Genomic DNA, 71,639 nt, shown 5'->3' with positions numbered 1-71,639 from the left:
GGATTCGAAAATATGCTTACAGCGATGATACTATTCATGAATGTTGATGATAAGGTAGTAGGCGCCTTTATATCATCCCCATGAAAATCCAAAAGCACATCTAAAAAGTCCTTTCTTTTATCTTCATCACCACCATGCTCTTCACATTCCCTAATTTTAATCCTTTCTTCCATAAAACTCTTAGCAACTTCAAATATTTGTTTGCTATGAAAACGGGTCATTCTCTTGATACCTTGAGGGTCAAGCCATTTCAAAATTGGCAAAAAATCTGCTACATTGGGCTTACAACTCACCTCCATGAGCTTACATGTATGATAAAAGTATTTCGACCCTTTCTCAAAATTTGGATCGTCTAAATCTTTTGAGAATATTAGGTTACCAATATGATTAAAAGCCATCAAGTAAAAACATCTATGAAGATCAACGGCTGCGGTTCCATTCTCACCTGCATTTCTTATTTGGTGTATCATCCTATCAACGGAGTTTGCACGTAGGGTTCGCGCGGCATCAAGACGACTGCCTGTAAACAATTCTATGGTACAAAGACGCCTTATTAACCGCCATTGCGATCCATACTGAGCCGTTACCAAAGATCCTTCATTACCATGTTCTCCTTTCATAGACTCATAAATTTGCCTCCCTGCAAGAACTGTATCATGGTTCTTGAACATTTCTTTAGCCACATCACTAGAAGATATGACCACGGTTCGGATAGGTCCTAACCAAAGTGTCATTATAGGACCATATTGACAAGCCAATTTGGCAAACGATACATGCGGCACTTTGCTTAGCAGCAGAAGGTTTCCGACTAGTGGTAACCTTATCGGTCCGGGGGGTAAAACCCATCTTCTTTCTCTCGTTCTTGATACCAAAATCCATGATAATATTATGGCTATTACAATTAGTCCCAACCCCATTTTTATTTCTTTTTTGGTGTAAAGAATGAAAAAAAGAAAGGCAAGTTCTCGTGTTGTTCTTGAATTGAGATTATACAACGGTTATATAGACTCACAAACTTGATGAATAGTCTTTTGATAATACTAACCAAATTGAAAATATTTTGTTAGACTTGTCACACTAAATACACAACTTCAATATTTAATAAAAGACTCTTAGGGGCCGTTTGGTTCGCCACAAAAAGGGGGGAATGGGAATGGGAATGGGAATGATTCCCATTCTTTGTGTTTGTTTTGTCAAATTATAGTAGGGAATGGGAATGTGATTACCCCTTCAATGGGAATCACCCATTCCCCCCCTACCCCATGGGAATGGACTTTTGGGAATGAGAATCAAAATTTAACAAAATATTTTAATAATAAATAATAAATATATAATTATTAAAAAAAAACTATTTTTAAATATTTATTTTAAAAAACATACATAAAATAATAAAAAAAACCTTTTTAATATTTTTTTTTAAAATTTTTTTCAAAATATTTTTTTTTAATTTTTTAAAAATATTTTTTATTTTTTTTTTAAATACGTTTTTAATTTTTTTATTTTTTTTTAATATTTTTAAAAAAAAATTATATAAAAAAACATTTAAAAAAATAAAAAAAAGTATTTTTAATAAATAATAAATTATTTTTTTATTAAACTTTACTCATTTCCATTCCCACTCTAATTTTGAACCAAACAAAAAATGAAAACAATCATTCTCATTCCCATTCCTTCTCATTCCGATTCCCATTCCGATTCCGATTCCCAACCTTGAACCAAACGGCCCCTTAATATAATTCGGATGAAGTAGAAACAAAGAACAATGGAGTTTGCACGTAATTAATTAAGTTTTCCCACATATTTTAAAAATAATTTTTTTTTTTCTGACGTTTGCTCAAATTCACTAATACATATCCTTCACTTGTTGGTGTTAGTTCACTTGTTCAAATAATCAAATTGTTTAAAATGCATAAACTTCTTTTTCTTTCACAGAACTTCAAATAATCAAATTAATTTTAAAAAATTATTTATAATTATATACAAAATTATAATCAATTAATTAATATTTAATTCAAATTTAAATTGCCATATTCTTAATAATAATATTATTTTATTATAATTATTTACAAAAAGTATAATTAATATAAGGAGTTGACTTCTTAAAAAATATAATATTTACTTTTCATTTTAATGCTCTGATAATTAATTTTTTTGTATCAAATTAAATATTTTAAATTAATTTACTTTGTACTTTATGCACTAATAAAATATACATTAGTGATTTAATTAGTTGGCTCTTTATAAATTAATTTATAAAACATACATTGCCAATTAATCTATTCATTCTTACATATGACTTTCTAGGCAATCCGAAGAGCCTATTTCAGAGCTCAATTGCTCTCATTTCCTGATTAAACTTTGATTTTCCGCTTTTACTAATTAATATCTATCATCCTGTTATTTCCTCTGGTTTTCATTAAGAAATTCAAGCTAAATCATGGCAGAAATAGTTTCAAAAATTGAAGAAAGCACTCTTAGTCCTTATTTCCTCTATCCTGGAGAGAATCTTTGTTTGATTCTAGTTTCCAAGTGTAAATTACCATCAATTGTGTAATCGATGAGAAAAGTTCTACTTTCAAAAAATTAAGTTCAAGATTGTTAATGGCAGTAACAATACCTAACAGAGAAAACTATGAAGCATGGGAAACATGCAACAATATGGTAATTTTTTGGGCTCTCTCGCGTAATTTTTTTTTTTTTTTTGGATAAATGATAAATATATTAGCTCAATCATAAAGCCATGAATAGCAACAAAAAATCTTAAAAATGTAGCTTATTGTTTAGGTGACAGGTGAAAAGAGCTCTTTTAGTGTGTGAGCTCTCTTCTATTTCTTATTCTATCTCCAGTCCTGATAATTTGCTAGATGTTTGGCTTTATTTACTAGATAGATTCTCTTAGGGTGATGTTTATTTTTGGCTTAATTTCTTAAAAAACCCTCACCTTGTACTTTTTTTTCGTTTATACCCTGATCTTGTAAAAACACCATTTGTACCCAGTTTTTGGTTTTTATGTTTCATCCCTACCCAAAAGCATTAAATTGTACTCTTTTTATTTGGAAAAAAGTTTAAAACATACTTTTTTCTATTTTAAAAAATACAAATAAATTCTTAAACTAAAAAAATAATCAAATACATCCAAATAATTAATTAATTTTTTTAATTTTATAAAATAATAAAAAAATAAAAAAATTAAAAAAAATTATTATTATTTTTAATTTTTTGTCGGAAATATTTTTAAATACAATTAAAAAAATTTAAAAAAAGTCGAAAATATTTTTTTAAAAAATTATTATTATTTTTAATTTTTTTTGAAGATGGTATTTTTGTATTATTAATAACATTAATATCTAATTAGTATATAAGTTAAAAATGAAGGATTGTTTTAAACTCTTTTTCAAATGAAAAGAGTACAATTTAATGCTTTTTGGTAGAGATGAAACATAAAAACTCAAAATTGGGTACAAATGGTGTTTTTACAAGGTCAGGGTATAAACGAAAAAAAATACAAAGTGGGGTGTTTTTAAGGAATTAAGCCTTTATTTTTTAGGTGGTTTGCAAGAATTTTTTTATTTTTCATCAAACTAATCTTCCAGATATTAAACTCTGTAGATCACTATGCTTTTCTCGAATTACAGAAGAGTCACCAAAAAACTTTTGCTAAAAAATGATCATTAAACTATACCTTTTATTACAAAAATATTTATGTTGTTACAAAATAAACACTAAACTTTTTGTGAATTACAAAAAAGTCATTGGATAATACCTTTAATTACGAAAAGGTCACTGAACTATGTTACTTTTTGTAATTTTGGCTGGCCACGTAAGCAAAAATGTTGTGTTTTTGCGTAAAACGCAACGTTTTATATGGTTGAACCCTTTTTTAATAAAAGGTATAATTTAATGACCATGTTGTAACAAAAAAAATTTAGTGACCTTTCTGTAATTTAAAAAAAGTCTAATGACCTATAGAATTTAATATCCTAATCTTTCTATTACATATTACTAATCTCACCTGAAAAAGCTATGAGATGAACTATTTAGTCTTAGACCATACGCAGCTCATGCGTGCTGCATCTAAAAGTTGAGAACAAGTCTCATAAGAGACCTGTTGTTGGTGTGCATGGCCCAAGCCTAAATTTAACCCAATTGGTTTTTGCATGAATTTTATGACCTAATATTAATTAACGTCAAACTAAATAATTTATTCAAACCATGAATCGAAGCATGAACTCGTAAGCAACTCTAAATTTTAACCGAAAATTCATCGAATTTTGTTCAAATAAAAATACAGGATATTACAAAACCAGCTGCTGGTATCAACATTTGTCAAAGAAAAGAAGACGATAGAAAACCCAACGCTTAGAAATTGAATCAATTTCGCAATGAGAACAGACCTACAAACAAGACCTTTGAATAGAAAAAGCTGAGAGTCCACTTAAATCTTAATATTTTTGGCAAATTGTAGAGGGTCAACCGGACCTACGACTAGTTCGCTAGATGGAACCGGTTGGAAATCCGGCTAAGGCCCAAAATTATAGAATCTGTGTTGTCCATTATGAGCAACAACCTTAACACATTAAATAAAGAGAAAATGACAAAACTATACAAAAAAAGGAAGCAAATAACAACATTACGCAATCAGCAAAATAATTACATCAGCACATACAAAATCTGAGAAATTACATTAAATACATACTCCACAAAAAGCTGACACGTTGCCAAAAGAGAAGGGTAGAAAATGGTCAAAAACGCGTCAGAAAGGTCAAAAACGCGTCAGAAACGCGTCTGACATGCGGCTGACACGCGCGTCATAACCGTGCGTCAGTCACGCGTCAGTTCGTCAAACTATTCAAACATGTATTATTTATGTATCTGTTATGTATCTGATATGTATCAAGGACATATCTGATTTTATTTTTTCATATTTCTAAAATAAAAATAAATAATTAAATAAATAAATAAGTATATCATTAATATGTATTATTTATGTGTTTTCAAAGTGTATTTATAATATATTTTAAATTAAAAAATATATGTATCACGTGCGTTAATTAAAATTCACGCATCAAATAATATCAATAACATTTTGATATGTTAATATTCACTACAAATTTAAGTATAAAAGTAATAATTATGAGGTGTATATATAATACCAAAATGTTATTAATATTATGTGATATATTATTGTCTTTGAGGTGTATATATAATATATTTTAAATTAAAGATACATATATCACATACTTTAATTGAAATTCACGCATCAATAACATCTTTATATGTTACTCGATATAAATATCTTTAGTATACATGATATATACATACAAAAAATAACTAATAATAATATTATCACTTTATTAGTATGAAAATATATTTTTCTCTTTATTTGCAACACTTTCTCATTATGCGTCTAAACTATTTCTGATATATATAAGAGATGTATCGTATATGTATAGTATTTGTATTTGAGTTATATATTTAACGCATTGAATATATAACATATATTAAAATAAAAAATATGTTGTATGCTCCATAAATTGTATAAATTATTTATCAATGATACGTATTAAGGATATATTTATCATGTTTTAATTGTATATGAAAGATGGATCTAAAAAATACATCTAAAAGATTTATATATATATATATATATATATATATATATATATATATATATATATATATATATATATTCTTTGAGCTGTTTCTAATATGTATTGATGTTGTATCCAAGATGTATCGAAAATGTATAAGAGATGTATCGAAAATGTATCTCGAAGGCATTGAGGTACCACCATTGACGAGAAGACGCATATTAAGGATATATTTATCATGTATAAATTATATATTAAAAATTTATCTTTAAATACATCTAAGAAACATGTCAAACACGTTTGATGAATTAATATATATTTTAAAATAAATGTATTTGAGCTGTTTCTGACATGTATCTGATATGTATAGCATATGTACTTGATATGTATTAAAAATGTATCTCAAAGACAGTCACATATTATTAATGAAACTTATTAAAAAAATATATATCTAATACATCTATACAACAAATTTGATACATAATCTTATAGTTATCTAACGTAACAATATAAAAAAACGATTTATTCACTTCCAGTAAATGGATTGAATGACGAGGTTGATGAGGTTTGGTTGCAACGAATTTTTACAGTTCTTCTGGCTGTCAATGTCTGATTACTAGCCCTCTTGAAAGTTCGTTCTAATCTCTTCCTATACATATTTATCCCACGATGTATTAGAGATGTATCAATAATGTATCAGAGATAACTCGGATATATGTTCTATACATCTCTTAAATACATTTTCTAAAAAAAACAATATACTAAACTTCTCATTAAAGACATTGTTAAAACCATAAACTACAAATATATTGATGGTATATCTATGATGTAACTAAGAGATAGTAGCATAATTGAATTAAATATTAGTCAATCATTAGAATTATTTAAGGACACAACAAGGTCAACCAATATAATTGAATCAACAAAAAAGTCAACCAACATAATTGAATTAATTAAAATTGTTACAAATTGGATTAATATAAGTTGTAATATATAAACAATAATAAGAGAACTCCTCACTTAAATAGAATTTATTTGGTTTGGTAATTCAGTTAAAAATATTTTAAATTATGAATAAATAAATGATATATATTAGATTAATGACAAAACAAATAAAAATAAATGTATTAAGTTAATACTGTATAATACTGTATTAAGTATATGATAAGGAAGTGAACATGTCTCTCTCTTACCCTAACCCTAACCCTAAACCACCCCTCAACCACCGTTCTCCGGCGGTCATTCCCCAACAGCAACTCCCTTCACCTAACCTTCAAACAGCAACTCTCCCCCCAGTGTTTTACTTCGAGAATTATCCGGACAACTGGAATTATGTTAATCTACAACAGGCCTTTTTGAAGTTTGGTGTTGCGGGTAGGGTTTCTTTAGCAAGGAAACGAAACGTGAGGAACAAACGTTTTGGGTTTTTTAGACCTAATCCGGAGGAAGATTTACGTACTGTCAAAGCTAGAATGAATTCGGTAAGCATTGGTTATTACCGTATCAAAGCGTATGACGCTAGATATCCGACTAGGGTTTCAGAGAATAATGGGTTGAAAGGAAAATTTTCAGCTCGTTCTGTTCAGCAGATTAGACAGCAACAACAACATGTCTTCAAGCCTTCAATCCGTGATAGTAGATCGTTTGTCCAGGTGTTGAAAGCTGATCCGATTGTCTTCTCTCCATCGTTGGATTCTTTTTCTGACTTTTCAGACTCTCTTATCATCTCTGTTAGACATATCCGTTCTCTACTACAAGTTTCCTCCTACTTGCAGTCTAAGAATGTCGCTTATGCTTCTATGTCTTTTGTGGGTGGGAATGATATTATCCTTAGGTTTCGATCCAAGGATGAACGTATGGCTTTTGAATCTATTATGTTCCCCTCTCTCTTGGATTTTTTTACCTCTTTTAAACCCTGTGACAGATTTGACGTGAGCAATGGAAGGTTTATATGGCTGAATGTTATTGGAATTCCAATGGGTGCATGGGAGGAGGATCTTTTCATGCAAATTGGGAATCGCTTCGGTGATTCTATTGCTGTTCACCCAATGGTTATTTCGAAGGAGAGGTTGGACACAGGATCTGTTTTGATTTGTACCAATAGAGACAACATTCATGAATCTATCCCATTGGTTTATGCTGACAAGGAATTCCCTATCCGAATTTCTGAATCAGATTTACCAATTGTTTTGGAGGAGTGGGATGGGTTGGAATCTGATGATGATTCTTCAAGCAGTCAGGGCTCTTTTTCAAACTCGGAAAAACCAGCAGAAGAGGATTTTCTTAATTCTCTAGAAAAGAAAGGGTTATCAACGGTATCGTCTCCAGCGTTTTTGACACACAGTGCACGCCAGGATGTGGTTCGTTCTAATGCTTCGGTAGCTATAGAAAAGCAGGTTGTTTCCAGTTCTCCAAAAGGTTCTAACCCGGAAGTGGGTATTTCATCTGGTAACAGCTTTTCGGCAGGTTGTACTCCAGCAGGTTTCAAGGGCTTTATTGAATCAAGGAGGAAATTCAAACGTATTGATAATAAAGGAAATTTCGGCTCAAATTTTACTCTTCCAGGTTGCTCAGATTCATCCTTTTCAAATGCTATCATTAGACACAGGAGTAAATTCAATTTTTTAGCTGCAAGTAAGGAAGTAGAAGCAAGGAAGACATGGGATATCGGATTGCAATTGGGTCTTTTTGCAGTTGAAGACGAAGATGCTATATTGGCTTTGCTTTCTCGCAGGAATGAGCAGGACTTTACAAAGTCTGTTTGATTTGTCGATTTCTTCCAGGATATTGATTTTTATCATGTCGTGCTCTTTTAATATTATCTCTTGGAATTGCAGAGGGGGGCTTTCTTTTTCTAGAAAGCAGCGTTTTATTCGCTCTTTGGTTCTTAAGAATCAATTATCGATTCTTGGGTTGATTGAAACTAAAAAGGAGAGTTTTGATGAGTTTGCTATAGGAAGACTTTGGCCTAGTTCTGATTTTAACTTCAGTTTTGCTCCATCTCAAGGTGCTTCTGGAGGCTTAGTTTTAATTTGGAATAAGTCCTTGATTTCACCTACTAGATTGATTACTTCCTCGAGGTTTATTAGTATGGATTTTTGTTGGAATTCTTGTAACATAAGGCTGATATTGGTTTATGCAAGTAATTGTTCAAGGGAGCGCTCCATTTTTTGGCAAGATATTATGACCGAATTAGTTTCTGATAAGCTTTGCATTCTGTTAGGGGATTTTAACGAAATTATGGATCCGCGTGAGAGGCTTAATTGCTCGGGTTACTCAAATTCGATGAAGGATTTCTCGGATTTTATAAACTCTTCTTCTCTGTTAGAAGCTCCTTTACAAGGTCGTTACTTTACTTGGTACAATAGTTTATCGCGGTCTAAAATTGATAGGTGTTTTGTCTCTCCTAGCTCCCTCGAGTTTTGGCCGAAGCATTGTCTTAAGGCTCTTCCTAGATGTTATTCAGACCATATTCCGCTCCTTTTCCAATCTGAAGTTATCTCAGATTGGGGTCCTAAGCCTTTTAAGTCTATCAATGCTTGGTGGTTTCATCCTCATTTTTTCACTCTTATTGACAGCTCTTGGGCTATTATTTCTGAAAATCTTGCTAAGGGAGGTCTGTGTGCTAAGTTGAAAGAACTTAGATCGGTTATCAGAATTTGGAATAAGCATTATTTTGGGGACTTGAATACGAAGTTGGGGGTTGTCCAGAAATCTATTGATGACTTAGACTCAGCTGCCGATACTCGGCCTTTGGGTGAATCAGAAATGTCTCAGTTATCTTCTCTTCATGTTGAATTTGATAAGGTTTCCAAACAGCTTGATTCGTTATGGCTTCAAAAATCAAAATTAAACTGGAACCAGTTTGGTGAAAGGAATACCAAGTATTATCATTCGATAGCCTCTAATCGATCTAGATCTAATCTTATTTCAGAAATTTCAGTGAATAATGTTCTTTATTCGGACCCGGTTGACATTAAGAAGCATGTTCACTCCTTTTATATGAACTTATTCAAGCAGAAGGTGCATAGTCCTCCATTTTCTCTTCTAAATCTGCCTATTGTTAGTCTTTCGAATGAACAGGCTTATTATCTTACAGCTCCCTTCTCGGAATCGGAAATTTTCATGGCTTTAACTAGCTTCGATGACAATAAATCCCCAGGCCCTGATGGATTTAATTTCTTCTTTTACAAGAGAGCGTGGAAGATTTTAAAAGGAGACATTTTGAATCTTTTTGCTGTTTTTTATAACTCAGGTTATTTTCCCGTCGGTTTAAATACTGCGTTTTTGGTGTTGTTGCCAAAATTTAAAGGGGCCTCTGATATTGCTGATTTTCGGCCAATTAGCTTGGTTAATGGCATTCGGAAATGGGTTTCTAAGGTGTTAGCGGACAGACTATCTTCTGTCCTTCCTACGATTATATCAGATTGTCAGTTTGGGTTTGTAAAAGGGCGAAATATTCATGATTGTCACATGATCGCCTCGGAAATTATTCATTTGGTTCATTCTCGCGGGGAAAAGGCTTTTATGATTAAATTGGATTTCAAAAAAGCATTTGATTCAGTGTCTTGGAGCTTTATTATTTCTATGTTGAAGCGTATGAATTTTGACGAAACTTGGATTAACTGGACATCATCCCTTTTCAGATCTTCACAACTGGCTGTTTTGGTTAATGGTTCTCCCTCTGATAATTTTTTCATGGAGAAAGGAGTGCGTCAAGGAGATCCAATCTCGCCTCTCCTCTTTGTTATAGCAATTGAGGGTCTGCGTGCAATTTTTTCTGAAGCTATCTCTAGAGGCTTGATCGATGGGATTCATATTGAGGGCTACACTAATCCCGTGTCTCTTTTACAGTTCGCAGACGATACCTTGGTGTTCATTCCTAATGATTTGGAAAAACTCAAGAATTTGAGACGTATTCTGCTGTGTTTCGAAATAATTTCTGGCTTGGAAATAAATTTCCAGAAATCGTCCATTTCAGGTATTAATTTGGATGATTATTCATTGAGCTTGGCGGCAGATATCTTATCTTGTAAGATCGAGGACTTTCCTATTACTTATTTAGGTTTGCCTTTGTCTATTAAGAAGCTGAATGTGAAGCACTGAGATCCAATAATTCAAAATTTTTCAAATCAGCTTTCTTCTTGGCGTGGTAGTATGTTGTCTCCGGCGGGTCGTTTAATCCTTATTAAGTCTGTCTTGAGTAGTCTGCCGGTTTATTACATGGGTTCGTTATTTGCTCCTGCTTCGGTGATTAATAGTTTAGAGAAATATATGCGAAAATTTCTTTGGAATGGAACTATTGATGGCAAGTATTTCGGCAAAGTAGCATGGCGGGATGTTTGTTCTCCTTTTGTTGATGGTGGTCTTAATATTGTTCCTCTCCGCTTGAAGAATAGAGGTTTGTTATTCAAATGGATATGGAAATTGATGAATGCTCCTCGTGATTCTATCTGGTTTTCAGTTGTTGCGGCTAGCTGCGGTATTTTATTTTGGTTTCAGCTTGAATCAGGTGCCTCTTTACGCCTATCTCCTCTGTGGAAAGGGATTTTCACTTGCTGCTTGACTTATAAAGAATCATGGGATGTTTTTAAATCAAATGTTTCAGTTTCTCTGGGTAATGGTTGTGGTCTGAGATTTTGGCATGACAAATGGTTAGGAGATTTTGTGCTCTCTTCTTCCTTTCCTAGTTTGTTCAGACTGTCAAGGTATTCAGATATTACAGTGCAACAAGTTCTGGGTTCTAGGCAATTCTCTCATTCTTGTTTGAACAATATCTGGTCTCGTACTCTGCGTGTGGGAGAATCTGAAGAGCTGATTCGTCTTCAGCTGTTAGTAGGTTCTGTAACTTTGAATAATTCCCAGCAAGATCAGTTTGTTTGGCTGAAGAAAGATAATTACTCGTCAGCTTCAATGGTGGTTCTATCTCGTCCAGTTCAGCAGCGTATGCACCAGCTAGGGGTGACAGATTCGGGTTTCTTCCGTCTTATTTGGAACACTAAGCTTCCTCCTCGCATTCAATTTTTTTCGTGGTTATTGGCAAGGGATCGGATCTCTTCTAAGATGTCTTTGGTTAGGAGAGGTATTCTTCCTTTAGATGAGGGGTTATGCTCCTTTTGCTTGGAAGATGAGACTTCTATTCATATTGTTGTTCATTGTCCTTATGCTTGGAGTGTTTGGTCTTGTTTATTAGCTCAAACAAACAGTTCTTGGGTTCATCCTTTTCACCTGGATCATTTCTTTTGGCAATGGTCTGTTCTTGTCAAAAAGAAATACAGAAACCTTTGGACTTTGATTTGGTTCTTCGCGATTTGGGAAATTTGGAAGGCTAGAAATCAGAGGCAATTTCAAAATGAGTTTATTCTTCCGGAGAAGCTTTCGTTTATGATTATTAGTAAGGCAGTGATTTTCTACAAAGCTTGGCACCCGGGTTTTCCTTTTTCTTGCGGTGATGTTGTTAGAAATTTAAATTTGATTTGTAACTAGTCCTGTTTTTTTGATTTTGCCTCCACGTCTTGTGGGTGTGCTAATATATTGATCGTTTTTATCAAAAAAAAAAAAAGTATATGATATGATTAAATTTAAATTCACTTTAGTTTGATTTTCAGTTTTGGTTCTAACTCCTTTCAACTGTTATAAGAATTCTAAAAGCAAATAAAAAAGTGGGTTGTGAGATTGATTTTCATTAATAACTTAACTTTACATGATTTCCTTAATAATTGATATAGTGCAGCAAAAAAGTGAAGGAAAATGATTGATATAGTGCAGGAACCAAGCGAAGGAAAATATTTTAAAAGAAAATAAAATTCACTTTTATAATCTCATAAGACATAATCTAATTTTAGTACGAATGCATTGTTCAAAACTGAGAATTCTAGCTTCGAATCTCTTTTGTCATTGTAATAAAAAAAACAAATAGACGCTAGAGCACAATTGCTTTGAATAAACAAATAGATGTTATAATATGGGTCTTCTGAATAATCAATCAATCTATGTATACTCTTCATAAAGATTAAAACTTTGAATTTGTGGATATATAATGAATCAATTTAGGTTAATGGGTGTTGTTTAATTTTATCTGTTTTACACCACACCATGGATCAATAGAAGAATGAAGAGATGAGCAGAGGAATGGGATGAGAGAGTAAGATGAGTAGAGGGAAAAGAGAAGAAAAAATAAAAATGAAAGTGAGAGGTGTAGGGTAGGAATGATTCACGTAAAACAAGTAAAATAATCCTGCTTTCAGCACTTCAATGTAATAAATAATGTAGCATAGGTGAAAGAATATAGAAGCCTTAGCAAATTTATAAAAAAAGCCCGCATTCAGCCCATACATGTAATTTTCTCTTAAATAAACATATATAAATCGAATAATATACACATACTCAATAAAAAGAATTTATACTATATCAATAGTCTGAATGTGAGAATAACAAGAATTCAAAAATATGCTTACATTGAGAATAAAGAAGAGGGTGCCTTGATTTATCCCCATGATAATTTACTTTTTCTTTTCTATACATTTGATTAATTTATTTTTGTTAAAAAGGTATCTAGTGAGATGTGATACATTTAAAGTAAAACGAATTAATATATCTACAACTATGATAACATTGTATTCTACTCATTAGCGCAATTGTTCTTGAGAGGAACTGGAATAGCTTTTAAAGGAATAAATTTTCTAAGTGTTAATTCTACCATTTCACTCATGTCTACATTTTCTGGTTTAATCCCATCCAAAACCCAATCGAAAGAGTGCACAACCGATCCGAGAGCAAAAGGGAGCAAACGAGAAGCAAGAGGAACAGCAGGACACATTCTACGACCAGAACCAAAGGGTAAATACTGAAAATAACTACCCTTATAATCCGCCATATTTGGCTCAAGAAATCTCTCCGGTCTAAACAGTAAAGGATCCTCCCAAGTTTTTGGATCTCTTCCTATTGCCCAAACATTAACCAGAATCTGAGTATTTTTTGGAATATCGAAACCAAGCATGTTGCACGATTCCATGGCCATGTGTGGGACTAGGAGAGGTGTTGGTGGATGAAGCCTTAAAGTTTCTTTGATGATTGCCATTAGATATGGAAGATTTTCGATATTTTTTTCTTCAAACTTGTTTTCAGGATGGATAATGGTTCTTAGCTCGAACTGTAACTTTTTAAGTATAATAGGATTGTGAAGGAGTTCAGCCATTGCCCACTCTAAAGTACTCGATGTTGTATCACTTCCTGCACAAAATATTTCCTGACACTAAAGTATGTCAAATAACATACTTATAAGAATGAGATACTATAAATTATTTGAATAATTTGCCGTAAGCCCGAGCATTTGCACGGAATTTGAGTAATAATTATACTTTTAAATAAATTTATAAAATGATGGCTAAAAATAAATATTTTATTTAATTTGAAAAGCTAATAAAAAATTATCTATTAATAATATTAAAAATAAAATAAAATAAATGTTTTATTTAAATATAAAATTAATAGATATGCTTGTTTGGTATAAGTATTATATTCAAGTTGAAAAACTAATAAAAATTATATAAACGTTTTATCTATTGGGAACTCATGAAATTTTTTGATCCTCTCAATTATATAAGTATATATATTGTTTAATTTGAAAAACATAAAACATCAAAAAAGATTATGAAAAAAATTAAGTAGAAAAGTAGAAAAATATAGAAAAAAAATAAAAATAAAAACAAAACTTTTATCTAAATTATAAAACAAAAACTTTGATCGAAGTAGGAAATAAATAAATAATATTAAATTTTTAAGGCCCAATGTCTTAAAAGTATCAAACATTTTCAGTCGAAGTCAATTCTAACACAACTCAAAAACATTAGTTTAGCCATTTTTTAATAAATACATTTTAATTTTTTTTTAAAACAAAACATTTTGATTTGTTTCAGTAATATCTATTTCGGCAATTACATCCTAATTTTGATAAGTATTTTTTCAATGAAAACAAATTACTTTTGGTTAGAATTGAATTAAATTAAAAAAATTAGATTTTTTCAAATGATTGAGCCATTAAATTGGAAAATAACCATAATTAAAAGCTAAATATGTAATATAGGACAAAATTAGTATTTTAAAAGTTTTAATTAGAATTGACCTCACCCGAAAAGGTTTTTGACATTTTTAAAACATCTAGTGTATTTCCGTTAAGGCAAGATACATAAAAAAATCCTTCAAATTATTCAGAGGGATCGCATTAGCTGTTTTAGTTTTTTCTTGCCCACTTAACCCTCAATATTTCAAATGGTGCAAAAAAATCTTTAATATTTTTTGAAAGAGCATTTAAGCCCTTTTAGTTTATTTTTTGTACATAGCCCCTCGCATTCTTAGTTAATTAATGATTTTTTTCAAGGGTGGGGGATTATTTTTAGCCATTTAAAAACATTAAGGGCTTAAATGGCAAAACAATCAATGTAAGGGTTTATGTACACTTTTTGAATAACTTGAAGGGTTTTTCGTATCTTCTATCTTTCATTAATATTTAAATTACTTAAACTTTAAAAATAAATTTACTCAAAATTATTTAAATGTTAAAAAAGATATTGAAAATATTTTAAGTTCTTGAAACATATTCCAGAGTTTTAATAGCTATCTTAACAATTTAAATTTGAGAATAATTGATTTTGAAAATGTGCTTACGGTGATGATAATATTCATGAATGTTGAGGTTAATTTAGAGGGTGCCTTGATATTATCCCCATGAAAATCCAAAAGCACATCTAAAAAGTCCTTTCTTTTATCTTTATCACCATCATGTGCTTCACATGACCTAATTTTAATCCTTTCTTCGATAAAACCTTGACCAGCTTCGAAGGCATGTTCGGTATGAAAATGAGTCCTTCTCTTTATACCTTGAGGATCAATCCATTTCAAAATTGGTAAAAAATCTGCGACATTTGGCTTACAACTCACCTCCATGATCTTAGATGTATGATAAAAGTATATAGACCCTCTCTCTAAATTTGGATCGTCCAAATTTTGTGAGAATATTAGATTACCAATATGATTAAAAGCCATCAAGAAAAAACATCTATGAAGATCAACGGCTTTGGTTCCATTCTCACTTGCATTTCTTAAATATTGTATCATTCGATCAACGGAGTTTGCACGTATGGTTTGCGTGGCGTCAAGACGACTGCCCGTAAACAATTCTGTGGTGCAAAGACGCTTTAGTAACCGCCATTGCGATCCATACTGAGCCGTAATCAAAGAACCTTCATTACCATATTTTCCTTTCATGGATTCATAAATCTGCCTTCCTGCCAGAACGGTATCATGATTCTTAAACATTTCTTTAGCCACTTCACTAGAAGATATGACCACGGTTCGTATAGGTCCTAACCAAAGGGTCATTATTGGACCATATTGACTAGCCAATTTGGCAAATGATGCATGCGGCTCCTTACTTAGCTGAAGAAGGTTTCCGACTAGTGGTAACCTAATCGGCCCCGGTGGTAAAACCCATCTTCTTTCTCTCGTTCTTGATACTACAATCCATAATAATATTATGGCTATTATTATTAGTCCCAATCCCATTTTTATTTCTTTTTTTTTTGGTGTTGAGAAATAAGAAAAAGAAAGGATAATCTCTAGAGTATGTTCTTAAATTGAGCATACAAAATGGTTATATAGACTTGCAAACTTAACGTGTAGTCTTTTGATTAATTGAAAATCTTTTGATTTACAACTCTTAGATTTGAGACACTAAATACACAACTTCAACATTTAATAAAAGACTCTTAAACTTCTTATATTAAAACACTATAATATACTACCTCTATTTTAATCTAATTTATATAATTTTTTATTTTTAGGCAAGCACTTTTACATTATTATTCTAGTATTATTTTAATTATATGATTCATCAATAAAATTAATAATCATAATTTAACTCATAAGATATTTTCTAATTCAAAAAAAACCTTTAATTAATCTCTAACTAATTTAATATTAGTCATAATTAAAGTAATTTTAATCCCACAAATTAGATATTGCCTAATAAATCAAAAACTCTAACAGCTTATCTCTAATCAATTCGATATTGATTATAAATAGAACACGATAATATAATTATTAAAAATTTAATACAAGACATAAGATATTTCATAATTTAATTAATAAATACTGTATTAATATTGATTATAAATATAGCACAATGATATGATTATAATAAACTTAACTACATTTATTTATAAAAAAATTCTAGTTAATTTAATATTGATTATAAATGATGGATTCAGACATCTAGACGTCTTAACATGCAAAACAGTGTAGATGGTTGATCGGACGGTGGTTGTTTAATTAGCTCTCCGATGTTTAAGTCGGTATTGAGTTTAAGAGAGAATAATTATATTTAATGTAGTTGTTTGTTTAGGCATACCTTAAAATTCTTAAATAATAGGAGTAAGAGAATATTTTGTAGAGTATAAATAGAAAATGGATTCCTATTTGGAATATGAATCCAAATAGGAAAATAATTTCTATTTGACATGTAAATTTATTTAGGAATTAATTTTCTAAATATAATTATATTTATTAATTAGGAATACGATCCTGAATAGGAATATATTTTTTCGTTATTATAAAAACTTTACGTCTTCTGTTATCTCATATACTTTCGATTATTGTAGTTCGATTTATATTCAATTCTCCGCAAGTCCCGACGTCTCACTCAGTTGGTGAATCGCATAGGATTCGGATCATAATGTTTATGTGAAATTGGATTTACATCATTACCCCCGCAAGTAAACTAATATCTAGATATTTATACATTATTTAATTTTAGTTTTATATCAGTGAGTTCTTTCAAATTCTCATATAATTATCGTTTGACACATGTTCATGACGAATCACAAATCTTTTAATTCTTGAAATTTTTTCCTCTTTTCTTTCATTCTTCTTTATTTATGTATTGCTTTTCATTTTGATTTAGTCTGCTACGTTTTATCTTTGGGTACTTGATTTTCGTAGATTGTGATTTTAAGCTTTTTGTTTTATTTATCTTCATTTAGCAAAGTCTTTTATTTAGGTGATGCTATTATATTTGACAAATCTAACATCTTTGGGGTAGACCTGTTTATTTTTGGGCGAAACCTCTTCTTTGGCTAAACCCTTAATTATTGGACGAACCCTCTTATTTGAGTGAAGTCTTTATTGGGTGAATCCTCTTTTTTGGGTGAAGCCTTTATTTGGCGAAACCTTTTCTTTGTGTGAAACTTTTATTGTGCACACCCTTGTGAAGCTCCTATTGGGCGAACCCTCTTCTTTGGGTGAAGTCCTTATTGGGCGTACCCTCTCTTTTGGTTGAAGCCTTTATTTGTTGAACCCTCTTCTTTTGGTGAAGTTCTTATTGGGCAAATCCCCTAGTGCTTTTATCTTCATCTTCAGGTTTGTAACTCATTATTTTGATGGCATCTTTGAATGCTAATCTCGTTTTCCTTAATACAATTCTTTCTTTATTTTGAGAGTTTTATTTTTTTGACATTCTTTTGAAATAGATTTGAGTCATTCGAACTCCTCCACAAGTGCACTGATCTTAGAGAGTATTTATGTATGTTTTTTGAGATCTCATTCACGGTTTTTTCACTACTAGAAATCTGGCCCTTTGCGACGGACATTTGCGACGGATTCAAAATCCGTCGCAATTTAAACACGTTTGCGACGGAATCAGCGACGGAAGACAAATCCGTCGCTGATTCCAATGAAAATGATGGCGGGAAAGCTCCCGCCACATTTGCGACGGAAAAGCCGTCGCAGATCCGTCGCATTTGTGGCGGGACAACTCCCGCCATTTTAAATCCCTAATTTTTAGCGACGGATTAACAATATCCGTCGCTAAATGCATTGTTGAATGAAACGGACCGTTTCATTCAACATATTTGCGACGGACGAAGGAGTCCGTCGCAAAACAGGTTAAGAAATTTGCGACGGACTCCTTTAGTCCGTCGCAAAACGTGCTGAATGAAACACACCGTTTCGTTAAGCATGATTTGCGACGGACTAAAGGAGTCCGTCGCAAAGTTCTTAACCTAATTAATAAACGTGCTTTTCTCCCTTCTTCTTCTATTTTGCTTTTTTCCAAAAACTGCTCCCTTCTCTCCCCGCCGGTGCTGCTCCCCGCCGTTCGCTGCTCCCCGCCGTCCTCTTCTCGCCGTTCACTGCCTGCCGTTCTCTGCCGCTGTCCTTCTCCTCCTCTCCGCCGTTCGCCGTTCACTGCCGTGTGCCGCTCGCCGCCGTCCTTCTCCTCCTCTCCGCCGCCGTCCTCTGCCGATCACTGCTGCTCGCTTCCGTTCGTAGGTTAGTTTTTTTTTATTAAATCAGTTAATATATTTATTAATTTGATTATGTTAATTTAATTAGTATATATAGATTAATTACTTAATTTAGGTTAATTAATCTAATTTAATATATATAGATTAATTAATTAATTTAGGTTTAATTAGGTTAGTTTATGTTAAATTTGATTATGTTAGTTTAAATTAGGTTAGTTTATGTTAAATTTATTATGTTAGTTTAAATTAAATTGTAGTATATTTTATATTTAATTTTCTGTTTTTAAATTATTTAATAATTAATTTATTTTTCTGTTTTTAAATTATTTAATAATTAGGCTAATTTAATGCAAATTATGTTGAATTCATTTTTAGTATTATCAAATTATTAAGTCACTCATTCGGCCAAGTATAATTGGATTGAATCAAATTGAGTAAAATTTAATAAAATTAGGTTAAATAATGTTTAAGTTAATATTAATTATAGGTTGATTATAAATTAAATTATATTAGAAATAAGTTGAATTGTTATAATAAAATATATTAATTTTAATAAAACTATGTTGTTTTTTAAAAAATTGTTTAATAAAGTTGCTTGTTAATATTTTTGTTATTGTTAGTTGATTAAATTAAGTTAATTTGACGATTATATTATAAGTTGTTTAATTGTTAACAATTTATTAGTTTGTTGTTTAATTTAATTAGTTAATTAGATTAGATAATAATTTAAGCTAATCAATTACTCTCTCAATTATTTGCGATAAGTTTAGTGGTTTTGTGTATTGTTATTTTCTTGCAGGACTTCCCTGAAAAATGGGTGATGCTCATTTTTAGGGGAAGTGCTGCCGATTTTTTATTAACTTTTTTTGTATTAACTTTTTTTATTAATACGTGTTTTTATTTACCATGATAGGTCTGACAGTCGCCGATAGCCCTTGATAGCCCGCGCACCGTGGTTCCGATTGATCCGGACGTTTCACCTTCTCTTTGCGGTTCTGCCCTTCAACAAGTAGGTTTTATCGCTCAATTAATTTGTTTTATTTTAGTTGGAATAGATTTTATTTACGATAATCAACCTAAATAAACCTCGATTTTATTCCCACCGAATAAAATCGTAAACCTAGCCGTAGAGTTCCCGTCCCGTGTGTTCAAGAGATTGAACGACACGGGATTGTACAGTTTGTACAGTTCGCAAAACTTGTGCTTCCGTAACTCGATCACGAAAAACCATATATGACTAGTAGCGGTAGAAAAATATTCGGTTGTTTTCCAGCGTTTGTTCTCCGGGTGGATGTTTAGTATATGTTTTGTAACGCTTATTCCTCAAGGAATATATAATTAGCGTTACAACGCATATAATAAATATCGCACTAAAGGAGAACGACGCCGGAAGGCTGCCGAATATTTTTCTCCGTTGCTAGGCATATATCGTGGCCGAGTTACGGGGCGCCTGTTTTGCGAATGGGATAGGGCCCTACCTTTTCAGCTGTCAATTACATTGACTTTGCTTATCTCGAGTGAAAACCCCACCTCTAATTATCCGCGCTACAGAAATGGAGACAGACCGCAGTTGGATGTACAAGAGCCACACAAACGAGCTGCTAACCACATGGTATAAGGAGCATGTGAAGGAGTTTGTCCGGTTTGCATTACGGCATCCGGCTTGTATGAGTGGGGTACATATAAAATGCCCCTGCCCTAAGAGAGGTTGTCGAAATACAAGCTATCGGGATGTCGATGAGGTGGAATTCCATCTATTGAAGAATGGGTTCGTGAAAGGTTACCAAGTATGGGTTTTTCATGGCGAGGGGAGCGTTTTGAACCCCCCTCCCCTTGCACAGTTACCAGAGCAGGATGTTCAATTCGACTATGAAGATGAGGGGCCAGGTGAGTTCAGTTCCGCTCAAAGAATGATTCTTGATGCGGCCGGTCCAGAAATAACGTTTCCTGAAGATGAGCTCCCGAATGCTGAAGCTCAAAAATTTTATGATATGATGCGTGCGGCTGAAGAAGACATATGGCCTGGGAATAGCAGACATTCTCCATTTTCTGCATCTGCTAAAGTGATGGAGATCAAGTGTCGACATAAGGGTTCGGTAGCTTTAGTTGACGACGTATGCGGATTGATACAGGAGCTGCTCCCGGAGGACAACAAGATGCCAACGAATTTTGCTAAGATTAAGAAGCTGGTCAAAGGTTTGGGGTTGCCGGTTGAGGTTATTGATTGTTGTTTCTATAACTGTATGATTTATTGGGGGGAGGACGCGGATCTAACGCACTGCAAAGTTTGTAATTATGCGCGGTGGAAACCTGTGACCCAAGGAAAATCCACAAAAAGAAAGGCTAACGTGCCATATAGTAAAATGTTCTATTTTCCAATAACTCCGAGGCTACAGAGGTTGTACGCTTCGAAAGCCACTGCTCGGCATATGACCTGGCACGCAGACCACGAGATGGAGGGTGATAAGATGTGCCACCCGTCCGACTCTCCGGCTTGGAAACGTTTTAGTAAACTGCATTCTGAGTTTGCCGATGAAGGGAGAAATATCAGATTAGGCTTATGCTCCGATGGGTTTCAGCCATTTACCAATTTTGGGCAGCAGTATTCCTCGTGGCCGGTCATTTTGACGCCGTACAATCTCCCCCCAGGCATGTGCATGAAGGATGAGTTTATGTTTTTAACGGTTTTGGTACCAGGGCCTAGAAACCCAAAACACCTAATGGATATCTTCCTACAGCCGCTGATTGCAGAGTTGAACCAACTGTGGGAATGTGGAGTCCAGACATATGACGTTCATAAGCGTCAGAATTTTCAACTAAAAGCGGCTCTTATGTGGACAATAAATGACTTTCCCGCTTATTCTATGTTGTCTGGTTGGAGCACTGCTGGTAGAAAAGCATGCCCGTACTGCATGGAAAACACTGATGCATTCACACTGGATAAAAGCGGTAAACAATCGTGGTTTGATTGCCATCGCAAGTTTTTGCCTCCGAATCACCAATTCCGTCGAAATGTTACTGATTTCCGTAAGGGGAAACGAGAGGTCGGCAAAAGGTTTGCAGGGGTGAGAACTGGATATGAACTGTTAGCAGAGATTGATCGACTGGGGTTTAAGAAGGCATTTGAGCCTGGTGCGAAAGTTACTAATGCATTACTGTCAAAAGATCATGGGTGGAATAAAAAAAGTATCTTTTGAGATTTGCCTTATTGGAGAACGAATGTAATACGTCACAATCTCGATGTCATGCACATTGAGAAAAATGTCTTCGATAACATTTTTAATACCGTTCTCAATATCCCCGGGAAAACAAAAGACCATGCAAAATCTCGTGAAGAGTTGAACGACATCTGTGATCGGCCAGGGTTAGCTAAAGATCCGGCAACTGGGAGATTTCCAAAGGCAATGTATGCTTTGGATAGGGATTCAAAACGAGTTTTGCTTGAGTGGATTCAGAAAATAAAGTTTCCAGACGGGTACGCGTCAAACTTGTCTAGATGTGTTGATCTAAAGGGGTTGAAAATGCATGGAATGAAAAGTCATGACTGCCATGTTTTTATGCAACGACTTCTGCCAATCGCCCTTCGGGAGCTACTTCCGAAAAACGTGTGGGAGCCTCTAACAGAGTTAAGTATCTTCTTCAGGGAGTTAACTTCCACGTCACTGTCACAGAAAGATCTAAACCGTATGGAAACTGAGATCCCAAAAATCCTGTGTAAGTTGGAACGTATATTTCCACCCAGCTTTTTTGACTCTATGGAGCATCTCCCCGTGCATCTTCTGTATGAAGCTATGATTGCAGGACCGGTTCAGTATCGCTGGATGTATCCATTTGAAAGGTAATCAATTAGTCATGGTTTTTTCTCGAATCCATCTGTTCAATAAATATATGATTATAGAAAATGCTTACGAATATTAATATCCGGTTACAGATATTTGAGGAAATTGAAAAAAAAGGTCACTAATAAAGGCAGGGTGGAAGGGAGCATTAGTAGTGGATATCTGCAAGAAGAAATTGCTAAATTTGCATCCTATTATTTTGCCGAAGGTGATCCGATGTTACCCGTGCGTTTGGGAAGAAATGAAACTTGCGATATGGATATCGATGACGATGCCGACAAACTGGGAATTTTTAAACCTAAGGGAAAGCCGTTGCGTGGTAGCGGTAGGAGATATCTTGAAGACGATGAGATCATCGCTGCTCGGACCTATGTTCTTCTGAATTGTTCCGAAATCGAAGAGCATCGAAAGTAAGCATTTAAATATAGTGTAATATTTCACATATTTGCTAGAATTTGATGTAGTTTGGGCCTCTACCATTTAAAGGGTTTTTGTAGCCGGGTTGCGCGAAAGGAACAGTGGCATAAGTGAAACAGAAATTGAAAGAGTGCTGGAAAGTGATTTCGCCTCTTGGTTCGAACAATATGTACGTATCTTATAACAATGGACTTTCATTTTTATAATAAGGTTTATAAATTTTACAAATTTCTAACTCCCCACAGGTGAAAGATCCAACTGTCTGTACAAATCCGTTTATTCTGAGTCTCGCAAAGGGACCGTGTAGAAAGGTCACCACATATAAGGGATACTATGTAAACGGCTTCAAATTTCTTACTCAGGAATATGGGCAGGATCAACTTACAATGAATAGCGGTGTCTGCGTAAGGGGAACAGAATATGTTGAGGGTGAAAATGACTTTTATGGAGTGTTAACGGACATAATTGAGTTAGAGTATCCAGCTCTACCAATGAAGCAGACCGTCATTTTTAAATGCGAATGGTTCGACCCTACGGATACAGGCACAGACACTACCAATCGATACAACTTGGTAGATGTTAATCACAGACGCAGGTATAATAAATACGAGCCGTTCATCTTGGCAGAACAGGCTGACCAAGTTCATTACCTTCCATATCCAAGCAGAAGACGGGACAAAGTAAATTGGTGGGCAGTTTGCAAACTTAATTATCCGTCGCCAAATTCGTCTCCCTTTTCATTTTTTGGGAGACGAAATTGGCGACGGTTTGTTGGATATGGCGACGGGTGTTCCGTCGCCATTTTTGCGACCCCTTGGTCGCTAAAAATTTAGCGACCAGACAATTTGCGACGGACAGATTCCGTCGCAAAGTGATATTTGCGACGGATTTTGCATAGTTTGCGACGGAATAGTCCGTCGCAAATTGCCTGCTGTACAGTAGTGTTTGTTTATTTTTGCTATTTTCTTGAGCAATCCGCAACAATGATCTTTTTTTATGATACTCTGTTTTAAAGCTGTCAAGGGTAGAGCGTTGTCTTTAAGGCAATTCTCGTATTTTCTTTTCTTTCCCTTAGGACGATTCATTTAAAGTAGATTTATACCTATCTTCTTCCTTTGTCCTTGTGCAAAAACTTTGTATTTTAATTTTTTAATTTTAAAAATAATTTAAACTATGTGATTTTAAAATTAATCTAAATCTCTTAGGATTTTTATTTAATGTTCAAACGAACCTATTTTTTTCCCTCTTGGGAATTTTATTTAAGATTCGGGCAAGTTTATCTTTTTTTCCCCTTTTGAGTTTTTATTTCAAGTTTCGAGCGAATTTATTTTTTTTCTCCCTTCTGGGATTTTTATTTAAAATTCGGGTGAATCTCTCTTTTTTCTCTTCTGGGATTTTTATTCATGTTTAGGCGAATTTATCTATTTTTTCCTTTTGTAGTTTTTAAGTTTCTTCCTTTTTCTCCCATCTTTTCAAAATTTTCTTAGAATTTTTCCAACAATTTCATTAAGACTTGAAGATAAATTTCTGATTTGTCAATCCTGGAGATAGTCTTAGTCATATCAAAAAATTCTCTATAGGGATGCAATGTTGTTGTTGGAATATTTTCTACTCTATATTAGCAAAAATTGCTTCCTGCAAAAATAACTTAACTTTAACTTTTTTCTGTTTTAGATCATGTCTCGAACGCGACTGTAATGTCTCTAACAAAATAGGATGAATAAATTTAGATCTGTAATTTTTATCTTAGTGTTTCGAACAAGATTTAAGTGTCTCGAATGAGATACTATTTATTCCAGTAATTTCAACATGCTTTAATGAAATCAAGTGGCCATTCAAATCCCTTAATCATGGCAAAATTCCTTAATGACCTGTTTTTTCTTTTGAATTTGGCCAACTATAATTAATATAAGGCTTAATGCCTTAAAAAAATCCCGACCTTTCATCCCCTTTTCAATCCTACCTTAACGTTGAAAAATTGTTAATTTTACCTCAATTTGTATTTTTTCATTTCAATTGTACCCTGAAGCATAAAATTGACCTTTATTTATTTGACAAAAGTGCAATAATTTTTTTTTAAAATGGTCAATTTAATATAAAAAGTTAATCTAATACAAAAAGAGTCAATTTAGAGAATTTTTATCAAATAAAAAAAGATCAATTTTATGCTTTAGGGTACAATTAAAATGAAAAAAAAATACAAAATAAGGTAAAATTGACAGATTTACAACGTCAGAGTAGGATTAAAAAGGGGATAAAAGGTCAGAGTTCTTTTAAAACATTAAGCCTTAATATAATGTGATCTGCTTGTTATTTTCAATCACCTGCTCCTCCTTTGAATTTGGCCCAACTCAATTCACTTGACATGCCCGCTTCCTCTTATTATTTTTTTTCACCTGCTTAATTTTTCTTGGCTAACCATATAACTAATCAACACGCTTAATTCCTTCAATTGCTTAATCAATTCTGATAATGCTTATAATTTTGCATACCAAGCAATCTTTTTTATTCAAATTATAGTAGGATAGCATCAAACAGGCGAAAGCTCTCAATGGACGACCCTCTTCTAAAGGAGCAACGATCTCCAGTTAAGGATGACAGATCCACCAAGAAGGCAAGGTTTAGAGATGGTGATAGCGGTGATAACCCTACGGGGGTTATGTCCTTCCGTGACAAAGTTATGCAATCGGAAAAAAACCGTGAAGAAACTTTGGCAGGGGATGATGATGATTTTGAGGTAGAAGAGGAAGATGTCATTGTGGGAATAGGAGAGGGTATGCCGGCTATTAATTTTTCGGAAAAGATTAAGACTGAATTATCGAAACAATGGAGGACAACAGTTATTGTAAAATTACTGGGAAGGCCTATTGGATACCGAAATCTTTGCAATAGGCTTGAATCGTTGTGGAAATTCGTAGGAGGTTTTGATGTTATTGATCTGGAAAATGATTACTTTCTTGTTAAGTTCAGGAATGGCTATGATGTGGAGTCTGTTATCACAGGAGGCCCGTGGGTGATGCTTGGTCACTATCTCTCGGTTCAAGCATGGAATCCAGAATTTGACTGCAGCAATGATGAGATTAGATTCATAAATGCATGGATACGATTACCCCGAATGCCTATTCACTACTACAATAAGAAGGTTCTTAGGCACATTGGCGCTATGGTGGGCAAAGTCATTAAGATCGACTATTGTACTGAGGCAGCAGAAAGAGGGAAATTCGCTCGTATAGCGGTTGAGTTAGACCTCAAGAAACCTCTAGTTTCTCAATTCAGGCTAGACGATAATGTCCAGTTTGTGGAATATGAGAACTTACCCCGTATCTGTTTTGAATGTGGAAGGTTTGGTCATGTCAGAGATTTTTGTCCTCATCGGAAAGATAACTCGAAAGAGGAATGTCTTGATCGCAGATCAACAGCCGGAGATGGGGTAACAGGAAAGGGAAGTGAGAATCTGGATGGTAACCCTAATTTTGGCCCATGGATGATGGTGGGTAAAAAAGGAAAGGTAGGAGGTTATGCAGGCCCTTTGAGAAAAGGTCAAAGTTCTAATTCAGTTAGGGAAAGCCATATCCCCGGGTCCAGATTTGACGTTTTAAATTCCGAAGATATGGAGGTTATAACTGAAGATTTGGTGCCTAATGAGGTGGAAACTAATGTGGAATCCAACGTGATCAAGACTGCTACTTATGTTAACAAGGAACCTAAATTGAAAGAGGTTGCTCATGCAAGAAATGTCAATTCTGCCCTCAACCACAAAGAAAATCCCAGGCCAGCCCTTGCTGATGTGGATAATAATAAAGCCCATTTGGAAAAAAAAGAAATTTTTGATTACAAAGGCCCAAACAGCCCTTGATGCCAGAAAACATTATGCTGTTATCGTTAGCTTTAATAATCAAAAACCGGCTTCTATGAGCAGTGAAGAATCCGAGACAACTAACCACAATCAGAACATGATTACTGAGTCCAACTCGATAATGGAACCTGATCCTCCGGACATTCAGACGATGGAGAAGGCTGATAAGGAGAATATTATGCCACATGTTCATGGGATAGGTGGGCCTATAGAGGATATGGTCATGGAATACTCAGACCTCACTGAAGTTGAGTGTTAGATAGAGGATACTATGAATGGTATGGAAGTGGAGAACATTTGAGGTTTGGATTCAGGGCCTTTCTTCTATTTTTATTTTTTACATGTTAGACAGAATCAAAATTTGTATTTGGAACGCTCAAGGAGCTGGTTCTAAGAATTTTCTTAGAGTTTTTAAGAACTTCTGTACTCAGTATAGGTTCGATGTTGTTAGCATCGTGGAGCCTCGGATTAGTGGTGAAAAAGTAGACAACTTCATCAAAAACAGTGGGTTTGATTATTCGCATAGAATTGAAGCTACTGGGTTTTCGGGCGGTATTTGGGTTCTTTGGAAAGACAACGTTAAACTTACGGTTATGGAAAATAACAAACACTTTATGCACTTAAAAGTGATTGTTGGTAGAGAGGCCTTTCTAGTCACTATTGTCTATGCTAATCCAAACGCTAGCTTGAGAAAAGGTTTTTGGGAGGATATTAGTGCTTTAGCAAATGTAACGGATATGCCTTGGCTCATTGGAGGTGATTTTAATGCTGCTTTGAATGATAATGAGAGAAGGGGGGGGGGGCAAGTGGCAGGTTTGGCCATTGTCCTCTTTTTCGCAAATGGGTTGATGATTTTAATTTGATTGATCTTGGGTTTCACGGGTCGCCTTTTACTTGGAGGAGAGGCAATCTTATGAAACGGCTGGATCGTTTTATCTGCAAAGAGTTGGGCTGCTTTATTTCCTAGCCATTATGTTTTACATTTGCCTAGAATCTGCTCTGATCATAACCCGATTTTCCTGCAATTTGGCCATCATTTCAATGGAAATTCGAGTAGGAAACCGTTTCGTTTTCTGGCGGCGTGGTTAGGGGATAAGAGTTTCGGCAATCTGATTAGAGATAACTGGAATCCTTCGGGGTCCATGATGGAGTCTATCAATAACATCACAGAGCATATGAGAAATTGGAATTATTCGGTGTTCGGGAATATTTTTCATCGAAAGAAAACGATTATGGCAAGACTTTGAGGTATTCAGAGAGCGAAAGAGAATTACACTAACCAGAGACTTAATATTTTGGAGGAGAAACTTAGCAAAGATCTAGAGGATACTCTTTACCAAGAAGAGCTTCTCTGGATTCAGAAGTCTCGCTGCGATTGGGTTGTTGATGGGGATCGCAATACGGCTTATTTTCATAGGCGTACTTCGACACGGAGAAGGAAGAACAAAATTTGGGCTCTAAAGAATGAGCATGGGCAATTAGTGGATAACCCAGATACACTCAAAGAGATGGCTACTGAGTACTATTCTAAACTCTTCACTAAGGAGGTTGATGCTTACACCTCACTGCCTTGTCAAGGCCTCTTTCCTGTATTGGAAAATCGATTATCTGACCAGTTGGCGTGTGCGGTCTCTGATGATGATATTAAGAAGGCTGTTTGGCATATGCATCCGTTGAAAGCCCCGGGGGTGGATGGCCTTCATGCCCTTTTTTACCAAAGCCAATGGCCTACGATAGGCGATAAAGTTTGTAGCTTCATCCATGGTATTTTTAATGGTAAGCCTTTTCCTCCTGAGATCAACAAAACTCTCATAACGCTCATTCCCAAATGTGATAACCCTGACTATTTGAAAGATTATAGGCCGATTAGCCTTTGTAATGTGCTTTATAAGGTTATTACAAAGATTATTGCAAATCGGCTCAAGAAGATTATGCCTCACATTATTGGCCCGACCCAAACTAGTTTTGTGGAGGGGCGCCATATAACGGATAATATTATCTTAGCGCAAGAAGCTTTACACACGATGCGGAAGAAGAAAGGTAGAAAGGGGTATATGGTGATAAAGCTTGATTTAGAAAAGGCTTACGATCGGGTCTCTTGGGATTTTCTTCATGATACTTTGAGAGACATTGGCATCCCTAGCTATCTGTCATCAGTTATTATGAGCTGTGTTTCTTCTACTTCTATGAGTATCTTGTGGAATGGGTGTAATTTAGAAGCTTTCAGTCCTTCGTGTGGCATTCGTCAAGGAGATCCGATATCCCCTTACCTCTTCGTTCTTTGTATTGAGAGACTTGCCCAAATGATCAACATGGAGTGTCACAACAAGAAGTGGAAACCTCTTACTATGGGTCGGGACTGCCCGGGGCTATCCCACCTCTTCTTCGCTGATGACTTACTTCTTTTTGGAGAGGCATCAATGGGGCAGGTTGAGATTATCACCAGGTTGTTGGAGATTTTTTGCACGTCATATGGGCAGAGAATTAATAAAGAGAAGTCCAAAGTTTTATTCTCCCCCAACGTCCCTCATGCTAGTAAAATTCTTTGGGCTAATAAACTGGGTTTTTCTAACACTGATGATTTGGAAAGCTACCTGGGCGTTCCTCTCTTGCATGGGAGATATACAAAGAAACATGCAGCTGGTGTTATGAACAGAATTAGAACGCGGTTATCTAATTGGAATGCTAAATCTTTGTTGTTAGCAGGCAGGTCTTCACTAATTAACTCAGTTCTCTCTGCAGTGCCCATATACACTATGCAAACTACAGCCTTAACTAAAAACTCGTGCAATGAGATTGAGAGTAAATGTAGACAATTCCTGTGGGGATCTTCCACTGAGTCAAGGAAAATCAACTTGATCAAGTGGGATGTTGTCAGAAAATCGAGAGTTAGAGGGGGTTTGGGTCACAAAAATATGAGCTTAATGAATGAAGCCTTACTGATGAAGATTGGGTGGAAGATTTTGGCTAATCATGATGTGTTTTGGGTTAAAATTCTGAGATCAAAATACAAGATTTTAGATAATTGGGTGCCTTCCCTGCCGAATATTGTTGGCTCGTCTCATTTATGGCAAGCGTTGGGAAAGCTTTGGGGTAAGCTTCAAGCAGGGGTGAGGTGGGCTCTATGTGATGGGACTACTATCCGTTTCTGGCTTGATCCTTGGCTAGGTGAGAACATTTCGTTAATCCAGGTTGCTATTGCTCAGGTCCCTCTTTCTGATTTACATCAAACAGTTGATAGTTTTGTGAAGAGTCATGGTGGGTGGTGGTGGTCGAAGTTTGAGAATTTACTTCCAAACAACTGGCTTTTGACTATAGTTAATATTATTCCTCCAGATCATAGTAATGGAAAGGATTTTATGTTTTGGGGCTTCTCTAATTCTGGGCAGTTTTCAACGAAGTCAGCTTATGAATTCTTGGATAGTGATATTGGGCCTGGGGAGGACCGGAGATGGAGCTTTGTTTGGAATTGGCCTGGGCCAGAAAGAGTCCGTTTCTTTTTGTGGTTAGTAGCCCATGATAGGCTTTTAACAAATCACGAGAGGCGGCGGAGACATCTGACTGAAGAAGGTATGTGCCCTAGATGTAAAATAGAGGATGAATCCATTTGCCATTTGCTGAGAGATTGTTGTTTTTCCAAGCTTATCTGGAATAGAGTTTTAGCTCCGACGAAAATTACAAGTTTCTTCTCCATGAATTTTGAGACATGGCTTGAAGCTAACTTGAAAGGGTCTTTTAATGGAAATGGCCATGATGATTGGGTGTGCTATTTTGGGATTACTCTCTCGCTTATTTGGAATTGGAGAAACAAGTATGTTTTTGATGGTAAGTTTACCTCTGTCATGACTGTTCTTAGAGATATTGATTATAGGGTGAATTATATTACTGCGGCAATTGCTAATAAACAGAAACATGATTCCACTCTGAGAAACTATAGGAACATTTTTGTTGGGTGGTCTCGTCCCCCTCCTGGATGGATCAAGATTAATACTGACGGAGCTTTTAGTCAAGCCACTCGAGTTGGGAAAGCAGGGGGTTTAGCCCGGGATGAGACAGGGAGATGGCTGGGGAGTTTTGCTATGTGCATTGGTAGAGATTCGGTTATTGGGGCTGAGTTTAGAGGGGTTTACCATGGTCTTTTACTGGGCTGGAAATTAGGGGCTACAAGAGTGGTGATCGAAGTTGACAACAGCTTGGTTGTGGAAAAGATCAATGCAGGTTCAGTTGAAGCAGCTGGTTACTCAAATTTGCTCGCATCAATTCAGGGGCTTCTGAAGAGGAATTGGGAGGTGAAGATCAATCATGTCTATAGAGAAGCTAATGCTGCTGCTGATCATTTGGCGTCGATGCTGAAGGACAACGTTGTAGGAATTGATTGGCATACAGTGCCGCTGTTTAGCCTGATTCCATGGTTAAATCATGACGTACAGGGTGTGTCTTATGATAGAAATGTTTGCTATTAGCTGTGCCTAGGCCTTTGCCTCTTTTTTTGTACCAAAAAAAAATTCTGATAATGCTCGACATTTCCGACTTTTTCGATTTAGCAAATCTGTTAGATCTGTTTGTATGTTTTTTGAATTAGGCTCTCAGATGTCATCCTTGAATGAAAATTTATTTGATTCGCAGGAAAGTTTATTCGATAATTTTATGAGTTTTTCCCACAGACGACGCCAATTGATGGATCCAGAATTTGGAGGACTTAACCTGCAAAACAGCATAGATAGTTGTTTGGACGTTGATTGTCCGATTAGCTCTCTTACGCTTAAGTCAGTACTGAGTTTAAAGAAAAATAATTAATTAAATGTAGTTGTGTGTTTAGGCATGCCTCAAACTTCTTATATAGTAGTAGTGTAGGAATATTTTATAGAGTCTAAATTGAAAAGGGGTTCCTATTTAGTATATGAATCTAAATAGGAAAAGAATTTGTACTTGGCATATAAATCTATTTAGAAATTAGTCTGCTATAATTATACTTTTTTATTAGAAATATGATTCTGAATAGGGATATATCCCTCGTTGTTTTAGAAAGGCTTAATCTATAATCTATAATCTATCTATATCTATAATCTATAATATTTATACTATATATAAAAGCACGGATGGAGGGAGGGACAGGCAAATTTACTGAATAATCATTTTCAGTTTACTACTAAATAAAGGTTTTATAGTCATTAACTAATTAATTATTTAATTAATCACTATTATAATAAAAGTCCTAATTAGAATAGGTAACTAAATTATCTCCAATTTAATTTTTAATATATAAAAAATAACTAAATTGTCTCCAAATTAGTAGGAATACCTATCTTTTAGTTTGATTGAACTATAAAATTAAAATACTATATTTGGTCAATATATTATTGTTTAAATTTCTATTTTATTATTTTTAAAGACTATATTTGGTCAATATATTATTATATAAATTTTTATTTTATTATTTTTAAAGATATTATTAATAAAATTAGTTTAATTATTTAATTATGGTTATTATAAAACCAAAAGAAAAATAAATTCAGTATAAAAAAGAAAATAACCGAATATATTATATTTACTTTTATAATTTTTTTTAACTAATTTAATATTAATTATAAATAAAAAATTGATATAATTATAATAAATTTACTAATATGTTCATTGACGAGTTACGTTACGAGCCACGTGCATAGCACGTAATGCGAATAATCCTTTTCAGTTTACTACTAAATAAAGATTTTATAGTCATTAACTAATTAGTTATTTAATTAATCACTATTGTAATTAAAATCCTAATTAGAATAGGTAGCTAAATTATCTCCAATTTAATTTTTAATATGTAAACAATAACTAAATAGTCTCCAAATTAAGTTAATTAAAGCACGGATGAGGGGGGGGGGGGGGGACATGCAAATTTACTGAATAATCCTTTTCAGTTTACTACTAAATAAAGGTTTTATTGTCATTAACTAATTAGTTATTTAATTAATCACTATTATAATTAAAGTCCTAATTAGAATAGGCAGGTTAATTATCTCCAATTTAGTCCTAATTAGAATAGGTAGCTAAATTATCTCCAATTTATTTAGTATGTAAAATAACTAAATTGTCTCCAAATTAGTAGGAATACCTATCTTTTAGTTTGATTGAACTACAAAATTAAAATATTGTATTTGGTCAATATATTATTATTTAAATTTTTATCATATTATTTTTAAAGATATTATTATAAAATTAAGTTAATTATTTAATTATGGTTATTATAAACTTAAAGAAATATAAATTCAATATGGAAAAAAATTTAATAACCGAATATATTATATTTACTTTTATAAAAATTCTTAACTAATTTAATATTAATTATAAATAAAAAATTGATATAATTATAATAAATTTACTAATATGTTCATTAACGAGTTACGTTGAAAATAATTTAATAACCGAATATATTATATTTACTTTTATAAAAATTCTTAACTAATTTAATATTAATTATAAATAAAAAATTGATATAATTATAATAAATTACTAATATGTTCATTGACGAGTTACGTTACGAGCTACGTGCATAGCACGTAATGCGAAACTAGTTATTTAAAAACCACCCAACTTGTAACTTTTTTTCATTTATACCATGACCTAGGAAAATTTTCAATTGTACCCTATTTTTAATTTTTATGTTTCATCTCTATCCTAATGAGTTGAATTGACCTATTTTCTTTTGAAAAAAAGTTTAAATTAGTCCTTCATTTTTAACCTATATTCTAATAAAACGTTAATATTAATCATTTATGTATTTTGTTTTTAATATTTTCATCTTTAAATTAATTAAATTATCAAAAAAAATTACTCTTGGGATACAAACGAAACATAAAAATCGAAAATAGGGTACAATTGAAAATTTTCCTAGGTCGTGGTATAAATTAAAAAACATTATAAGGTGAGTGGTTTTTAAGTAATTAGGTCTTTTAGAAAATATGGGTCTTCTAAAATTTCCTCCATTATCGATTATTATAGTTTGACTTATATTCAATTCATTAGTGAGATCCGAGGTCGGACTTGGTGGCAAATCCCACAAAACTCGGTTCATAATGTTTATGTGGAATTGGATTTCCATTAATAAATAAAATAAATTGGTATAATTATAATAAATTTAATTTATATCTAAATTAATGAGTTGCGTAATGAGCCACGCGCATAACATGTAATGCGAAACTAGTATAAATATCATAAATGCTTTTAAAATAACGTGAAAAATGTATAAGAACATTTTTTAACAAAATTGGATAGATTACACATCAGATTAGTTAGTTATGAATTAAATTATTATGATATTTGATTTTATACAATTAAATTCGCCTATTTTATTTGATGTTTATTTAAATATAATTGATATAAATTATAAAATTAATTACTCAATGAAACTCATACAATATTTTTCATGAACGATATAGTTATTAGTTTTATCATAATATTTTATAACAATTTTCATACTCATTGTAATATATAACTACTAAAAATAACTTTATCATATTGTTTTACCTTTTTTCAAATATTGTTGTTCAATTAATGCCTTTATTGAGAAAAGTACATATATTTTTTTAAATATTTATAAAAATATTGTGAACTTTTAAAAAGATTAAACGCCCACTTGACTACTTAACTATTTTAAATTTATTTTTAGTTTTAATTTAAAAAAATATTAGGTTAATCTGTTTAATTATATTATAATTGTTAAATTTTACATTAATTAGTTTATAATTTTTAAATTAGGTTAAATTTAACATTAACCTAGCCGATTTTAAATATCTCAAAATGGCCTAAAATAGCCAATTTTGAGGTTTTGTTATAATTGACAAATCCCACAAACATCTAGTATTTAGTTAGAATTAACTCATTAGAATAAAATTGTTAAATTAGGTTAATTAGTTTGTTATTTTACGTGAATTATACTTTCAGAATTTTTTTTAATTGTAATATAATTTGTTTTTATTTAGTTATTTAATTTAGAATATTAATAAAAATTATTAATGATTATAATTAATTTATAATAATAAATAGAGTTAATTTAAAATTAGTTTATTAATTTAGGTTAATTGTGATTGAGGTTGATTTAAAATTTTATTAATTATAATAATTAATATTTATTTGGGTAACTTTATCGCGTCATTGTGTTTTATGTGTATATCAATTATTTGACATGTTTTGTTTTTAATTAACGGAAAAAATGAAATAAGCCGAAACCGAGGGGAAATCCTTTATAAATTTTGCGAATTTGCCGACTTACAATTTTAGCGACAGATTTGTCCAAACATTTGTTGCTACTTTATTTACAACACTAATGGTTTAGCGACAGATTTTTCTGTCGCTAGTTTGTCCTCAGGACGGATTAGCGACGACAAAGTAATTCGTCACTAAAATTAACGACTAAAGTCATTTGGCGCCGTCGTTAATTCCATGCCAAAAAAGACAAATTAGCAACAGATGAACATTTTTAGCCGCAAATTGGGATGCCGATAAATTAGTGACGAACCCTTATCTTCTTCGCTAAAAGATTTAGTAACGCCCCTCTTAGTGACAACTGAGTACGTCGGTAATCTGTTGCTAAATCTATTTAGCAGCGGAAATAAGGTATTTAGCGACGGCGAAATCCGTCACTAAAGACCTTATTTCTAATTGTGGATTTTATTAAGGTTTGGAAGTCTTCAGCCCCCCTCGTATCAAGGTATTTTAGTTTGCTACCGTTGCATGATATGATACCGTTTTTGGACTTTTTGGTAAGACGGTCAATTATATGCTTTCTTTGCGAAGTTGTTGAAACATAAGCGCATTTTTTATTTATTGTGAATTCAGAGGTTGGATGTGTTTGTGTCGCCCCTTACTCTTTTGAGTAGTTCTTGGTTCAATGACAAGATATTATTTTGTGTGGTCCCTATTACAAATTAGGGGCTCTTACAAAAGTATCTAACATTTTGAAAATAATTACAACAATATTATTGACTTTTTTCATATACAAAAATACGAAAAAAAAATTATTTATAAAAATACGTTTTGTATATTGTTGGTATAATATGACTATGTTTAATACTTATGAATTAGGAAATTTGAAAATAATATTTGGTTTAATATTGTTATAATTTCAGTATATTTTTGGTATATCGATAATAATTTTTTTTATAAATTTTTATATTTACAATTTTAGTATATTGTTACTTTAATTATTAATATACGATGTGGTATAATATTGGTTTACTTTTCGTCTAATATTTATAAAATTTCAGTATTATTTTGATATGTTTACTCTTTGAATGAGGTATTATTTTAGTATATTTTTAGTTTATATACATTATGCACATGATTTAGCATACTTACATTATACCAATAGTATACATACCGTATTTCTGCAATTATTTTTGTTTTTAAATATTTTTGTAAATATTATTAAGTCAGCTCGTTATTTTTATAAACAGTATTTTTTAATCTTTTTTTGATAAATGGTGTAATTTTCTCTACAAATTATGGAAAATATTATATTTTCTTATTATGCGAGAAATATGAAAAAGTAAAAATGATATTATTTTTCAGAGCAATGCTTTAACAAAGGAGGACGTAATCTTTAATTTATTTTTAATCAGTTTTTTAAAAAAAATTAAAATATTAGTTTTCCTTACTCGAAATTGGTTTTTTTTTTAAAAAAATCTTTTTTATATCTTATTCTTAGGACCGTTTTGTTTATAGTCATCTCTCAAAGACGTAACCCCTAGTAAGCCACCTTTGTGTGGACCTCTTTTCGTGCATAAGTTTTGACTTGATGGTTTTTTTTGCCATTTTTTATAATTTTTAATATACATATACATATTCATCTATACTATATGTAAAAGTACGGATGGATGGGGAGAAGGGGGAGGGGGACAGACACATTTATATTAATGTCATTTTTACTTTATATAATATAATTATTAATTTAAAAGCTATTGAGATAATATTATGTTAAAATAATTGTCTGATGTACTAACTAAAATAAACTACTTTAATATTTAATAGTTGTTATTTTAAATATTATTTAATAATCATATAAAATTTTAATTAAAATAAATTATGTTTAATAAATTACTAATTTAATTATTACTTGATTTTTTAATTTATATTCTCTATAAATAAAATAGATTATTCATAATTAACTACTATTTTAATAATTATTTGATATTTTATTCGTAAGTACAATTTATAATCATAAAATAATGATTAATTAACCACAAATATAATATTTTGAGAAGTCACACTACGAGTCACGCGTGAAACACGTCAAATGACACTAGTTTATAAAAAATAGGTGAGGGTCCATCAGTTTTTTTATTATAAGATTTTTAATATTTAAATTTTACTAATAAAATTTATTAATTTCAATATTTTAATATCAACTTTTTTTTGTATTTGTACTATGTATACGTGTCTCATATTACAGTCAATTTTTATATTATAGTAAGTACATACCTAAAAAAATTAATAGTCTGCTAGTTGAAAAGTTTATAAAATTCATTTTATACTTTAAATATTTAATAGTTTAAAATTTATTTTCAAGGACTAAATAGACATTTTAGAATTATTGAACTACTAAAATAAATCTTTTATCCAAAAGTTAGTTTCCACAATACTACAACAGTAGAGGCTACACTCCATTGATGGAAGGTGGGGCGGAACTGGCTTATAGGGTGCTGCCCTGCCTAGCTACCGAACCATCCTCTGTGAATTCTTTAGTCAGTTAAGTTAGGTATTTGTTTTGGTATAATGTCTATGATATTTTTTGAACTGGTCTAAAATAACACATTTAAACCTTTTAATTTTAGACTAATCTGATAAATTGAGCCATATAGGTTGATGCGAGAGGCGAACTATGACTTTTAAATTTTAAACAGCTACATATATAATTACGGTTTGAATCTATGACCTCACTTAAATAAAAAGATCGTCTTACCAATTCATCTGTATTTTTTTTATGAATAGATATGCATATTAAGCCACAATGAATGATAAAAACTGTCACATATAGTTTACAAACAAGCAGTAGCATACATAACGTGGCATATTAGAGGATTAGGCTATAGTAAACAGCCAAAAGAACATTAGTTCGGATACAAAATACAGTAAAGATTTCTATAGAAATCAAAAGCCAAATAACAAAAACTCCTATTACAGTATTTAAGAAGAAAAACAGCCTTAGTAAAGCAGCTAAAAAATTAGGAAAAATCACCCTCTCCGTAACTGAAGCTTTATTTTGAAAGACTTTTCTATTTCAAATTTTTCAAATTTTTCAGAGCATTAAATACCATAAAATCTCTTAAAGTTTTCGATAAGGTCCCCTCGGAACTACACTTAGATATTTAGTGTGATAAGTCTAAGAGTTAGAAGTCCAAGAGTTTCCTATTAAATTAGTAATTAATATAGAGATACGTACCAAAAGTCAGTAAGTTAGTAACTTTATATAAGTGTTTTATATTCTCAACGACAACAAAAATTACTAACAAAACTAAAAAACAGAAATGGGGATAGGACTAATACTAATAGTAATAGCCATAATACTATCATGGATTATGGTATCAAAAATAAGAGAGAGAAGATGGGTTTTACCACCAGGACCCATGAGGTTACCACTATTAGGAAACCTTCTTCAGCTAGGCAAGGAGCCGCATGTATCGTTTGCTAAATTGGCTAGTCAATATGGTCCTATAATGACCCTATGGCTAGGACCAATGCGAACCGTGGTCATATCTTCTAGCGAAATGGCTAGAGAAATGTTCAAGAACCATGACACGGTTCTTGCAGGTAGAAAGATTTACGAGTCTATGAAACCCCAACATGATAATGAAGGTTCTTTGATTACAGCTCAGTATGGATCAACATGGCGGTTACTAAGGCGTCTTTGTTCCGTAGAATTGTTCACGGGCAATCGCCTTGATGCCTCGCAAAATTTACGTGCAAACTCCATTGATCGGATGATAAAGCATTTAAGAAACGAAAGCGAGAATGGCACCACAGCTGTTGATCTTCACAAATGTTTTTTCTTGATGGCTTTTAATCATATTGGAAACCTGTTGCTCTCCCAAGATTTGGACCAACCAAATTTAGAGACAGGGTCTAAATTCGTTTACCATATATGCAAGATCATGGATGTGAGTTGTAAGCCCAATATAGCAGATTTTGTGCCAATTTTGAAATGGATTGATCCTCAAGGTATAAAAAGAATGACCCATTTCCATACCAAACAAGCCTTTGAAGTTGTTCAAGGTTTTATCGACGAAAGGATTAAAATTAGGTCATGTCAAGTGCATGGTGGTGATGGGGATAAAAGAAAGGACTTTCTAGACGTGCTTTTGGATTTTCATGGGGATGATATCAAGGCGCCATCTACCTTATCTTCAACATTCATGAAAAGTATCATCATTGTAAGTTCGGGTAATCGAGTCAGAGAGTATTCACGCTATATAAAGCGTTTTAATGAACAAACTTTAATTTATTTTATTTTAAATATTAAAAGTTAATTTCATTTCGATGAAGGTTTTCGGCTAAAATGATGAAGTGAGAGACTGATTTTGTCGCGCGACAATCAATTTTTACTTGTAATTTTCTCAAAATTAATCACTTATGTACAATTATAAATTAACGAAAAGTATTTCTTCCAAATTATGGATCTAGGTAAAGTTTTTAGACAAAAATATAAAATTCATCTGCCCATAATACATTATTTTCTGAAGAAATCATGTTAAAACAAAATAAAAAAATTATAATAAAATTAAGGGTTAATTACATATAAAATCACCATCTTTACACGAATTTTCAAAAATAACACGACTTTTAAAACGTGTCAATTCAGAGCATCACCTTTCAATTCTTTTCAAAAACAACATGTGCATGTTTTTTGATAAAATTTTGCTGACTTGGACAGCCGATGAGAGTGACACGTGTCACGACACGTCAGCAAAAATGCCACTAAAAATGTGGCCGTCTTATTTTTGAAAAGAAATGAAAGGTGGTGCCCTGAATTGCCACGTTTTAAAGGTCGTGTTATTTTTTCAATTTCGTGTAAAGGTGGTGGTTTTATATGTAATTAACCCTAAAATTAAAAAGAAATTAACGTTTGGCCATCAATATACAAAAAAAAAAATTAGTTTGCGTATTCCTCTATGTCAATTACCCATATAAGTTCATTACATTACACAAATGTTTATCATGAGATTAATGTGTATCCTAACATGTAAGAACATTTTTGAATTCCATTCCCAAATTCGAACTATTTGAGTACGTATTTAGTAGACGGTTTGAGTATCCGTCTAGACCCGTCCAAGCCCAGTCTTTAGCGCGGACTTGGAAAATAATTTTTCGTACGAAAAATTGAAATGAGCGGATAATTGTTCAAACTCTATTCCAACCTGAATCTAAAAAAACCCGCTATTCATAGACAAGTTTTGACTTTCCTTTTCATAGAATTTTTATATCCGTCCAAATTTGGCCTGAGCCTGTAAAAAAATTATTATTAGAAATTAGAATTGGGTGTAGGAAATAAAAAAAATAAAAAATAACTCGCTCTTTTAATATTTTGATTTTTTTTACCTTTAAACATGCTTTTATTATTATAATTTTTTTTCTCTAAGTAGTTTTTCACTCTCGACTACCACTTGTCACTTTCGCTTTTTTCCTTTTTTCTCTTTTTGTCTCTCTCCCTCTCTTTTTCTTTCTTTTCCATTTTTTCTGTTTTATTTTTTTCTTCTCTATTTTTGTTCTCTTCTTTTTTTATTATCGCTCTGTCGTTCTTTCATATTTAATTTTATCGATTTTTTCTTAACTTGTAGTGATTTTTATAATTTATTTTGACTTCCAGATCTAAAAAGATTGATATTAAATTTTTTTCAGTTTTTAGATCTAAATATCTAAAAAAAACGATTTCTGCAGAAAATAGTGTCTGGTTATCATGTTAGTATCACTATATTATCATGTTGTTATCATAACACTCCAGGAAAAAAATTATGCAGAAACCAACATGTAATTATCATATCGTTATCATAACATTACCATATGATATCAAGATGATAATGTTTTATGGTACCTATATGATAATGTTATGATAACATTATGATAATATCTATGATAATGTTATGATAAAATAGTGTCTGGTTATTATGTCGTATCAATATATTATCATGTCATTATCATAACACTGCAATATGATAACTAGATGATAATTAAGTATGATAATTGTATGATAACATACGTATAAAAATAAATTACAGAAGCATTCATGATACTAATATCATAATATTATAATAACTAGATGATAACGGAGTAAGATTATAATTATTTTTAAAAAATTAAATTAAAAGCATAAATCTGGAAAAAAGTGAGATATTTTCTATAACTTTTCAGTGTTGAGGTAAAAAGTACAAATATTTTTATTTTTAAAGTAAATACATATATTTCCCAAAATATAAAGTCCAGCTGAGACTGTACTTGGGCTTATATAAAAATCAAAAAGCTTGGCGGCCCAGCCCAGCCTATGAACTGGTCTAGTATTTAGGGTTAGTTTAAAGTAATGAGATTGCTGTAAATTACTTTATCGACCAAGTGTTAAATATTCATTATATCTGTGTTAGGTCAAATATACCGAGATCATTAAACTTTTAAATTATTCTAATTAAAAAGAATACTGAATTTTATTTTTCACTTCAATTACTTCAATTTAATATTTATGATGTGGCCAATATAATCTTAGAAAATGACCTTTCAGTTATGCGTTTAATGTTCATTTTAAATAATGGAAAAAGGTTATTTGTAACCCTAAAATTTGCATGTAGGATTAAGTAAACTCTCAACATCCGAAAAGATTCAGTTATGCTCCTAACGTCTTCAAAAATGAACAACCATTTTTGAATTTTGACACATAAATGAAACGTTGAGAGCTAGTTGTCAAAATCAGAAAGCCTAGTTGTTCAGTTTTTAAGACTTTGGGCATATTTAAACCTTTGCGGATGTTGAAGACTTACTCGATCCTAAAGCGATCCTAAAGTCAAATTTTAAAATTATTTCTTAAATAAAATATATAATTTAATAATATTTACTAACGTGACAATTATATTCTAAAATTAGATGGTCACACAAATAAAATAAGATTGGCCAAATCCTTTTTTATTATAAACTAAAGTTTAGTAACATTAGAAAAATAAAATAAAATAAAGTTTTGTGTTATTTTTTGAAATAACTACAAAATTTAGCTATCCATAAATATTTGGACTAACCCATTTTAAAGTCTTTCAACTTTATGTTTTTATTTTATCTAGTCCATAAAGTTCTATTTGATCCTATCTAGTCTCTGAACTTTGCGTTCTTAGTTTATCTGGTCACTACAAGAAAAGTGAGTTTTATTAACGGTCTCTAACAACGACTATTATAATTCATTACAATATTATATATCTTTTATAACGAATATTTAAATATCGTTTTTAAATATAATTATTTTGCGACGACTAATCAAGTCATTATTAATTATACACTTTACCAACGAGTTAATTTATGTCATTTTTAAATATAACCATGCGTAACGACAAATAATTTATTGCTAAAAGAAAGTTAAAAAAAATCAAAAATCCTACATCTAAATGAAGTGAAATAAAAATGTTGGAATCTCATTATAAAAGAAAACTACCTTTCACTATGAAAATAATTTTTTTACTTCTATTATAATATATCAATTAGAAAGTATTAAATTTAAAAAAAAAATATGTTTTAAATTATAAAACTAAATAAAAAATACTATAAAATTATATAACATATTAAAATTATACTTAATATTAGGCTTAATCATAAAAAAATACCCCATCTTTCCAATACTTTTTGTTTTTGGCTCAAACTCTCAAAATCTTCAATTTTACCTCATTTTTCAGTTTCAATTATAATCAATTGTTCAAATTAAAGTGAAAAAAGTCTAAATATGTCATTCATATTAATTTATGTTATTCTAATTTATCATTTTACCATCAAAAATTCCAAATATGAAGTAATATAAAGCGTATATTGAATTTTTCCACTCAAATTTAAGCAACTGGCTATAATTGAAACTGAAAAATGAGAAATAGACTAGAATTGAAGATTTTAAAAGTTTGGGCTATAAACAAAAAAATTAAAAAATGTGGATAGTTTTGGACTATTAGGTCATAATATTATAATATTTTGACAATGACTTTTTATGGTTATTAAATCTTTTTACAACCAATTTATATAGCTAGTTTTGTTGTAAAACATATAGTAACGACCAATATTAAAAAAATTGTTACTAAAAAGTTACATTGCACCAACACGCACAACCACATTTATCGTTGTTAGAAAGAACGATAAACGCGGTTGTGCGTGTTGGCGTAATGTAATCTTTTCTATTATTTTATTTTTCTGGGTAATTGATTTTGGGGGTTATTGTAATTTTTAGAATTGTAAAATGATGACCAAATTTTAAAACACAACAAAGGACTGCTAAACGATCAAATTTGTGAATATGAGATTTTTTTAATTGATTTCAAGTAAAAATATGTAATCATTTTTTGATAATTTATGACAAATAATACTTTATATTTTATTTATATACATAATCAACAAAACACAGCTCGAATATTTTTTTCTTTAGCGGCCAAAATCCTTCCATTAGCAAAATAGTTAAATAATCAAAATATTACGTTCTGAAATTCCATCATCATTTTGTAATTTCTGAAAAATATAATGACCCCATAATCAATTACCCTATTTTCTTCCCTGTTTTTAGGTTGTTTTAATGATATTGACATAATTTATTATCAGGAGCTATTTGAAGCAGGAACCGATACAACATCAAGCACCTTAGAGTGGGCGATGACTGAGCTCTTTCGTAATCCTATTAAACTTCAAAAATTACAGGTCGAGCTACGAAGCGTGATCAATCCCGGAAACCAGCTTGAAGAAAAAGATATCGAACATTTTCCTTATCTAACTGCAGTCATCAAAGAAACTCTAAGGCTTCATCCACCAAGTCCTCTCTTATTCCCGCACAGGGCCATGGAATCCTGCAAGATGCTTGGTTTCGATATTCCCGAAGATACTCAGATTCTGGTAAATGTTTGGGCAATAGGAAGAGATCCAAAGACTTGGGGAGATCCTTTAGTGTTTAGGCCAGAGAGATTTTTGGAGGCTGATATGGTGGTGGATTACAAGGGTAGCCATTTTCAGCTCTTACCCTTTGGTTCCGGTCGCAGAATGTGTCCTGCTGTTCCTCTTGCTTCTCGTTTGCTACCATTTGCTCTTGGATCGGTTTTGCACACTTTTGATTGGGTTCTGGCTGATGACCTTAAACCAGAGGACCTAGACATGAGTGAAATTATAGGGTTAACACTTAGAAAATATGTTCCTCTCAGAGCTATTCCAATCCCTTTCAAGCATCGCTCAGAAAACTAGTAATATTACAAAATAATATCAATCAATCTCTATGTATTTCTGCTATAATGTGGACAATAAAAAAATAGTGATGTGGAGATTTGTTTTTATTTAAATAGATATTGGCTTTTAAATGACGTCGAGAATTTGGAAATGAACATATTTCTTGCCGTCCACATAGGCAATGTATCTTTGAAAATTAAGAAGTCATCTCTTGTTATTGAAAGTAGATGTTAATTTGTTATCTAAATGAAAACAAAAAGTTTAAAATTCAATTATTATGTTATAGAAATACAGTTTGGTGAATGCAGTGTGTGTGTGATTATTATTTTCAAATGAATCAGTCAAAAAAATTCACAACTTTTCCATTTCATATCAAATTCCCCCTTACTAGCTATTTGCACATCCATGTGCGAAATACATGCAACAAACAAATATAGGAAGATAAAATAAAAATAATTCTAATATTTATTTTATCTTTTAAATTGACACTTAAATTAAATCTCAATTGTGACCCTTATATTTGTAGAACTTTCACTTAAATCCTTAACCTGATTTAGTAATGACATGGAAATAATCAAAATTTAAAACTATATCAATTTAAAAATTAAAAATTAGAGATTCTTTTGTACTGTTTTCATTTTCTAGCAACTTGAAAATAATTACAATATCTCATGTTATTTTCTAGCAGTCCTTTAATTATTGCATATTGGGTTATTGACCAACATGCATTTTATTAATGAGCATTGAGCATGTTAATTTGGAAATCATAAGGAGGAAAAGTTAAATCATTGGAGCAAGCTTATAACTGTTTTTATATAATTTGTAGTTGGACTGGCAATTTATCAAATATTTTTACGTATATGATCATAAGATCATAATTTGATTTTTTTTCATTATTTAAATTCTTACAGGTAAAGATTCTTACAATATTATATAATATCAACTGAATGAGGTTTTGACACATTTTTATTTTTGATAGATATAAAATAAATAAGGCTTAGTCATCAAAAGATATCCCATCTTTCCGATTTTTTTTTATTTATAACCCAAACTTTCAAAATTTTCAATTTTAGTCTATTTTTCATTTTTCAATTTTAATTATAGCCAATTGCTCAAATTTGAATGGAAAAAAATTCAATATATGCTTCATATTACTTTATATTTAGAATTTTTTATGGTAAAATGATAAATTAGAATAATATAAAGCAATATGAACAACATATTTAATTTTTTTTTACTTTAATATGAGTACTTGGCCATAATTGAAACTAAAAAAATAAGAAGTTGTCTAAAATTGAAAATTTTGAAAATTTAGATTATAAACGAAAAAAATCGAAAAGATGGGGTATTCTTTTATGATTAAGCCAATAAACAAAGAGAAATTTGTTGTTTTTTTTTGTAGAAAAAACCAACAAACTCTATTTCAGAATGAATCAATAATGAATATGGATACTGCCGAAAAAGGTGAAGATATAACCTTTGGGAGTTGGTTAACCATATTAGCATGTCTGTTTTGGTTTATCATCAATTTCTGCAGCATAATAATTGTTAATAACAATTACTCTATTTTTGTTAATTTTATCAGAGTTTACCTGTGTTGTTTTTAGCGTGGAAAGAATTCTATTTTCAATGGCTTTTGATTGTTGCAGTAGAGACAACTTTTGGGTATTGAAGGAGATCACCATGGCTGAAGTTACAAGCCGACATCCCTGCCCACTGAGATCAGAAATAGGGTTGCATATTTTGAACAGTCATCTTACATCATAGTGGATGAGCAGCTAGGTTTTTTTTTTCTCATTCAGAGTTGTGTTGTCAAAATTAACCATCTTTTAAATATTTTGCCCAATGTAATTGATTATGCTCTTCAAAAAGAGAAATTTTTAGATAGTTAGTCCATCACGTCATCTGTGAATTAAGCCAATCGCATTATGACACGTCATTAAAATATGGCAATCTTGTAATATTCCTATTCAAATGTATAAATAAATAACAAACAAATTTACAAAATTGCCATCATTTTAATGATGTGTCATGATGCGATAGACTTAATCCATAGATGACTATAAAGCGAGTCTAGCTAAGAATTTCTCCTTCAAAACACATGCATTGTGTAAACTAATTATTTATAGAATAGGAAATTTATGAAAATAAATCATACAAATTTGTTTAATTTAAGATTTAGATATATCTTTTCTAATATAGACAGATCAAAATATTTAAATTATATAAAAATATATTAATGAATGATCAAGTTGCGAATATATAAAATTATTTAAAACAACAAAAAAGAATGCCTTCAATAATTTAGTAAAATGAATAGCTGTATGCCATACTGAAATGCAGAAGTACTGCAGATTCCCGTGTATAATGCAAATCTTTGGTTACAATCAGTAACTCAGTGCATGAGTCATAGGTCCCTCAGGACTCCTTTTTCGTACTTCCATTTTCATGCATTTCACATTTTGTGCTATTATCATAAGATCCTATTCATGAATTATTGGTTAATATTAAAAAGAATAAAGAAATCTATGGTCACCGGGTAATTGATTTTGGAGGTCACTGTACTTTTCAAAAATTGCAAAATGGTGACTGAACTTCAAAACGTAACATTTTAGTTACTATACTATTTGGTTATGTTAAGATGGAAGGATTTTTGGTCACCGAAGAAAAATATTTCGAGTCGATTTTTTGTTAATTGTATGTATATATGAAATATAAGGTATTATTTGTCATAAATAATCAAAATTTGATTACAACATATGTATAATTTGACCGTAAAACACTTAAAAACCTTCCAAAATCACATATTTGAAAGTTTAGTAACCATTTTGTTACGTTTTGAAGTTCAGACACCATTTTGCAATTTTTGAAAAGTACAGTGACCCCGAGAATCAATTACCCATGATCACCTTTAGGAGCTAGTTTGGTCGGTTGGTGTAAGAATGCTCTTGATATTATATCTAGCGACCGAATCCGAAATCCATTCTCAGATTCCTGTATTTTTTTTTTACTTAGTTCTTTAAAAAAAAAATTACTCCGTCTCTCTACAATCAAATTTTGCAGTAATTTTGTTCTTAATTGGATTAACTAAAAAAAGAACTTTAAAAGAGGCTAAGTAAATAACAAATTTTACATAGACAGTGATAAATACAGAGGTTGAAAGACTAACAAAAGAAATAAAGTAGATTAGGAGTGAATTAAATAAAAAGTGAAAAATATAGGGGCTTGGGGTTGAGTTCTGCCATTACTATTTGATCCATTTTTACCTTTTGGGCTGTTTGGATTTTAACCTTATACTGTAATCTTAATTTCACTATCAATTTTTTCTCCTTTTTGGAATCTTTTAAAACGCCACTATCTACAAATATATCATAGTCGTATGGGTAAAAATATATTATTGAAATTTAAGCATTTTAGGTTGAAATTTCCTCTACTCTGTCATAATTTAAAAAGAAAAGATAAAAGCCAATAATTTAAAGAGGCCCAGAATGATAGTGATCACTGATTACTAGTGATGATTGATGAATGATAATATATATAAGTACTATACCTGCTGTGTAAGATTAATTCAGTTCCATTACTAAATTTTCTCTTTCCTTATTTTCACTTTCCTTCTCTTTCTCGCTTACCAAACAGGACTTCAAACAAATGGAGTACATCACTATTTTAATTGCTTTGTTAAGTATTTTCATATCAGTGGCTCTGAATCTGTACCTGAAAGGCGGTTACCGTACCAAAAATCGACCTCCAGGGCCTTCAGGATGGCCTGTCATCGGCAATATTTTCGACCTTGGAGCTATGCCGCACCAGAGTTTGTACAAGCTGAAATCTAAATATGGACCTGTGATGTGGCTAAAACTCGGCTCCAGGAATACTATGGTGATCCAATCTGCGGCTGCTGCGGCAGAGCTGTTCAAGAATCACGACGCTAATTTCTGCGACAGAATGTCTTTTGATGTTTTTACATCGCATAATTACGACAAAGGATCACTTGCGATGGGCCGATATGGTCCCTTTTGGCGAATTCTCCGACGAATTTGTGCTACCGAACTCATGACTAACAAGAGAGTCAATGATACGGTTCCAATCCGGCGAAAATGCGTCGATCAAATGATCAAGTAAATTTAAATATAAGTCAACTTTTGTTTCATATATTTAATTATTCTGTGTGCTATTCTTGGCTACAAATGCAACTCAAACTCGGAATTTTGGGTAATTGACTATAAAGGTTTTCAAACTATCACATTTTTAATATTTTGGTGATTAAACTTTGATTCTTTTCATCTAGTTATTAAATTTTAATTTGGTTTGTTCAATTGATGATTTTAACTAATCTCCTCACACACATGATAAACTAAAATCATCTAAAAAATTATCAGATTGAGATTTCAACTTGAATTTCTTTTCGGACGATGTGGATGTAATTGTATAACAGATATGTTGAAGACAATGAAGGATCAGAGGTGGATTTGGTTCACTTGCTATTCCTGACGGCATTCAATGTTATCGGTAACCTGACACTATCACAGGATCTTTTAGACCCGCACTGCAAAGAAGGCCATAATTTCTACAAGGCAATGGACAAGTTCATGGTATGGGCTGGAACGCCAAATTTTGCAGATTTTTTGCCATTCTTGAAATTCATGGATCCTCAGGGACTGAAACGAAAAATGAACAGAGACTTGGGGCAGGCAGTTGAAATTATTGCAGGATTTGTGAAAGAGAGGATGGAAGAGAAAAAAGCAGGGAAGGAGAAACAGAGTAAGGATTTCTTAGATGTGGTGTTGGAATACGAAGGGGATGGCAAGGAAGGTCCTCAAAAACTCTCATATGACAAAATCGTTATAATTGTATTGGTAAGAATACTAATCAACCCTCCTAATTTGTAGTGTTTGATTTTTTTTGGATATTAAACTTCCTGGGTCACTAGAATGGCTATGAGTTACAAAATGGTCACTAAACTTCATTTTGTTATAAAATCGTCACTAAACTATACTTTTTATTGTAAAGGAGTATTACTTATATAAAACGCAACAGTTTTACTCACATGACAAGCCAAAATTACAAAAAGATACATAGTTCAGTGAGCTTTTTATAATAAAAATATAACTTAATGACTTTTTGTAATTCATGAAAAGTTTTACTGTTCTTTTTGTAACAATTTTAGTGTAAAAATGGTGCATTTTATATGGGTGACACCTTTAATAAAAAAAATTATTGTTCAGTAACCATTTTATAATAAAATGAAATTTAGTGATCATCTTGTAATTTAAAGAAACCCTTCTAATCATGATTTAGGGAGTTTAGTATCCGATTTCATTTTTATTGGAACTTCACTATCATCTAATTTGGCAATATGCGTGCAAAAACCTAATCAAAGCAAAAAAAAATCTGAACTAAAACCAACAAATTTAATTTTATTCAGTTTGACTAGGAGAGTTTATTTTTTTGTTAAGATTGGTTTTGAAGGGAAAACAATTTCAGTTCAGTTTTAATACAATTCCAACCACAAAACTGTACTGAAACTAAATCAAATTGACTTGTTTGGCTTAATTTGAAATTTCCTATATTCTTTAAAATTTGGTTCTATTTCATTTTGAAAAAAATTAAAATTTTAGTCTGGATTAGTTTGATTTGGTTTTGTTCTATTTTTGGAAAAAAATTAGAATTTTAAATTAGCTTAGTCTACTTTAGCAACCTTTTGAGAACTTTAGCTGACAATAATCCATTTAGATACATACAAAGCTAATTATTGAATATGTTTACTATGCAGGAGATGTTTTTTGCAGGATCCGAGACTACAAGCACGACAATGGAATGGGCCATGGCAGAACTAATGCGCAGTCCTGAAAAACTGCAAAAGCTGAAACAAGAACTTAATGAGGTCATCGGAGACAACAAAAAAGTTGAGGAAAGTGATATTGATAGATTACCTTATCTGCAAGCTGTAGTGAAAGAAACGTTTCGATTACATCCTGCAATTCCTCTACTCCTTCCGAGAAACACAATGCAAGATACAAATTTTATGGGATATCACATTCCGAAAAATACACAAGTTTTCGTGAATGCGTGGGCGATAGGAAGAGATGAAGAATCTTGGGAAGATTCTTTGGCATTCAAACCCGAAAGATTTCTTGGTTCGAATATTGATTACAAGGGTCAGGATTTTCAGTTGATTCCATTTGGTTTGGGAAGAAGAATTTGCGTCGGTATGCTACTTGGTTTACGGTTAGTTTATCTGGGTTTGGCTTCTCTTGTTCACACTTTTGACTGGGAAATTGGCTCCAATTCTGGTTCGGAGAGTATAGACATGAATGAGAGAACTGGAATTACAGTTCGAAAGCTTGTACCTTTGAAATTAGTGCCAAAGAAACGCATAAAGATGAGAAACTAAGAGAATATCATTGAGTGCTGTGTGTATTTTTAATGTATTGTTGTCATGTTATTTATTATCAAGCTAGAATCCATGCTTTAAAGGATTGACAAGAATTGAAATATCAGTGCATCGATGGTTATACATACATTTCATTTTCAATTACAACAGAAAGAAAAGAAAATTAAAATTAAAATTTTAAAATTCAATTATTGCAAATAAAGTCTCGTTCATCACAAGTTAATTTATAAGATATGAAAATTTGCAGCTCATACCAAACTAGCACTTATGTAGTACTGCTACATGGTTGGAATTAGGTATAAATCATTTTGTCTTCTAGCTACTGTACTAAACTCTTCAGCCATGTCTAGATCTTCTTTGTTCTTGGCATTGGGTAGTTCCCAATCAAATTGATAGAGTAAGTAGGCTAGTGGAAGCTCTACATTCGCTAGGCCAAATAAGGAACCTGGGCAAGTCCTCCTTCCATAACCAAATGGTAAATATTCAAAATTGCCTCCCTTGTACTCAATTGGACTCCCAATAAATCTCTCTGGAAAAAACTTTTCTGCTTCATACCAATAATTAGGATCCCTTCCTAATGCCCACACGTTTACAAACATTCTGGTCTTGGCTGGAATGTCGAATCCACTGATTTGGCACTGCTCGCAAGCTTCCCTAGGTAATAAGAGCGGAGCAGGAGGATGTAATCTTAATGTTTCTTTGATAACTAACTTTAAATACTTTAATTCATCGATCATTGTTTCATCAACAATTCCTTTGCCGTCAAAAACTTGTCGAACCTCTGCTTGCGCTTTTTGCATTACTCTTGGACTTCTTATTAATTCTGACATGGCCCATTCTATCACTGTAGCCGATGTATCAATTCCTCCAATGAAAATGTCCTGCACGAAACAGAATCAAAATAAATGTTAGAAAAAAGTTCAACTTAAGTCACATATATATATATTTATAGAAATACAACACTAACCAGTATAACCGCTTTGATATTGTTGGTTGTTAAGGGAAGTGCAAGATTCTTTTGCTCTTGAAGATTTAAGAGAACATGGAGCACGTCTTCATCCTCTGTGTTGGTTTTTGATGTAGCTCTGGCGATTTTATGTCCATTGATTATCTTTTCAAGAACATGATCAACTTTTTGGCGCAGTTTTGTGAGTCTGTATTGAACACCAGTAATCGCATGGAGCCATTTTAGAGAGGGAAACAAGTCAGCCAAGCTAAACCCTGAAACTATCTTTAAAACTTGCTGGACAACTAGTATGAACTCCTCTTGATTGTCTAGCGCGCATTTGTTGCCAAAGGCTGCTCTTAGAGTGATAGTACAGGATGAAGAATGTAACATTTTGGTAAGGTTGATTGGTGATCCTGTGCTAGAGGAAATGGATCTGATGAAATTTGATACCTCTTCTTCCCTGATTAAGCGGAAGAATTGGACACGTTTTGAACTAAAGAGTTCTAATGTACAAATTTTTCGGAGTTGCCTATAGTAGTCCCCGTAGGGTGCAAAAGCAAGATCCGCGGCCTTATATAATATGATGTCTGCAGCCAAGAGGAAGGGCCTATGAGCGAAGATGATGTCATGTGTTTGCAGCACTTGTTTTGCACTTTCTGGCGAAGAAATAATAACTGTCGGAACTTCTCCAAATTGTAACTGCATAACTGATCCATATTTGCTTGCCAAGTCTCTAAGTTTATGATGGGGAAGAACACCAATTAACTGGTGTAAATTCCCGATTATGGGAAGCTTCCGTGGTCCAGGGGGTAGGTTTAGAAGTTTGCTGCTAGTTTTGAATTTCTTCCATATTGCCCATAAGAGTAAGAGAATTAAAATAGGCAATGCAAATGAGAGGGTTTGTCCATTCATGGTAAATGCTAAGTAATCTTTAAGAAATGTTTGCTTTGATAACCTGAAGCCATAATTGCTCTAATAAGCCACAATATTGATAAGAAAGAATATTACAGCTGTGGATGATCTTACTTTTAAACAAATAATTTTAATTAAAAAAAAATAAAGCGTAATTATTACAAATTTAAATGATCGAAAATTGCTATAATGACAATACTCTTATCAATAGAGAGATTCTTAGGTAGACTCAGTCTACCACGTCATCCGTGAACTAGCCTACCACATTATGACACGTCATTAAAATAGTGACATTATCGTAATTTTGTTTATTACTTATTTACACTTTTGAATAGTAATATTACGATAGTTCCATTATTTTAATGACGTGTAATAATGTGATAGGTTTAGTTCATGAATGATATGGTGTACTGAATCTATCTAAGAATTTCTCCTTATCAATAATTAAATTATTAAATAATAATCATACACTACATGACATAAGGATAAATTATAGAAAGAATAAAGGAATCTTAATTACAATGAGTCAATGACAAAAGGCAAAAAATAATATAATCAACCATATCTATAATTAAATCAAATTTTATTGATGAGAATGTTAGATCTGGATGTACATTGTTAACTTTTAGAAAATTGTATTAGGTAAATAATTGGCGAACTTCACTTGGTTTAAAAATATACAATTTTCGGAAAGTATATTTTTCGGGAGAAAATTAGTGTGGAGAAAATGAATATTTTCGTTACTTGATTCACTTAATAACTTCCCAGAAAGTTGCATTTTATTTTTAATTAATTAAAATTTAAAGACAATATTACACTCAATAATTAAATTGGCTAATTAAATGTAGGAATATAATAGTATTTTAATTAATTTAACTAAGGAAGTAGAACTTACCTAAGTTTTTTTAGAGAAGTCATTTCCCTAGACAAAGGGAAGTTAGTCCCTTAACTTTCCGAGAAGTAAATTGGCAAAAATAAACCAAGTGGGAAAAAATGCTATTCCCCGGAAAGTTAGGGTCCTATTTAGTTGTAGAAAATATTTTCTGTTTTCTGTTTTCAATTTTCTTTTCATTTTCTGTGTTCTTCAATTTTTTATTTTCCAAAATTAAACAACATACTACTTCTTTATAACGATATTTTTGTACTTTTATTTTTCTTGAATGTTGTACAACTTCTAAAAAAATAAAAAAAATTCAATTTTTAACTATTTAATATTTACTTTAAAATAAATACTTTTATATATGAGGAGATAGTATGTGCTAAAACAACGTTTTTATATAATAATAAATGTGTATGAAATAATTTAAAATAAAATGATTGGACCATTGATCATTGACAATGTTTAAACTAACATTTACTAAGCAATAATTAAATATTTTTTAAATTATATACTAAATATGTTTATATAATTCATTGTTAATAGGTTAATGTTATAAAAATGCAACAATTTTTTTACATGTTCTCTCAATTTAATCACGTTTTTTAAAAGTTGTCATAAAAATACACCAATTTTATTTTTCAAATCCATACATAGGTTGATGTGGCATTTATTCATTGGTTAATAATGGCCTCCACCTCAACAAATTAACACCAATGGTGGCTCACTAAATGAATTCAAGCAAAAAAAACTTCTTATGGTGAGATGGATTATGAATTTGCTTAACCATCATAACTATTTATCAAAAGGCAATATGAACTTTATTTTTAAATTAACAGAAGAGTACAGAAAGAAAAGAAAATTCAGACTTCTTTAGAGTTTCATTATTGCACATAAACTCTACATAATCATAAGTTATTTAGAGTTCTATTTTATAGCTGATCAAACTAGAACATGCCAGAAACGGTTACTGATTAGTAGTAGGCTGATGGTATGGGATAGGAATTAATTGTAAATCATATTTTCGTCCGACCGCTGCGCCAAAGCATTCATCCATGTTCAGATCTTCTTTCTTCTTACCGTTGGGCAGTTCCCAGTCAAAATGGTAAAGTAAGTGTGCTAGAGCGAGCTCCACATTCGCCAGGCCGAATAAGATACCTGGACAAATCCTTCTTCCGGAACCAAATGGCAAATATTCAAAATTCGCTCCTTTATAGTTTATAGAATTGTCCATAAATCTCTCTGGAAAAAACTTTTCCGCTTCGAACCAATATTTAGGATCCCTTCCGATTGCCCACACGTTTACTAAGACTCTCGTCTTGGATGGAATATCGTATCCACTGATTTGGCACTGCTCGCGAGATTCTCTAGGACCAAGGAGTGGAGCAACAGGATGTAATCTTAATGTTTCTTTGACAACTAACTTCAAATACTTTAGTTCGTCAATAATTGCCTCATCAACAATTTTTTTTCCGTCAAAAATTTGCCTAACCTCTGCTTGCGCTTTCTGCATCACTCTTGGATTTTTTATTAATTCTGACATGGCCCACGCTACAACGAGAGCTGATGTATCAGTCCCGGCAACGAAAATGTCCTGCAAGAATCATTGATTATTAGGTTCAGAAAAGAAAAGCTTGAAATTTCAGTTTAAGATATTCAACTATGTAAAACTAACCAGTACAACCGCTTTGATACTGTCAATTGATAAAGGAAGTTCAAGGGTTCCTTGCTCTTGAAGATTTAATAAAACATGGAGTAGATCTTCATCCTCTGTACTAATTTTTGAGGTTGCTCTGGAGATTCTATGTCCATTGATTATCTTCTCAAGCATAAGATCAATTTTTTTGTGCAGTTTTTCGAATCTATATTGAACACCAGTAATCACATGGAGCAACTTTGAAGAGGGAAACAAGTCAGTGATGCTAAGGCCTGACATAGTCTTCAAAAGTTCATTGGCAACTGGTACGAATTCTTCGCGATCCTGTGGGAATTTGTCGCCAAAAGCTGCTCGTACGGTGATAGTAGACGATAATGAATGTAACAATTTGGTAAGATTGATAGGCAATCCTGCACGAGAAGAAATGGATCTGATGAAATTTGATACCTCTGCTTCCCTGATTGATCGGAACAACTGGACGCGTTTCGAACTAAAAAGCTCTACCACGCAAATTTTCTTCAGTTGACTAAAGCGATCACCGTAGGGTGCAAAACCAATATCCGAAGCCTTATATAATATGATGTCTGCAACCAAGAGAAAGGGCCTATTGGCAAAAACGAGGTCATGTATTTTCAGCACTTCTTTTGCACTTTCTGCTGAAGAAATGATGACTGTCGGAGTTTCTCCGAGTTGTAAGTGCATAACGGATCCATATTTTTTAGCCAAGTCTCTGAGTAAATGATGAGGAACACCACCAATTAAGTTGTGTAAATTTCCGATGATGGGGAACTTAATGGGGCCATGGGGTAGGTTTAGAAGTTTACTATTTCTAGTGGCTTTTGGTTTCTTCCATATTACCCATGAGATTAAGAAAAACAAGAAGAACAAAATGGGCAATGGAAATGAGAGGATTTGTGAACTCATGGTAACCTGAAGAGTTGTTTGCTTGCTAACCCCAAGGCATAATGAGTGTCTTTTTAATAAGCTATGATAATTAAATAATATCATGATTCACGTTGCCAACTCATGTATCGGGAATTGGATGCTTATCGAGATAATCAAAATAAAATAATAATGAGAAAAAACAAAGTAATTAGATCAGCAATTATTTGTAGGGGTGAGCACGGTTCGGGAAAATTTCGGGATTGGCAAATCTCCGGTAGCAAACCAAAAATCAAGGATGTTAAAAATTGGATCTCCGGATCCGTACCAATAATCAGTTCGGTGCGGTTCGGAAATTTTATTTTTTGGTACGGTTCGGTACAGGGATTCGGTCCTAATGGTTCGGTACGGATATCGCTAGAACCACGGATATTATTTTATTTAAAATATAATCTCTACTATATTATAATAAATTATTTTGACTTTAAAACTAATTAGCTACTCATTTATTCATTTTTTTATATCACAAATAAATAATCATCAATAAAAAAAGGCACAATATATACATTATCGTTCGATTTAGTATTAAATTTTTGATTGCTTGATAAGGGTACTTTTATCTATTATCAAGTTTAAACCTATATTATTTTTGTTAAAACTATGTAATTTGGTCAATGGTAGAAAATAATGAATATGTAAATTGTTCATATCAATATTTAACAAATTCATATAATTTTCATTGAAATATATAAGTAATTTTATTTTTATGTAAATTGATAATTTATATATACTAGTTTGATGTACACGTGCACTGCACATGAATTATAATTTTATTATTTTTCATGGTGTATATTTGAGATTGTTGAACGTAATTTTTCAATTATATATGTATTGAGATTTTATATTTGAAATTATTACTGGTGGTTTTTTTAACATTTACCGTCATTTATAAAGATTATATGATTTATCATATATACAAATTTTATTAAGATATACATATTTCTAATTTATTACTTATATTTGAAATTGTCGAACGTAATTTTTTAATTTTTATACTTAAATGTTATTCATAACGTGATTTTTTAATTTATATGTTATTTATATATTACAATGTTGTATATTTGATTATAGGATTAGGAAAGAAAAATCAAGTTGATTATAATGAGGAAAGATTTACATAGTTAAAGTTAAGAAGATCTATAGAGGATTTTTTATTTCATGTAATTGTTAGTGGTTAATTAGGATTATAGAAGATTTTTAATAGTGAAATTCTATAAATTATAAAGAGGGTATTTTTGTCCATAAATGAAAGTGTTCCCCCCGCTAATACACTTTTATATATGTTATAGATTATAGATATGGATAGATTATAGATTATAGATAGATATACACTAAATTTTTTAGTATATATTATTTAAAATTAATACGAATATAATAATCAAATTAAAAATAGAATAATATATATATGGGTTAGTTAGATATAAAATCACCACCTTTACACGAATTTTAAAAAATAACACGATCTTTAAAACGTGTCAATTCTGGGCATCACCTTTCATTTCTTTTCAAAAACAACATGGGCACGATTTTTGATAAAATTTTGCTGATTTGGATACCCGATGAGAATGTCACGTGTCACGCCACGTCAGCAAAAACGCCACTAAAAATGTGCCCGTGTTATTTTTGAAAAGAAATGAAAGGTGGTGCCCTGAATTGCCACGTTTTAAAGGTCGTGTTATTTTTACAATTTTGTGTAAAGGTGGTGATTTTATATGTAATTAACCCTATATATATATATATATATATATATATATATATATATATATATATATATATATATATATATATAAAAAAAAAATTCAGTTCTTCGGTTATAAGTTCGGTACTTCGGTTCGGTACGGTTCTCGGTACGGTTATTTATAAAAGATCCAGAACCGTACCAATAAAATTTTCAGTACGTTTCAGTTCGGGGAAAGTCAATGGTCAACGAATATTTTTCGGTCCTGGATATTTTCGGTCCGATTTTCGGTTCGGTTTTGGAGATATCCAGGATCTATGAACACCCCTAATTATTTGCCCTCCATATAGTGTTTTAAAAATTGAACAGTTCTCCGTATACATAAGGCTACCGGTTATTGGGCACAACCCCCGGTTGAGCCAATTGACTATATATATTATTTTAATTCTTTATTCAGGGTTATTTACATATAATAAGTAAAAAGTACAAAACAACTTTCCAAGTTTTCTCCAAAGTACACATCAGCCCTTAAAATGTTTTTTGGCACAAAAAGACCCTCATTGTTTTTAAATCAAACAAAAAAGCCCTTCTGTCCATGACTTTTACTAACGGACGTTAAGGTCATCTCCAACAATACACCAAATTGTCAATTTGGTGTACAAATCCTCTCCAACAGTATTCTATATCCAACTCTATTATTGTGTACCTTATTTTTTTACTCTATATATAGAGTCACTCTATTATAGTGTCCCTTAAAATAGAGTATTGTTGGAGAAGAAAATAGAGTAACTCTATTTTATTTTTGTTTTTTATTTTATTATAGATTTCATTATTAAATATTTGTTAGTTTTTGTTACAATATAGTCCAAATTAATAATGTTCGATTAATCGGAAATTTAAATATGTAATATTAAATATATTTTTTTTGTATAAATTAATTCGCCACTTTATAAATAAAGTATATTTAATGTCTTTTATTATTTATTACTATTTTTAGAATTAGCAAACATAATTAAAAATACATATATAAACATATTTAGTAAATATTATTATTAAAGTTAATAATATATTTTATTATAAATAAATATATGAATGTATTTTGTAAGTATTGGATAGTTCATGGGTGTAAGTGTAAAATGTTTAAAATCTTATTGTTTAGGAATATGCTGAGAATATTTGTTTAGAGTGAAAAATAAAGTTAGTTGTTGGAGATGAAACACGGTAGCATGGTAGTTTTAGTGTAAAATTCACACTATTTTGAGGATTATTGTTGGAGATGCCCTAAGTAGTTGACGTGGCACTAGAAAAAAAGTTCAAAACTACCCTTAATGTTTAAAATACTTACTAATTTGATATTTATAAACTTTTTAGCATTATTTCACCCTCTTAGTCTAAATAACTCTAATTTTCTAAAAATATCAATTATAAACAATAACAAAACACAATTTTACCTATCAAAATTTAATTAAACCTAATTAGATAAATTAAAAATTTATTAATCTACTAAACCTATTAAATCTAATTAAATTTTAGTTTTAGAATTAAAGCACCGTGACCCGACTCTATCAGAACAAGCGACCGTCAGCACATCGAGTTAATTTTTTTCTTTCAAATCCTAAAAAAATCCATAATTAATCACAGTGTTTAAAAATCAGACCGGAGTCGGTCGAATCGGTTAATGCGGGAACCAGCCAATGATCCGGTCTAACCATAAAAAATCATATCTTTAATTGGACCGGGTTGAACCGGTTTGGACCGGATCGAATTGGTAAAAAACTGAATATTGGAATGGTGAACCGGAAGTCGAACCGGTAAAAAAACTAGTAAATTATTAAAAAAATTATTTTTTAATTGATCAAACCGGTTGAATCGGAAACCAGTTGTCTTACCAGTTGGCTACCGGGCAATTTTTAAAACACTAATTAATCATATAAATTTCTACTTTCTTAGTAGTTGTCTTTTTCTTGAGATTTTCTGAATCTCGCTAATTTAATGTTTTTCAAAAACTGATCAAATTAGCTTTGTTAGTGGAAACTGAAAAAGCAAATTCACAAGCATGTATGCATGTATTTGTTTTAATGATATTTTCTGACACAAAAGATATAAATTTTTCTTTCTTTTGAGCACATTTACAATTCTAGTCCTTCACTGCCTATCACTTGCGCTACTTTTATTGTTTTTACCTTCTTTGTTTGCAAGTAGTATGCACAAAATTACAAAAGCTAAGTTAAATTACAAATGTTCCTAAGAAGTACTTAACTAGATAATCCCCAATTATATATCTACAAATTCAAAATACTTTTTCTCTATAACAACACTCAAACTTCACATAAAAAGATCCAAAATTCGCAACAAGCAGAAAGGAAACCAAACAAAATCCACTGATGCTACTAGATAATATGTAATATTCCAAAAAGAACTATTCAATGCCATGGTTGTATTATATCATATCATTGGTGCAATAAACAAATGAAATGTTTATAACGTTTGGACATTTAATAATAAAAAATAAATATTAATTGAATATTTTAATATCATAAGAATTGATTGACTTGTTATAAAAATCATAACCGTTATATAGAATAATCACCCATTCTAAAACCCATACTTCAATGAATAATAAAAAGAGTTAATTCTATATAAAATCATCATATTTATATATATTTTCATTTCAATCACGTTTTTAAAAGTTGTCATATAAATCATTATTTTTTATTTTTGTTACAAATATATCACCGATATAAAAATACGGTATATTTTTATTGACTCGACAACCGAAATCAACAAATAAAGAGAAAAAAGAAGGCGCTTGTTGTTTTAATTAGAGCATTGATTAGAACATGGCATGGGTCAGGATACATATTTGACCATGAAACACATATCCGAGGACTGCGTTGACTCTTTGTTCGTGTAAATTCTTACATCAATAATATTAGTTTTTTTTGAATTATCAATTTAATATATGATGTCTTCTTCTTTAGACTTAATCGCTTTAAAAAATTACATTCATGAATTTTATAATTAAAATGGCTTTTTTTGTTACAAAGAAGATTGGCCAAAGCCAGAGAACTCTAAAGAGATCCACACATATGGGGCGAACGCACACCCGCAATATCATCCGAAACGAAGTTGAGAAGACTGTCTATCATGCCATCATAGATGATAAGTCCTAGGTTCTGAGCAAAACCATTGCTTGCTATTCTATCGGCGCAGCGATTTCCTTCACGATGGACATGTCGGATACTAACATTCCAGTCATGCTTAGCCATACTTCTGATAGCATTCACCAAGTTCATGTTAGCATTAACCATAATATCTCCCCTACGAATAGCCTCGACCGCAAGCATGCTATCTATCTCGAGAATGATATTCCTGAAACCTCTAACTCAAGCAATCGCAAGACCATCAAAAGCTCCCCATAATTCCGCTTGAAGGATTGAACAAAATCCAATCATTATGCTATAACCAAACTGCCAATCACCATTTACTGTTCCTAGCAATGCCTCAAGATGCTGCTACATTATCCTGATGACGAACCGCCCCTTCCGAGTTGATCTTCAAGAATGCCGTAGGAGGAGGAATCCAACCAATGAGGTGCTCTTTTTTGTAGCCCAGGCCAGGTTTAGAGAGCAACGAATAACGGTGAGCTTGAGTCGTATAATGCACCATTCGGCGAATGTCAAAGACTACCGACTCCGAGTTGCGTCTAGAATTAGTGAAGATAACTCACGAGCACGGCCTCATATAATTGAATTGATAGTAGAGTTTAAATTAAATTAATTTTTTTTAAATTAATTAAATTTTATCTAATTAACATTCAAAACAGCAATTATTCGAAAAGAAAGAGTTTTGTGCAGAACCAAAGGAAAGGCTATATTTGACATTAATTAGAACAGTCTTAAGAATTCAAATTTGCATAGACACACTATACATCCTACCAATAATATACTATTCCAATGTTTCCACCTCGATTTCTCCAAAATACAAAACCCAACTTCAATTCAAACTTCAAATTTCATTTCACTTCACTTCACTTCTCTGCTCTAAACTTTCTTCTCTGCAACTCCTCGTTGCATTTCCTTCTGTATGATCTCAATTTCCTCCATTAAACAATGCACCCAAACTCTCTTCTTATTCTCATAATTTTCTTTACAATTTCTCCGCTTTCTTTATCTCTTACAAGAGATGGCTTAGCTCTATTAGCTCTCAAAGGAGCAATCACCACAGACCCGACTCAAATTCTTGATTCTTGGTCCGATTCCGACCAAACCCCATGTCACTGGCATGGAATCACTTGCATTGACCACCGTGTTACTTCTTTGTTTCTTCCTAATAAAAGTTTCACTGGCTACCTCCCTTCCGAACTCGGTCTTCTTGACTCGCTAACTCGCCTCACTCTCTCTCATAACAACTTCTCTAAACTTATTCCCTCTCGTCTCTTCAATGCCACCTCTCTTCGCTTTCTTGATTTGTCTCATAACTTTTTATCCGGTCCGATACCGGACCAAATCCAATCTCTACAGCTACTGACCCATTTGGATTTATCTTCGAACTCGCTAAATGGGTCTTTACCCCAGACTCTAGTACATCTCAAAAGCCTCTCCGGTACGTTAAACTTGTCCTACAATGGATTTTCCGGCGAGATTCCGGAGTCTTATGGGGAGTTTCCGGTGTTTGTGAGCTTAGATTTGAGGTTTAATAATCTCAGTGGCAGAGTTCCTTTAGTTGGTTCTTTAGTAAATCAAGGGCCTACTGCATTTTCCGGTAACCCAGGTTTATGTGGGTTTCCGGTGCAAAATCCATGCCCGGAAGCTATTAATATTACAAGCAGTGAAAACCCAGAAAATCCGATCAATGTAAACCCTAGTTTAGTACCGCAAATTGTAGATAAAGAGAAGGATAAAAATGGGTCGATGGCGGTTCCGCTCATTTCCGGCGTTTCGGTGGTGATCGGCGCTGTTTCTCTGTCAGTATGGCTGTTCCGGAAGAAATTAGGCGGTTCAGGGGAGAAGGGCAAAATGGGAAAAGACGAAAACATAGGAGGAAATAATTATAATGTCAGTACTAGTGATATAAACGAGGAGGGGCAAAGGGGTAAATTCGCGGTGATGGATGAAGGGTTTAATTTGGAATTAGAAGATTTGTTGAGGGCATCTGCTTACGTGGTGGGAAAAAGTAGGAGTGGAATAGTGTATAGAGTTGTAGTGGGAGGGAGAGGCTCTGGTACTGTTGCGCCCACTGCTGTTGCTGTGAGGAGACTGAATGAAGGGGATGCCACGTGGAAATTTAAAGAGTTTGAAGGTGAAGTGGAGACTATTGGGAGGGTCCACCATCCTAATATCGTGCGGTTGAGAGCATATTATTATGCTAGTGATGAAAAGTTATTGGTCTCTGATTACATTCGCAATGGGAGCTTGTATACTGCGCTCCATGGTAATATTTCTCTTACGATAATTACTCTTTGCATAGGCAATTGACTTTTTTTTGCGGGTATTAAAATTATAAATTTATTCTAATTTTTAAAAGATTAGTTAACTAAAAAAATATTTAAATTTTCATAAAAAAAATATTTAAAATACTTCAAAATTGAATCAGTTTTGGTTACTTAAATAAAATTTATCCATAGTGTTGTGTTGATATTAGGGTTAGTCTCAATTTGAGTATGCAAAATGTATTAAGGTATGTATCATCAACCATTTAAGCAGAATTATGTTCAAAAATTATAATTTAAATTTAAATTATAGGTTAGTAAGAAACATATATCTCAATTTATAGAAAGATTCATGATGTTGAACTGAAAAAAATAATGAAGTTGTTAAGTCTAGCACATGAATATTTTGATAGGACAGCTTATAGAAGGGTAAATAGTGATTTAATTTCAGTTTTGAAATGAAAATTTAATGCTTTTGTATATAATAATTAACATTCTCTGCAAGAGTAAACATGGTGGGATCATGGGGAATTTATATTTTGATTAGATGAGTCAGATGTAAGTTATTTCCTGCCCCTCTTCATTATCTCTGTCTCATTCATGTGCTGTGAGTCAAAATGTTGTGGCTCTTGATCTGATCCTGTGATATTCAATTCCTAAACTGCTCATACAAAAAAATGTCAAAAGATCTCAAATCTCATAATATTCAAGATGTAATGTAATGTCTTTAACGAATCAACGATGAGCATTTCGGGTATGCACATAAGCTGGAAGCTAGTTTTAACAGATCAATAAAACTTAGTAATGTTCGGACTCTGTATTCACCAGGAAAAGTAGTTGTTACCGGAAATGTGATTATGATCTCTATGTTTCTGCTGAAATAGTATAAGAATCTGCGGTAGTTCATACTATTGAATCACTTAAGCCATGCCCATTTTTTCATTTCTTTCAAAACTCGTTTTTTCTAAGCGAACATGGTGAAAGTTGTTTTGAAATAGAATTACACAAATCGTTGACCCTTTTGCGTTTATGTTGATAGTACCTTGGTGTGACATTTCAATTGTTTTTCTTAACCAATGAGCATGTTAAGTCACATGTTGCTGGAATTACCTCCGAAAAGGTTCGAGCCGAAATATAACATGTCAAGTAAAATGAAATATTAAAAAACTGGTTGAGCTTTGATGAATGCGAGTTGTCTTTACATGGTAGTTGGTGTCTTGTCTGTCCCAGTAATAAGTTGTGATGCGTGTGTGGCATCTTCCCCTTTGTTTTCATCCCTACATTGATTTATAGTGTTTGTCTGATATAGTTTTGGTCATGGATGAAAATGATTACTCCGATTTTAATCATCGTGGTCCTAAAAATGATTTCAAGACCAATAATTTTTAAATACCCCTCAAGAGTAAATGCCAACAACTGAGTTTTTCTTGATGTTGATTCAAGAATGGACCACTAGGCAGTATAGTTATCTTATTGTTATGATTCAAATATGCATTTTAGGTGTTTGTAAGTCTATTTAAGAATGTTTTATGTTTTTTGTGCATTAATACGTCCACTGTAGTTTTGATTTTGCACTTTTGTCATGCTTTGTTTGGTTTCGGGTTGGATAGCTATGTAATGACATTGTTTCTAATTTTTGTTTCATTATAGGAGGACCTTCCAATACTTTACCGGCATTATCATGGGCAGCCAGACTCCGGGTTGCTCAAGGAACTGCGAGGGGTTTAATGTACATACATGAATGCAGCCCTCGGAAACATGTTCATGGCAACTTAAAATCAACAAAAATCCTTCTCGATGATGAACTCCAACCTTACATCTCAAGTTTTGGACTGACCCGCCTGGTTTCAAATTCGTCCAAATTCACAACTTCTGCATCCAAAAAACAGCATTTGAACCAAACCATTATAACCTCGACAATGGGCTCAAAAATATCAGCTCCCTCTAACTTGTACTTGGCTCCGGAGGCTCGAGTATTCTGCAATAAGTTCACTCAAAAATGTGATGTATATTCCTTTGGAATCATACTGATGGAACTCTTAACTGGTCAGCTACCCGATGAAGGACCAGAAAATGATGGAAAGGGACTCGAAAGTCTAGTAAGGAAGGTATTTCGAGAAGAACGCCCTTTGTCTGAGATTATAGACCCAACATTATTAAGGGAGGTTCACGCAAAGAAGCAGGTTGTTACTGTATTTCATGTTGCCCTCAATTGCACCGAGTTAGACCCGGAGTTGCGTCCTAGGATGAGAACAGTGTCGGAGAGTCTTGATCGCATCAAACTGGACTGAGCTGAGAACGGTTGGTTTGTGTAAAGTTTTGTTTGCAGCTTGCAGACTTATGTGATGCTGAAGTTGTTTTTGCTTAGGATCATTATGTTCTAATTTTAAGTTTAGTCCTTGAGGGGACCGGATGTATGTGTTGTTAGGCAGGTTTATTTGACGTATTGTCTGTTAATGTGTTCATATCGTAGCTACCATCTCAAGTTCTCTACCTTCTCGGCTGAAAATCATCGTTAGCAACTTGTAGCATATATCAGTATAGACCAACCAAACCAAAGATTTATTTGGGTTCTGGGATTTGATTACAATGAGCAAATCCACTGGATATTGACAGGAAACAAAGTGTCAAGGAATGTCTACAAAAATGTTTACAAAATCTAACTGCAAAATGATAACTTAAAATTTCTACCCAAAGACGCAGTACAATTTATTTTTTGCCTAATCACTCAAAAACCCCCCACCTTTATCCCCTTTTGCAAATATATCCCGACGTAGAAATTTCTCCAATTTACCCTAATTTGCCCTTTTATGTTTCAATTGTACCCTAGAACATTAAATTGACCTCTTTTCACTTGGAAAAAAAAATTAAAATAATCATCCATTTTTAACCTATATTTCAATTAAACCCTAATATTATTAAAAATATAAAAATAAAAGATTATTTTAAATTTTTTATAAGTGAAAAGAAGTCAATTTAATGTTTTGGGTACAATTAAAACATAAAAGGGTAAATTAGGGTAAAATTGGAGAAATTTCTAAGTTAGGATATATTTACAAAAAGGGTTAAAGGTGGGGTTTTTTTGAATGGTTAAGCCTCTATTTTTTAACTCTTGTGTTTCGGACCCAACCTAATTTAACTTTTTAATTGCAAGCTAGAGTCCTGATTGATAAGGTTCAAGTTCAATATTTAGAAGAAATTACTTCTACGGTGTTTTTATTATTTCTCTGAAAATTATTATTAAACGCGCATCACTCTTTTGCATTTGTTCGAGTCCAAAAAATGGGCGTCTATAAACTTGAAAACCATACTTTATGGGCGAAGCTAATGAATATATGGATACAAAATTACTTGGGAAGAAAACAAAAATATCCATAAAACCCTCTTACTTTTCCAAAATGCCAATCAACCTCAAATATAACATTAGCACATAAAAAGTTAAAAAAATTTCAAGAATACGCTGCTAGTAGATAGACAACACGTGGTGCGACGCTTAAAAAAAGATGCATCAAAACGCCTTAAAAAACCATCAAAAACGCATCAGCATGTCAGTCCTCGCGTCAGAGATATGTAAAATAAATTTATATATATCTTTTATATATCACGAACATATTTGAGTATCATTTTTCACATATATTTAAATAAATATGAATAATTATTATATATTATAATTGAAATTGCCGTCAAGAAATTAGGAACCGCACCCAAACATCTCAACTAGGTTGACACCCTTTTAGCGAAGGTTTCACTTTTCTTGCTATCTGTTGAAGTAGGAATATCCCACATTAGTTGTTTGTGTGAATGAACATGTGTTTATAAATTAGTTGGGCATCTCCACTTAATAAAAATTGGTTTTAAGATGGAAACTAACATGGTATCAGAGCGTTGTCCATTCACACAATTTGAATTTGGCCTAGCCCACATAAGATCGTGAGGAGAGATTGATTGTTCGGACCGGGCACGCTATACGTGAGGGGGAGTGTTAAAGTGGAAATATCCTACATTGTTTGTGTGTGTGAATGGAAATGTGTTTAAATATTAATTCGACATCTCCACTTAACACCATGTAGTTTTAAGATGAAATCTAACATCACCTATAATAAAACAGAAAAAAGAAAACCAAGTCTGAATACAAAAGATAAATAAAACAACCAAAAATTCAACAATTTGTATTCATATACTCCCTCCGTCCCACTCTAATTGACAAAATAACTATATTTCAATAACCAAGACAAGTTAATAAATGACATAGAAAATTATTTATATACCCTTCTATTGATAATGGAGCTAATTAATGCGATTAGTATATATTAGTCAAATTTTCATTAAATACTCACCATTTTCCATAAAAGACATGGTTTTAAATGAGGGTAAAGATGGAAAATTAAAAAATAAAATTATAGTTATGTTAGTTTTGTCAATTAGAATGGGACACCAAAAACTCTATATTTTGTCAATTAGAGTGGGACGGAGGGAGTATTATTAATTTAATTGAGTTTTGAAATGTTTAATTAGATTTTTTGAAGTGTTTAATCAAGTTTCGATTGTTTTAATAAATTTTTTAATTTAAAATATTTTTTAATTAGTTTTAATTAGTTTTAATTTGAATTTTGATTGATTTAATTGAATTTCGATTTGTTTAATTTTAAAATATTTAATTAAGTTTCGAAGTGTATAATTGAGTTTCGATTGTATTACTAAATATTTTAATTAAATATTATTTAATTATTGATATTTAAATAAAGAAGAGAGTGTAAATGATTAAAGAAAATTATAAATATAAAATTGATAAGTATTTTAAACATTAAGGATGTTTTTGAACTTTTTTATATACGTGCCATAGACGGAAAAAATAAATGGAGTTAGCGTTCGTTGTTATGTGAACTATTTTGGATAATCTCAGGTGATAATTGAGCTAACTTGGACAATTTCAGGATGATAGTTGAGCAGACTTCGATTTTAAGGTCCTATTAGTTTTTGTGGTCTGACTTTAGGGACTAAAGTGAGCTTTTCTGTATAATATGATATAAACTGCGAGCCTTGTATGGTTCAACCGTTGCCTTATGTAATTATTTTATTTATATTAGCTTTATGTTTCTATTTGATTTAATATATTATTTAACCTCTAAACTATACCCTTTTATTTTCTGAGACCCCTGAATTGATTTTATATTCTATTGAACCTCTTAACCTTTTATTTGTTCTATTTAACCCCTTAATTTTAATTTTTTTACCGATCTGACCCTTTTTGTCCAGCGTGGAAAAAGTGCGTGTTTTCAAATACTTTGAAGCTCGTGAAAGATAATTAAAATGCATAAATTGTCCTATTTAACCCCTAAATTATACTATTTTGTTATATTTGACCACTGAACAATTTAATTTTCCTGCTGCACATTGAAATTTTAATTTTCTATCCATTTAACCTCCCCGATAATAGAATTATTTAATTTCAATTTTTTCCGTATAGCATAAATGATTAGAAGCATATAAATTAATTATGTACGATGACACATACTGTTTTTTAAATAAATTTATTTTAAATTTTAATAATTTTTTTACAAATTATTAACGACAATAGAAATAAAAAAAGTAAAAAAATAAAAAATACTAAAATTTAGTCAAATAATTACATGATATAACTTCTTGTACATGTAAATATATATTTACATTTCAATAATGATAAAGAGAATTTGTCTATTTTTAACGACATTGTAAAATATATAAACTTACTATACTTTGATAATATTAAATAAAGACTTAATTGTTTAAAAATTATAATTTTTAGTCTGTTTTTCAAATTTCCAATTTTAAAAATTTAATAAACCATCTTTTAATTTTTTGGCAAATTCAAGCTTTTCAAACCAATTTTGAATTTTTTAAATTTGTGTTAAAATTGAAAAACACGCTACTTTCATGATTTTTAAAGTAATTTAATCTTAAATGATTTTTTATCAAATAACATATAAAATATGTCACTTTTTATTTTAAATAAAAGAAATATATTTAGACTTAAAATATTTTTTGACCCATAAATTTTATCTTTTTGTTTTATGTAACCTCTAAACTATTTTAATATTCCATTGGACTTCTTAACTATTTTTTTCTATTTAACATATTGCCAACAAAGCCATATCAACAATTTTACCCACGTCAGCATGCGTGGTGTGTATGTATCGAATGAGGGGTTAAAGAGAACAAAAAAAGTTAAGAGCTCTAATAAAATATAAAATTAATTTAAAAATTGTAAAAAATAAAATGGTATATACTCCCTCCGTTCCAAAATATAGTCCACTTTCTTTATTTTTTTTGTCCCAAAACAATAGTACACTTTTTTTGTAAGTGACAATTTAGAATGTTTATTTTCCATATTGTCCTTACTTAAAGTGTATCATTTATTGCTATTAGCATATAGTCATATTTAATAAGGGTATAATAGGAAAAATGAAGATAAATTTATCAAAAGTTAGAGCATTAATTATATTTCTTAAACTGTGTAAAAAGGAGAAAGTGAACTATTGTTTTAGGACGTAGGGAGTATATTATAAGTCAAATGATGTATTAATTATTTTTATTTTCTTTCCCTTCTTTTCATTTTCACGGGCACCATGATAGCATGAAAAGGGACCACAAGAGTCATGTGAGCATATTCAATCAATTGATTAATTTAATTAATTATTTGCTGTTTTAATCAAAGATTAGATTCAATTATGATTTAAGTAAAATCAGAATATGATGAATGATACCACAAGACACAAGTATTAGGAAATTTCTAATTTAAAGGTGATATATGATTAATAATGTGACGGAGCTAGGATTCTAACATAAAAAGAGCCAAATTACAATATACAATATATGAAGTAGACAAATTTTAAAATTAGGAGAGTTAAATTATAAAATATTAAAAATCTGGTGTTAAATTTAACAATTTTAAAAATTTAAAGGGGGCAATAACACCCAATGGCTTCCCCTCCCTCCTTCACTGGGTTAATTCATATAACTAGCCAACCGAACTATAAAAAATCAAATTCTTTTTTCATTAACTCTTCAATTATTATCATTTGATTGGTTTAAGGACGTGGATTGAAATAGATACAATTTTTTATCAGTTAATTTGATATCTTTAACAATCAATTTTGAACCAGATTTATATAAAAATTTATTTATGATATTTTTTTGTTTCGCTTGAACTGTCAAAAAAATAAATTATACAATATTTAAAAATTAATTAAAAATAAAGTTTAATTTTACTTTCATATTAGTCCTCGTCACATTGAACCATTAACATTTTACTAAATTTTTTATCTTAAGTTTAATGAAAGAGGATAAAAATAGAAAAAATATAATTGAAAAAATAATATAAATGAAAATTGTCAATTAAAATGAAATATCAAAAATAATCCGTCAATTAAAATGGACAAAGAGTATATTGAATGTGGACTCTCTTTCTCTCTCACTCTCTTCCAATCTTATCCCTCTAATCATATAAATTGTTTGAGCTAATTATAAAAAATATTTATAAAATTAATTAGTTGACTGAGAATTTCTAATTTTTTTAATATGTAAATAATAATATATTCAATACGAATTGATAAAATTAAATTTATTTTATAAAAAATAAAAGAACAATTAAAAATACACCTTTAATGGAATATTAGAATATTCTTACTAATGTCATCTTATAAAGTTCTCTAATTCCATATAATGAAAATAAACAAAAAGAAAGGGGAGAAAAGGTGCAAAAGAAATGGAAGAAAGATGCCAAAATCAAAAAGAACATTTCAAATAGCAATATTGTAAAAACTAAAGAAAATAATGGTCTAAATGAAATATAAAGACATCGCTCATATATGTCGTTTTAGGGCATCTCCAACCCAACTCTAAAAAAGAGTTGGGTCCCACCATTTAGAGTTGGGCAACTCCAACCCAACTCTAAAAACCCACTTTTTTGGAGTTTTTGAATAGTAAACTCTACATATAGAGTTTCACTATTCACATCTCTATAAGTACTATTTTATACTTTTTCATATTTATCAGTTACTAGTTTAACTCATTAACTTTAATTTATAAAATTATGTCCTACTAAATTCAAATATTAAAAATTTATATCTTTATTATTGTATTTTTTATATGACTTCTAATAAAATTATAAATATTAAAAAACCGCATATATTATAAATTAATAATATATAAAATTAAAAAAAATATTTTAATAAATATTACAAACAATTATAAAAATAACAACAACAATAATAATAATAATTAAATTTTCGTGTGAGCCACTTCCACCTCCGATAACATTGGCATAATATTCACCAAAAGAATGGGAAACGGAAAATTATTGTGGAGATTGTTGGACTTTTTTTTCTCTAAAATTCGT

The 71,639-nt window shown here is 31.7% G+C and overlaps 9 protein-coding genes across 9 annotated transcripts in view; 5 read left to right on the top strand and 4 right to left on the bottom strand.

Annotated features, from left to right (window-relative positions):
* LOC126677796 (cytochrome P450 76A1-like) overlaps positions 1–998 on the bottom strand; it is a 3,398-nt gene extending 2,400 nt beyond the window's left edge. The window contains exon 1 of the mRNA XM_050372578.2: positions 21–998. Coding sequence (XP_050228535.2) covers positions 21–917 — 897 coding nt within the window. The 5' untranslated portion in view covers positions 918–998. The remainder of the gene's footprint in view (positions 1–20) is intronic.
* Positions 999–12,981: 11,983 nt separating this feature from the next.
* LOC130014516 (cytochrome P450 76A1-like) lies at positions 12,982–16,222 on the bottom strand. The gene is made up of 2 exons (XM_050372582.2): positions 15,258–16,222; positions 12,982–13,839 (listed from the first exon to the last, which is right to left on the bottom strand). The coding sequence occupies exons 1-2, from the start codon at positions 16,152–16,154 to the stop codon at positions 13,213–13,215; spliced, it is 1,524 nt and encodes a 507-aa protein (XP_050228539.1). The 5' UTR covers positions 16,155–16,222; the 3' UTR covers positions 12,982–13,212.
* A 4,220-nt stretch (positions 16,223–20,442) lies between these two features.
* Positions 20,443–22,086, top strand: LOC126678475 (uncharacterized). Its single transcript, XM_050373373.1, has one exon. The coding sequence runs from the start codon at positions 20,443–20,445 to the stop codon at positions 22,084–22,086; it is 1,644 nt and encodes a 547-aa protein (XP_050229330.1).
* Positions 22,087–27,056: 4,970 nt separating this feature from the next.
* LOC126678474 (uncharacterized) lies at positions 27,057–31,798 on the top strand. Its single transcript, XM_050373372.1, has 5 exons — positions 27,057–27,255; positions 27,350–27,845; positions 27,993–28,197; positions 28,258–31,432; positions 31,584–31,798. The coding sequence occupies exons 1-5, from the start codon at positions 27,057–27,059 to the stop codon at positions 31,796–31,798; spliced, it is 4,290 nt and encodes a 1,429-aa protein (XP_050229329.1).
* Positions 31,799–38,480: 6,682 nt separating this feature from the next.
* Positions 38,481–44,556, top strand: LOC126679249 (geraniol 8-hydroxylase-like). Its single transcript, XM_050374237.2, has 2 exons — positions 38,481–39,417; positions 43,811–44,556. Exons 1-2 carry the CDS (start codon positions 38,515–38,517, stop codon positions 44,438–44,440), a joined length of 1,533 nt encoding a protein of 510 aa, XP_050230194.1. The 5' UTR covers positions 38,481–38,514; the 3' UTR covers positions 44,441–44,556.
* Positions 44,557–47,977: 3,421 nt separating this feature from the next.
* On the top strand, positions 47,978–50,917 carry LOC126677973 (iridoid oxidase-like). The gene is made up of 3 exons (XM_050372795.2): positions 47,978–48,540; positions 48,858–49,278; positions 50,196–50,917. Exons 1-3 carry the CDS (start codon positions 48,071–48,073, stop codon positions 50,814–50,816), a joined length of 1,512 nt encoding a protein of 503 aa, XP_050228752.1. The 5' UTR covers positions 47,978–48,070; the 3' UTR covers positions 50,817–50,917.
* A 107-nt stretch (positions 50,918–51,024) lies between these two features.
* LOC126677974 (desmethyl-deoxy-podophyllotoxin synthase-like) lies at positions 51,025–52,741 on the bottom strand. Its single transcript, XM_050372796.2, has 2 exons — positions 51,784–52,741; positions 51,025–51,697 (listed from the first exon to the last, which is right to left on the bottom strand). The coding sequence occupies exons 1-2, from the start codon at positions 52,675–52,677 to the stop codon at positions 51,095–51,097; spliced, it is 1,497 nt and encodes a 498-aa protein (XP_050228753.1). The 5' UTR covers positions 52,678–52,741; the 3' UTR covers positions 51,025–51,094.
* Positions 52,742–54,352: 1,611 nt separating this feature from the next.
* LOC126676457 (desmethyl-deoxy-podophyllotoxin synthase-like) lies at positions 54,353–56,195 on the bottom strand. The gene is made up of 2 exons (XM_050370666.2): positions 55,230–56,195; positions 54,353–55,148 (listed from the first exon to the last, which is right to left on the bottom strand). Exons 1-2 carry the CDS (start codon positions 56,133–56,135, stop codon positions 54,522–54,524), a joined length of 1,533 nt encoding a protein of 510 aa, XP_050226623.1. The 5' UTR covers positions 56,136–56,195; the 3' UTR covers positions 54,353–54,521.
* Positions 56,196–61,742: 5,547 nt separating this feature from the next.
* On the top strand, positions 61,743–65,755 carry LOC126677819 (receptor protein kinase-like protein ZAR1). Its single transcript, XM_050372615.2, has 2 exons — positions 61,743–63,264; positions 64,913–65,755. Exons 1-2 carry the CDS (start codon positions 61,944–61,946, stop codon positions 65,551–65,553), a joined length of 1,962 nt encoding a protein of 653 aa, XP_050228572.1. The 5' UTR covers positions 61,743–61,943; the 3' UTR covers positions 65,554–65,755.
* Positions 65,756–71,639: the final 5,884 nt, after the last annotated feature.

Source organism: Mercurialis annua, linkage group LG4 (assembly GCF_937616625.2).
Source record: "Mercurialis annua linkage group LG4, ddMerAnnu1.2, whole genome shotgun sequence".
NCBI lineage: Eukaryota > Viridiplantae > Streptophyta > Magnoliopsida > Malpighiales > Euphorbiaceae > Mercurialis > Mercurialis annua.
Note: the sequence above shows the minus strand (reverse complement) of the source record. Positions and strands in the feature narration are given on the sequence as shown.

Excerpts from the sequence above, each read along its gene's own strand:
- LOC126677974 (XM_050372796.2), bottom strand. The coding sequence starts at position 52,677 with ATGAATGGACAAACCCTCTCATTTGCATTGCCTATTTTAATTCTCTTA. Across the intron at positions 51,698-51,783 it reads ATATCAAAGCGGTTATACTG|GACATTTTCATTGGAGGAAT; the intron begins GTTAGTGTTGTA and ends TGTTTCGTGCAG.
- LOC126678475 (XM_050373373.1), top strand. The coding sequence starts at position 20,443 with ATGGAGACAGACCGCAGTTGGATGTACAAGAGCCACACAAACGAGCTG.
- LOC126677819 (XM_050372615.2), top strand. The coding sequence starts at position 61,944 with ATGCACCCAAACTCTCTTCTTATTCTCATAATTTTCTTTACAATTTCT. Across the intron at positions 63,265-64,912 it reads CTTGTATACTGCGCTCCATG|GAGGACCTTCCAATACTTTA; the intron begins GTAATATTTCTC and ends GTTTCATTATAG.
- LOC126678474 (XM_050373372.1), top strand. The coding sequence starts at position 27,057 with ATGAGCAGTGAAGAATCCGAGACAACTAACCACAATCAGAACATGATT. Across the intron at positions 27,256-27,349 it reads AGACCTCACTGAAGTTGAGT|ACAGAATCAAAATTTGTATT; the intron begins GTTAGATAGAGG and ends TTTACATGTTAG. Across the intron at positions 31,433-31,583 it reads GTTAAATCATGACGTACAGG|GCTCTCAGATGTCATCCTTG; the intron begins GTGTGTCTTATG and ends TTTTTGAATTAG.
- LOC126677973 (XM_050372795.2), top strand. The coding sequence starts at position 48,071 with ATGGAGTACATCACTATTTTAATTGCTTTGTTAAGTATTTTCATATCA. Across the intron at positions 48,541-48,857 it reads TGCGTCGATCAAATGATCAA|ATATGTTGAAGACAATGAAG; the intron begins GTAAATTTAAAT and ends ATTGTATAACAG. Across the intron at positions 49,279-50,195 it reads AAATCGTTATAATTGTATTG|GAGATGTTTTTTGCAGGATC; the intron begins GTAAGAATACTA and ends TTTACTATGCAG.
- LOC130014516 (XM_050372582.2), bottom strand. The coding sequence starts at position 16,154 with ATGGGATTGGGACTAATAATAATAGCCATAATATTATTATGGATTGTA. Across the intron at positions 13,840-15,257 it reads TCATGAATATTATCATCACC|GAAATATTTTGTGCAGGAAG; the intron begins GTAAGCACATTT and ends CTTTAGTGTCAG.
- LOC126676457 (XM_050370666.2), bottom strand. The coding sequence starts at position 56,135 with ATGAGTTCACAAATCCTCTCATTTCCATTGCCCATTTTGTTCTTCTTG. Across the intron at positions 55,149-55,229 it reads GTATCAAAGCGGTTGTACTG|GACATTTTCGTTGCCGGGAC; the intron begins GTTAGTTTTACA and ends TGATTCTTGCAG.
- LOC126679249 (XM_050374237.2), top strand. The coding sequence starts at position 38,515 with ATGGGGATAGGACTAATACTAATAGTAATAGCCATAATACTATCATGG. Across the intron at positions 39,418-43,810 it reads TCATGAAAAGTATCATCATT|GAGCTATTTGAAGCAGGAAC; the intron begins GTAAGTTCGGGT and ends ATTTATTATCAG.